The 72,089-nt window shown below is 45.5% G+C and overlaps 1 protein-coding gene across 1 annotated transcript; it reads right to left on the bottom strand.

The window, feature by feature from the left end:
* Window positions 1-18,720: 18,720 nt before the first annotated feature.
* Window positions 18,721-24,381, bottom strand: LOC123158328 (basic proline-rich protein). Its single transcript, XM_044576365.1, has 4 exons — window positions 24,361-24,381; window positions 21,042-21,685; window positions 20,210-20,958; window positions 18,721-19,211 (listed from the first exon to the last, which is right to left on the bottom strand). Exons 1-3 carry the CDS (start codon window positions 24,379-24,381, stop codon window positions 20,865-20,867), a joined length of 759 nt encoding a protein of 252 aa, XP_044432300.1. The 3' UTR covers window positions 18,721-19,211; window positions 20,210-20,864.
* Between the last annotated feature and the right edge of the window lie 47,708 nt (window positions 24,382-72,089).

The raw sequence follows: 72,089 nt of genomic DNA, 5'->3' as shown, positions 1-72,089 counted from the left end.
AGGGCTCGCCTAAGCACCGCTATGATATGACCGAGGTGGAATATGGTGGAGGGGGGCACCGCACGCGGCTAAGGAACGATCACGAAGATCAACTTGTGTGTCATGGGGTGCCCCCTTGCCCCCGTATATAAAGGAGGGAGGGGGAGGTGCGGCCGGCCCCTAGGGGTGCGCCTGGAGGAGTCCTACTCCCACCGGGAGTAGGACTCCCCCCTCTTGCCTTGTTGGAGAAGGAAAGGGGAAGGGGGAAAGGGGAAGGGGGAAAGAGGAAAGGGGGGCGTCCCCCCCTTTCCTTGTCCTATTCGGATAAGGGGGGAGGGGGGGCGCGGCCTGCCCTGGCCGGCTCTCCTCTTCTCCCTTAGGGCCCAAGTAGGCCCATTAACCCCCGGGGGGGTTCCGTTAACCCCCCCGGTACTCCGGTAAAATCCCGATTTCACCCGGAATGATTCCGATATCAAATTTAGGCTTCCAATATATCAATCTTTATGTCTCGACCATTTTGATACTCCTCGTCATGTCCGTGATCACATGCGAGACTCCTAACAACCTTCGGTACATCAAATCACAAAACACCTAATTACGATCGTCACCAAACTTTAAGCGTGCGGACCCTACGGGTTCGAGAACTATGTAGACATGATCGAGACACGTCTCCGGTCAATAACCAATAGCAGAACTTGGATGCTCATATTGGTTCCTACATATTCTACTAAGATCTTTATCGGTCAAACCGCATAACAACATATGTTGTTCCCTTTGTCATCGGTATGTTACTTGCCCGAGATTCGATCGTCTATATTCCAATACCTAGTTCAAACTCGTTACCGGCAAGTCTCTTTACTCGTTCCGTAATACATCATTCCGCAACTAACTCATTAGTTGCAATTCTTGCAAGGCTTAAGTGATGTGCATTACCGAGTGGGCCCAGAGATACTTCTCCGACAATCGGAGTGACAAATCCTAATCTCGAAATACGCCAACCCAACAAGTACCTTCGGAGACACCTGTAGAGCACCTTTATAATCACCCAGTTACGTTGTGACGTTTGGTAGCACACAAAGTGTTCCTCCGGTAAACGGGAGTTGCATAATCTAATAGTCATAGGAACATGTATAAGTCATGAAGAAAGCAATAGCAGAATACTAAACGATCAAGTGCTAAGCTAATGGAATGGGTCAAGTCAATCACATCATTATCCTAATGATGTGATCCCGTTAATCAAATGACAACACATGTCTATGGTCAGGAAACATAACCATCTTTGATCAACGAGCTAGTCAAGTAGAGGCATACTAGTGACACTCTGTTTGTCTATGTATTCACACAAGTACTATGTTTCCGGTTAATACAATTCTAGCATGAATAATAAACATTTATCATGATATAAGGAAATAAATAACAACTTTATTATTTCCTCTAGGGCATATTTCCTTCAGTCTCCCACTTGCACTAGAGTCAATAATCTAGATTACACAGTAATGATTCTAACAATTATTTAGGTCTAATACTAATCCCAAAGGTAGACATAGAGGTAGCATGCCGACCGCGATCAAATCGACTTTGGAACCATTTCCCATGCGCATCGTCACCTCGTCCTTGGCAGTGTTTGCTTAATTCGTAGTCCCTGTTTCGAGTTGCAAATATTAGCAATAGAACCAGTATCAAATACCCAGGTGCTACTGCGAGCTCTAGTAAGGTACACATCAATAACATGTATATCACATATACCTTTGTTCACCTTGCCATCCTTCTTATCCGCCAAATACTTGGGGCAGTTCCGCTTCCAGTGACCAGTCCGCTTGCAGTAGAAGCACTCAGTTTCAGGCTTAGGTCCAGACTTGGGTTTCTTCTCCTGAGCAGCAACTTGTTTGCTGTTCTTCTTGAAGTTCCCCTTCTTCTTCCCTTTGCCCTTTTTCTTGAAACTAGTGGTCCTGTTGACCATCAACACTTGATGCTCCTTCTTGATTTCTACTTCCGCAGCCTTTAGCATTGCGAAGAGCTCGGGAATCGTCTTTTCTATCCCTTACATATTATAGTTCATCACAAAGCTCTTGTAGCTTGGTGGCAGTGATTGGAGAATTCTGTCAATGACGCTATCATCCGGAAGATTAACTCCCAGTTGAATCAAGTGATTATTATACCCAGACATCTTGAGTATATGCTCACTGATAGAACTATTCTCCTCCATCTTGTAGCTATAGAACTTATTGGAGACTTCATATCTCTCAATCCGGGCATTTGCTTGAAATATTAACTTCAACTCCTGGAACATCTCATATGCTCCATGACGTTCAAAACATCGTTGAAGTCCCGGTTCTAAGCCGTAAAGCATGGCACACTGAACTATCGAGTAGTCATCAGCTTTGCTCTGTCAGACGTTCACAACATCTGGTGTTGCTCCTGCAGCAGGCCTGGCACCCAGCGGTGCTTCCAGGACGTAATTCTTCTGTGCAGCAATGAGAATAATCCTCAAGTTATGGACCCAGCCCATGTAATTGCTACCATCATCTTTCAACTTTGTTTTCTAAAGGAACGCATTAAAATTCAACGGAACAACAACACGGGCCATCTATCTACAATCAACATAGACAAGCAAAACACTATCAGGTACTAAGTTCATGATAAATTTAAGTTCAATTAATCATATTACTTAAGAACTCCCACTTAGAAAGACATCTCTCTAATCCTCTAAGTGATCACATGATCCAAATCAACTAAACCATAACCGATCATCACGTGAAATGCAGTAGTTTTCAATGGTGAACATCACTATGTTGATCATATCTACTATATGATTCACGCTCGACCTTTCGGTCCCAGTGTTCTGAGGCCATATCTGCATATGCTAGGCTCGTCAAGTTTAACCTGAGTATTCTTCGTGTGCGAAACTGGCTTACACCCGTTGTAGATGGACGTAGAGCTTATCACACCCGATCATCACGTGGTGTCTGGGCACGACGAACTTTGGCAACGGTGCATACTCAAGGAGAACACTTTTACCTTGAAATTTAGTGAGAGATCATCTTATAATGCTACCGTCAATCAAAGAAAGATAAGATGCATAAAAGATAAACATCGCATGCAATCAATATAAGTGATATGATATGGACATCATCATCTTCTGCTTGTGATCTCCCTCTCCGAAGCACCTCCATTATCACCATCGTCACCGGCGCGACACCTTGATCTCCATCATAGCATCGTTGTCGTTTACGCCGTCTATTGCTTCTACGACTATCATTGCCGCTTTGTGATAAAGTAAAGCAATTACCGGGCGTTTGCATTTCATACAACAAAGCGACAACCATATGGCTCCTGCTAGTTGCCGATAACTTCGGTTACAAACCATGATCATCTCGTACAATAAAATATAGCATCATGTCTTCACCATATCACATCACAACATGCCTTGCAAAAACAAGTTAGGCGTCCTCTACTTTGTTGTTGCAAGTTTTACGTGGCTGCTACGGGCTTAGCAAGAACCGTTCTTACCTACGCATCAAAACCACAACGATAGTTTGTCAAGTTGGTGTAGTTTTAACCTTCGCAAGGACCGGGCGTAGCCACACTCGGTTCAACTAAAGTTGGAGAAACTGACACCCGCCAGCCACCTGTGTGCAAAGCACATCGGTAGAACCAGTCTCGCGTAAGCGTACGCGTAATGTCGGTCTGGGCCGCTTCGTCCAACAATACCGCCGAACCAAAGTATGACATGCTGGTAAGCAGTATGACTTGTATCACCCACAACTAACTTGTGTTCTACTCATGCATATAACATCAACACATAAAACCTAGGCTCGGATGCCACTGTAGGGGAACGTAGTAATTTCAAAAAAAATCCTACGCACACACAAGATCATGGTGATGCATAGCAACGAGAGGGGAGAGTGTTGTCTACGTACCCTTGTAGACCGGCAATGGAAGCGTTGACACAACATAGAGGAAGTAGTCGTACGTCTTCCCGATCCGACCAATCCAAGTACCGAACGTACGACACCTCCGAGTTTTGCACACGTTCAACTCGGTGACGTCCCTCGAGCTCCGATCCAGCCGAGTGTTGAGGGAGAGTTTTGTCAGCACAACGGCATGATGACAGTGATGATGTTCTACCGATGCAGGGCTTCGCCTAAGCACCGCTACGATATGATCGAGGTGGAATATGGTGGAGGGGGGCACCACACACGGCTAAGGAACGATCACGAAGATCAACTTGTGTGTCATGGGGTGCCCCCTTGCCCCCGTATATAAAGGAGGGAGGGAGGAGGTGTGGCCAGCCCCTAGGGGTGCGCCTGGAGGAGTCCTACTCCCACCGGGAGTAGGACTCCCCCCTCTTGCCTTGTTGGAGAAGGAAAGGGGAAGGGGGGAAGAGGAAAGGGGGGCGCCCCCCCCCCTTCCTTGTCCTATTCGGACTAGGGGGAGGGGGCACGCGGCCTGCCCTGGCCGGCTATCCTCTTCTCCCTTAGGGCCCATGTAGGCCCATTAACCCCCAAGGGGTTCCGGTAACCCCCGGGGGGTTCCGGTAACCCCCAGTACTCCGGTAAAATCCCGATTTCACACGGAACGATTCCGATATCCAAATATAGGCTTCCAATATATGAATCTTTATGTCTCGACCATTTCGAGACTCCACGTCATGTCCGTGATCACATGCGGGACTCCAAACAACCTTCGGTACATCAGAACACAAAAACCCTAATTACGATCGTCACCAAACTTTAAGCGTGCGGACCCTACGGGTTCGAGAACTATGTAGACATGACCGAGACACGTCTCCGGTCAATAACCAATAGCAGAACATGGATGCTCATATTGGTTCCTACATATTCTACGAAGATCTTTATCGGTCAAACCGCATAACAACATATGTTTTTCCCTTTGTCATCGGTATGTTACTTGCCCGAGATTCGATCGTCGGTATTCCAATACCTAGTTCAATCTCGTTACCAGCAAGTCTCTTTACTCGTTCCGTAATACATCATTCTGCAACTAACTCATTAGTTGCAATGCTTGCAAGGCTTAAGTGATGTGCATTACCGAGTGGGCCCAGAGATACTTCTCCGACAATCGGAGTGACAAATCCTAATCTCGAAATACGCCAACCCAACAAGTACCTTCGGAGACACCTGTAGAGCACCTTTATAATCACCCAGTTACGTGTGACGTTTGGTAGCACACAAAGTGTTCCTTCAGTAAACGGGAGTTGCATAATCTCATAGTCATAGGAACATGTATAAGTCATGAAGAAAGCAATAGCAAAATACTAAACGATCAAGTGCAAAGCTAACGGAATGGGTCAAGTCAATCACATCATTCTCCTAATGATGTGATCCCGTTAATCAAATGACAACACATGTCTATGGTCAGGAAACATAACCATCTTTGATCAACGAGCTAGTCAAGTAGAGGCATACTAGTGACACTCTGTTTGTCTATGTATTCACACAAGTATTATGTTTCCGGTTAATACAATTCTAGCATGAATAATAAACATTTATCATGATCTAAGGAAATAAATAACAACTTTATTATTGCCTCTAGGGCATATTTCCTTCATCACCGCCCCCTACTATTCCCACCGCTGGCCAGGCCCTGCAGCGATGGCAGCCTCACACCACAGCCGAACCAGTGAACCCTCGTACTCCTCTCCGCGCGGGCTTCCACTGCCGCGTCTTCCCCGGCTCTGTGTCGTCCCCTTCCTAGGCCTCGCCGTCGTCCACCGCCCTGGTGCTCTCGGTGCGGCGTGGTCAACGTGGTCAAGGAACGACTTCCATTGGACATGGACTGTACATGGAGAGGCTGACAGCTGGGTCCACGGCCGCAGCAAGGAAGTGCCTCCTTATTACGCGGAAAATAATGATTCCTCCACCTGACAGCTGGGACCCACCGAACGGGCCACTGTATTTCGTGAAAAAAATGTTTCCCCCTGACTGCTGGGACCCACCAGCTACATCTTCGCACGCAAGGAAGTGCGTCCGGGCAAAAAAAACGATTCGCCCCCCCTGACAGCTGGGACCCACCAGCTACACCTTCGCACACAAGGAAGTGCGTCCGAGTAAAAAAATGATTCGCCCCCCTGATTGCTGGGACCCACCAGCTAAATCTTCGCACGCAAGGAAGTGCGTCCGGAAAAAAACGATTCGCCCCCCTGACTGCTGGGACCCACCAGCTACATCTTCACACGCAAGGAAGTGCCCCCCTGACTGTTGGGACCCACCAGCTACATTTTCGCACGCAAGGAAGTGCCTGACAGTCGGGACCCACCTGGTCGAAGCGTACGTAGCGTTGGCATTCTGGTCGCGAACGTGTACGTACATACTGGTGGATGTAGAGGTGCGCACATTTCGTAGTAGAGGCGCGCATGTGTCATAGTAGAGGCGCGCATGTAGCATGTACACATACATACAACGACCAGGGTGCAAGAAAGGAAATACGGCCACGTACGTACATACGGGCGGGGTCTCGAACGCCTACTCGCGCATACGTATGGCCAGGGCTCGTGTACATGGCTTGGGTCGGTACGAAGAAACAGCGTCGTCGTCGTGTTCATGGGGAGGCAACGGAATGCCGGAATGCGTCGTGTTCATGGGTAGGCAACAGAATGCGTCGTGTTCATCGGGAGGCAACGGAACGCGTAGGAGCCAACCGGCTGGGTCGAAACGGAATGCGTCGTCGTGTTCATCAGGAGGGCTTGGACGGAACAGGCGATGGAAACGAGGCCTGGCGTACCGCAAAACGGAGGAAACGGCCTTGTGTTCGACCGGCCACGTTCGAAACCGGATCCTGTTCATCGGGAGGGGTCTGGCGTACCGCAAAACAGAGGAAACGGACCTCCTACAGTCGAAACAAGGGTCCTGTTGATCGGGAGGGGTGTGGCGTACCGCAAAACGGACGAAACAGACTTGTGTTGGAGTGCTACGGTCGAAACAGGGGTCCTGTTCATCGGGAGGGGTGTGGCGTACCGCAAAACGGGACTCCACGAGATACTGTTCATCTCCACCGTCGACCTCCTCCAGCCTCCACGGGCTACCGTTGACCTCCTCCAGCCTCCACGGGCTCCTGTTCATCCAGCCTCCACCGTGCGCTACTCCACTGGCTACTGTTCAACCACCCCTCCACGGGCACCCCTCCACTGTCTACTCTTTATCCAGACCTCCACGGGGTCGTCCTGTTCATCCAGCCCTCCACACCACGGGGTCCTGTTCATCCAGAGGCAACGCCACCGCTCACTGTTCATCCACCCACCCACCCCCCCCCCCGCGCAATGCTCACTGTTCATCCAGAGAGGCAGCATCGATCGACTTCAGTTAGCAGCAGTAGAGAAGGAATCGCTCGATCGGGTTCAGTTAACAGCCATTGATCGATTGCTCGGGTTCAGTAACGCGTAGCCTGTAGTGCAATCGCTCGGGTTCAGTTAGAGCCCAACGCCTCGCTCGGGTTCAGTTAGAGCCAACACCTCGCACACACGCGTGTACGTGTACGAGAGAAACGCGCATTGCTCAGCCCCCGACCACCCACCGTAACCGGGAACTCCCCGAAATTTTCCTCGCCCTCGCTTCTATCACAGTTTTTTTCGTCATGGACGGCCCAAAGAATGTCATGCAGTTGCGTCTCTGGCCCGCCCAGGACGAAAAGCCCATTTTCTGTCATGATTTTTTGTCATAGAAGTAGGAGCCCACCACATCTATGATGATACCGGGTTTTGTCACAATTATCGTCATAGAAGTGTCATATGTATGACAGAAAAAAAATTCGCTCGGCGCAAAATGTCACGGATGTGTCTTTTTTGTAGTGTAAGGTTTAAACTTCTTTCACTCTAGCGACCCATCATCTAATAACTACTACACAATGCTTTCCCTTAGTAAAAGTGCAACTAATCCCTGGGTGGTTTTGGTAATTCCTAACAACATATAGCTCATTGAACTAATACTCTTTCAAGATGATCATTTCAGAAATTTCAATGATTGGCATGACATGGAATAGGAATTTGGACCCCTCAAAATGCTCAGGACACATATTGGCTCAAGCTCGGGACTCTACATTTTTCATTTTAGTGATCCAAGATCACATCGAGTCCATAGGAAAAGCCAATACTATTAAAAGGGGATGAGGTGTTTCTTAATGGCTTGCTTTCTCAAAATGCTTAGTGATATGCTCCAAAAGCCCTTAACCACTTTCTCAATTTCACATATGTCCCAAACCAAAAGTCAAACTCGGCCCCATCGATTTGATCTATCCGGTGCCACCGAGTTCCTTTGACATAGCCACTGCCAGAAACCCTAATTAGTTTGGTCTCACAGATAGGGATCTCGGTCTCACCGAGATGGGATTGCTAACTCTCTATTTCCCTTTGTAATATTTCGGTCCAACCGAGATGAGCGATCTATCCCAGCGAGTTCGCAATGCAAACACTCTATTTCCTCTTCGTAACGTTTCGGTCTCACCGAAATGAGCGATCGGTCCCACCGAGTTTGCCTGACCAACTCTCTGTTTGCCTATTACAGAAATCAGTCTCATCGAGTTCATGTGATCGGTCTCACCGAGATTACGTTATGCCCTAACCCTAACGAAATCGGTCCCACTGAGTTGACATGTCGGTCCCACCGAAAAGCCTAACGTTCACATTTTGAACTAAATCGGTCTGACCAAGTTTCCGTATTCGGTCCCGCCGAGTTTGGTAAATTGTGTGTAACGGTTAGATGGAAGCTACATATACCCCTCCACCCTTCATCTATTCGTGGAGAGAGCCATCAGAACGTGCCTACACTTTTAGCATTCAATTCCAACAGAGAACCACCTACTCATGTGTTGAGACCAAGATATTCCAACAAATCACAAGAATCTTGATCTCTAGCCTTCCCCAAGTTGCTTTCCACTCAAATCATCTTTCCACCAAATCCAAATCTGTGAGAGTGAGTTGAGTGTTGGGGAGACTATCATTCGAAGCACAAGAGCAAGGAGTTCATCATCAACACACCATCTATTATCTTTTGGAGAGTGGTGTCTCCTAGATTGGTTAGGTGTCACTTGGGAGCCTCCGTCAAGATTGTGGAGTTGAACCAAGGAGTTTGTACGGGCAAGGAGATCGCCTACTTCATGAAGATCTACCCTAGTGAGGCAAGTCCTTCATGGGAGATGGCCATGGTGGGATAGACAAGGTTGCTTCTTTGTGGACCCTTCATGGATGGAGCACTCCGTGGACTCGCGCAACCGTTACCCTTCGTGGGTTGAAGTCTCCATCAACGTGGATGTACGATAGCACCACCAATCGGAACCACGGGAAAAATCTTCGTGTCTACATTGCGTTTGCTCCCTCCAAACTCCTTCCCGTACCTTCATATGCAATGATATACATTGCGCTGCTATACTCTTAGAATTGCATGTGTAGGTTGGTTGCTTGAGTTGTGCTAAGTTGCTAAAATTTGCCAGGACTTCAAATTGGGAAAATGCTAGATTTTTTCTGGTCAAGTAGTCTAATCACCCCCCCCCCTCTAGACATACTTTCGATCCTACACTTAGGCCCAAAGATGGTGAAGTGTCATGTGATCGACGTTCACATAACACCACTAAGGGGATCACAACATACATATCATCAAAATATCGAACGAATATCAAATTCACATGATTACTTATGATAAGACTTCTCCCATGTCCTCAATAACAAAAGTAACTACTCATACAACATATTCATGCTCAAGATCGGAGGGGTATTGAATAGCATAATAGATCTGAACATATAATCTTCCACCAAATAACTGGCTAGCATCAACTACAAGATGTAATCAACACTAGTAGTCACCCACAAGTACCAATCTGTGTTTTGATACAAAGATTGAACACAAGAGATGGACTAGGGTTTTGAGATGAGATGGTATTGTTGAAGATGTTGAAGAAGATTGGTCCTCCCACGATGAGAGGGTTATTGGTGATGACGATAGCTTCGATTTCCCCCTCCCAGAGGGAAGTATCCCTGGCAGAATCGCTCCGCCGGAGAGCAAAAGTTCTCCTGCCCAAGTTCCGTCCGTGGCGCTCCGTCCCGAAAGTCCTCTCCTTATTTTTTTCTAGGTCAAAAGACCTTATGTACTAGAAGATGGGCACTGGAGGTGGGCCAGGGCCCCCACTACCCACCAGGGCGCACTCTGGTGCCTAATGGGCACCTGGGTGGTCCCCTCTGGTAAATTTTCAGCTCATTTGAAGATGTGCATGATAGGTATCTCTGACATAGCTTTTTCAGGTTCAGAATTCCAGCTACCGGTATTCTCCCTCTTTGTGTAAACCTTGCATGTTATGAGAGAAAAGGCATTAGAATTGCTCCACAAAGTGTTATATTGCATAGAAACATTATAAATAACTGTAGGAAAACATGATGTGAAATGGACGTATCAGCCACCTCTTATTTTTTATTACTAGAGAAAATCTTTTTTAAATTGTCATAATAATCCATCTCCACCTCTGCAGCAGAGTGATCTTGGTCAGAGAACAACTCCTCTAATATAGCATCTCCAATATCAGTAGGACCTGGAGAGCTAGATTCCCCCTCTTTTTCATTATTTGCCAAATTCTGGAGATACATATCCCTTCTAGCCTATTCCATATTGGCAATCAGGTCTAGATTTTGATTAAGCATCTTGAAAGAACACCCAAGATCAACCTCTACTCTACTAGACATATCAAGTAAAAATAAGCACACAATGACGGAAGCATCAATGTATTTTATTTTCCTAAAATTTGTTGTAGCAGCCTTTGTTTCCTCGAGAAAATGCTTGGAGCAATGTCATTCTTGGTACAGATCGGCCAATATCAATGCCCAAATATTCCACACATTACCCAGTGTTAGTATCTTAGCAAAATTCTTTTATGTCACTGACAAAGGAAAATAAGAGCAATTACTATATATATCGCCTATTGCAATTCCGAACAAGTTCTTGCTTACAGCACTCCACGGTGGGCGGGCCACCAGCTATTCATTTTTGGTGATGGGTTTATAGTGTTGGCTTAATGTGCTTGTTTACCATTCGTGGGCATTTGAAAAAACTTCATGAATTTGGGAAAGTTCACAGGAAAAAAGTTCACCAATTTGAAAAATTTCATCAATTTTGAAAAAAAGTTCGTCAATTTTGAAAAAAAAATCACCAAATTTGAAAATAGATTCATCGTATTTTTAAAAGTTCACGTACTTTTAAACAAGTTCATCGAATTTGAAAAAGTTCATCTAATAAAAAAATATCATCATTTTGGAAAAAAATCACGTATTAAAGAAAAAACAGATTTCTTTTCTCCCGTTGCAATGCATGGGCCTTTTTGCTAGTAGTATCATAAAACTTGTAGACTTTGAGCATATGCAGATATTTGCAGGTTGAAGAAATTCCTCATTTTATGGTACACCTGCAAGACCGCGGAGACTGCGAGTAGATATTCATTTTTTTGGAACGAAGACGCACGAAGCGTCCGGCTTTAAATTAATAAAGCCCCAAGGCAGCATCCACACAAAGTTTACACACTTACAAACCAAATAAACATAAGTTCCGCGGGCTCGACGTCCCGGCAAAGGTAGGGTAACAAATATCTAAAGTAATACAAAAGCTGAGCAAAGCATAAAACTGAACGCAAAAGCCTCAAGCTTGTTGTCCTTCTTGTCTCGATTTTACCATGCACAGCTTGATCTGCTCCAGAATCTCGATCATGCGGTCCTCATCACGCTGCTTCCCCAACGGCGCTCAAGCCTGTAAGAAAGTGTGACATTTGAAAAGAACATCAGCTGGATGTGCGGGGTAATTTTGTTCAATGGTAATTTTGTTCCGCACCGACCAAATCGACCAAAGCAGCGCCCCTACGCAGCGCCAGACAACCCTTGTATTGGCACCCCTCTGTGCCGACAGCAAGTTCAATAAATCGTCGCTAGTTTGCGGGTTCCAATTCTGCTTGAAAGAATCCCTAACTGCGCTCCACGCAAATCTAGCAAGACAGCACTCAGAGAACATGTGGTTAGCGTTTTCCCCAAGCCGCAGATGGTACATGTTCCGTCCGCCGGCCCGTTCCGTTTGGCCACGTTATCAGATGTTGGAAGGCGGTCACGGAACATTTGCCACATAAAAATTTTGATCTTAAGGGGGATGCCATTCTTCCATAGCCCCTTAGCCATGTCTAGCACATTCCCCTCAGTCAACTTCTCATATAAGGATTTCACCGAAAAAATTCGGGAGGAAGTTAGCTTCCAAGCTATGGAGTCTTTCTCCTGGCTAAGAGTCCTCCCCTCGAGGTCAGCCACCAGCGCGTTCCAAGATGCGGCCTCTCCTACCTCCAGCGTCCTCAAGAAGGATATCGCCGGAGGGCGCACGCGCAGGGCATCAGTGACCAGAATGTTAGTGTCGGTGGCCAGTTGATAAAGCTCCGGGTAAGATTGCCACAACGGTGCTTGATCCCACCAACAATCAAGCCAAAACCGCGTGGACGTGCCGTTGTTGACGGTAAATTGGGCACCCATCGCGAGCGGATATTCATGGTCCAATATATACAGCGTAGGCGCCAACATTGCCCAAAACGTCACTCTCCACACGGGCTCCGAGGAGCTTCCCCGTGGCGCCCGAGTCAGGGGCCTAGAGCAGGTGCACCTCTACTTCCTCTCGAGCAAGAATGCCGACGGCGGACGAAGCACCCGTGCCCGTGGTCGAGGGAGAGGCTTGATGAGCCGTTGGCAGTCGTGTGCGACGGCCGCACCATCGGGATGGATGGCCCACGGGTCAACCCGGTGGCTGATGGTGCCCCGACCCTGTGGTGTCTCGGCAGTGGCCGTGTTCTCACCTGCCTGGAGGACGAGTTGCGGTCCCAGAGGCAAGGCGTACCACGACGGGTTGCTTGGCAGCGGCTGGCCGGAGGACAATGTCCATCAGCTGGAGTGTGTCAGCGTGTATCAGGAATTCTTCCTTCGGGAGCCCCTGAACGCAGAGGCACTAGTCACGTTCCTAGCCGAGATGTGCGCTATGTTTGGAAGTTGTAACGGTTAACCACGGGAGGTATGTGGAAGTCACTTCTTAACTTTCGATGATTCTTCCTAAAGAGATGGACTTGCTAGGGGCCTTGGCAGTGCCTATGAAACCATCGCCGTCGCCATTGGAGCCCAGTCAGTCGCTCACTTTTGTGGAATGTGGAGGTTAGGATGCTACTATAACTCACTCATGTGTGACAGTTGGGCAGGCGGTGTCAATGGGTGACGAGGAAGGTGCGTTGGCACTTAATTCTTAGGCGCAACTCGAGTTTTCTCCTTTGCCATGTGAGCAACTGCAGGCGTCTAAGTCCATCGTGTTGGTAGTACCCGTGGCTCAAGATATTCATGCGGTGGTGTCTATGAGGGATAAGGTTAATGAGATCCTCTTTGGGATATAGCTTCGCAGCTTGCTCGCGCGTTTGGAGGCGGTCAACCCTGGATCTGGCAAGATGATTGTCAAGAAGGCTCTCAGGAGCAAAAGCAAGAGTGGCGCCACAAAAAAGGCTTCTGCAGCTGCTTGATAGATGATCATCAGTCTCTTGGGTGGTTCTTATGTCCTAATTGGTGGTGCCCGTGGTCTTCAGCAGAGGTACAAGGGTTTCTTTACGATGTAGTAGTGTAGGGTTGGTGGCCGTTGCATGTTGGGTATAGTTTCTGGGCTGATCGTGCACTTCTAGGGTTGTATGCTCTGTGAGTAGTCCACAGTGGTTGGGTTGTATCGTTTTCATCCGTTTTTTCATTAATTAACAGGATAAGTTTCTTCTCCTTAATTAATTGACGAGGCAAATTTTTTGTCCCGTTTCAAGAAAAAATTCTTTGAATGAACGGAGCACCACGATATTTCGCTAGCAGTCAAAGCGGTGTCAAAACTTGTTGCCCTAATGAAAGCACTCACTCGCACACGCGTGAGGAAAATCTTTTATCTACTGGGCACATTAGTTTGTTAGACACCCGATCCTCGTATTTATGCATTACTCTGTTTTAACCTTCAGAGTTGCTTTGCGTGCGATAGAAAGAAGTCCTAAACTGCACAATGATCACCATGAACGATTAACATGTACTCTCTCCGCCCGAAATTATTTGTTGTATAAATGGATAAAAATGAATATATCTACAACTAAAATACATCTAGATATATCCATTTCTACTACAAGTAATTCCAGACGAAGGGAGCAGTACGGTACATATCTTGGATACAATGTGTCATACGCATAGCAAAACTCTTTAGCCTTTCCTACTCGTAAAACAGAATTACTTCCTTCTTCGAAGCAACTAGATGCATTGCTTCAGTCCTAAAACTATGCACTACCTATATCTAAGCTTATGACAAAATAAGATGGTGTGAGTGCCATGTAAAAGAAAGTAATACACACGGATTTCAACATAAAACATTGGACGGCCTAGATAGCCAACGTATATATAGCCAAAGACAGCTAGATGCTGCAAACGTACTGTCTGCAACATTTTTATTTATTTTTGAAAGAGGTCTACGGACAACATGAGCACGTACGCCCCAACAACCACCTGGCAACACTATCGGTGAACAATCTCCAGGGCAGTTATTGTTCGAAGATCCCAAATTCAGTCGCAAAGGAACACATACACTGTAGTTAGAAATCACACATTATGAATGCATTGGAATCCGGGGTGTCCTATTTCTTTGGGGAAATGGATAGAGTAGCAATGAGCTATTATTAAATAAAATTACCAACATAAACATAAACCTAAGAGTAGAGGGCAAGGATCATAAGGCACAAAATTTTACTTCATAGTCTGGAAAATGATATTAACTATGGAGCTAGCTTCCTTTTGGAAAAGCTAGATTCCTCTTTAGCAGCCATCACTGATGAATCTGATGCAAGTCGGGAAGCAAGCTATTACGAGAAAGAAATTATATTGGAAACGGAATATTAATTCCAAAGATAATAGAGTAGTAACATGATAGGTTTTAGAAGATGATGTTTATCCTAATATTAAAGTACAGAAATGAACTCTACTGAACCATAAGAGAAGAATCTGAGGTACAATCAAGACAAGAATGATGAGTTTTATTTTATTGCTCAAGGTGCATATGCTCTTAATATAATTGTGCAATTTAGAGTTTACGAACATTAGCTGGTGGTGCAGATACCTCAGGAAATTTGACATGGCATGCAAATTAAATTAAATTTCAATTTCAATTTGATATTTGAAATGATGTTCAACTATTTATATGTGTATGCTAAAATTTTCTTTTTCTTTCGTCCTTGATCACATAATGGTGGTATGCATCCCCAAACAAATTATTTTGCAATTAATTCTACATCAACACAATTCAATGAAGGCCAAATAATGAAACAAGAATATCCCTCGTGTATGCTAGCTAGTTGCATATGGGTTCATAGACCAATGTAACATAAGAGTTTTCTTGCATAGAGTATGTACATACACTGGTTAGGAGCATTTTGTTCCATTCATGAAACTATGAGTTTACACTTCTGTTAAGTACCCGAGAGGGCAACTTTTTCGGTCTCACAAACATATATGTTAGATTCCTCACTCGGACTACTACGATCAACATGAACTAGGAGATATTAAATCTTTAGGCCCTAGCTTGTTAGTAGAATGCAATAAAGAAAACTATTGTCAAAGAGTTAGGCCCGGTTCTTTTGACAGATTCTCCATGAATGGGGGTAGAAGATTCTGGGAGAAGCTGGGGAGGCGGCGGATTCTGGGAGAACAGTCCAAAAGGACTGGGTCTTAGCATGTTGCTAGAGCATCTATCTCTGCAATACCTGATCAAACTCGAGATTGGCAGATACAATTTTGCATATGCTTTGAGAAGAAACTAATATATCTATTTTTATCTTTTGAGTAACTAGCAAAAAGAAAGCTTGGTGTGAACGCAATAGACTTTCTCATAGACCTAACTTTGAGTAGCTGAGAGCGCTAGCTTCTCTCAGAGCATCTCACTACAGGAATCAGGAACTTTACTGTCAGCCATGACGGACGGCAAAGGGATGCCTGACGGACGGCAAAGGACCTGGACGGCAGACGTGTCAGCTACAGGCCGTTAGTGCGTTAACAGCATGCTTTGCCCTTATTGGGCGGACGGCATAGCAGTCCACATGGCAGCACCTGGGGGGCTGGCCTATTTGATTTCTTTGTCGTCCTCTGGCTGAAGGCAAAGATGCAACGGTCTTTGCCGTCAGCCAGCAGACGGTAAAGCATCCAAATAGCCAGCCTATTGGCTCAGGTTGCACAGGTAGCTGACACATGGCATATTTGCCATCCACTGGCTGATGGCAAAGCTCTTTGCCATCAGCCAGCGAACGGCAAAGAGCCTATGTAGCCCCTACTTTTTCTATTTTTTCTTAAATTCATTCAATTTCACATATATATATATATACACACACACACACACACACACATATATATATATATATACATACACACACATCTGGGCTATTCTGTTACGTGTAACAGAATATTATTCCGTTACCCTACCCGAACTGACGTTTTCACACGGTTGTACGGATGTTTTCCGAGCGGTTGAACCGATGCGTACTCCTGTAGGTGCGGAGGACGAGGAGATGGTCTGCACCAGATTCCGCATGTCCCGCAATCCAGCAATCGAGCAGCGACAGAGGTCTGCCTTGTTGAGCAATCGAGCAAATCCACCACTACACCGGCATCCCACCCCCTCCCCCAACTCCTCGCCGCGAGGACACGAAGGGAGAGCGACGATGCACCGGCGACGAGGCGAGTTGTGCCGCCCTAGGGGCGTCGTGGCTTGGGGCATGGGGGAGGAGGCGGAGAAGACTCCCGAGTTGTACTCCAGCGAAAGCCCACAGCCCCACGGATCCCGGCTGGAGGTCGAGCGCGAGCGTGGGGGAAGGTGATGGTGCGAGAGCTGGCACTGGCCGCGGCGGAGAGGGACGCGACAGAGGAGATGCGCCTGTAGATGGTGGGGCTTTCTAGGTGTGGCGGTGGTACAGCTGCGGCTGAAAAAACTGCAGGCCATAGTGGCGCTCCTCCCGCGGCGGCGCAGGCCGTGCACTTCCTCGTGGCGGAGGATGGGGCGGCTCGCTTGACTCGACCGCGGTCGTCCACCAGGCCTCTTCTCTGGTGTGTCCTCTTCCTGTTTCTATCCATCTGTAGTGGCGACCAAGTCAATTAGAGGCGACATGAACACTCGCGAGCTCCACATAGGCATAGCTTTCCACCGCTGCTGGTCTCTGCTTTCTCGTCTAGTTTTCAGTTAAGTTGTACTGTATTTTTGGCTTCAGTTTTAGCAGCGATTCTGCATTACTATCACTCTGTCTGCCCTTGTGGCATCTGGACTTTAGTTCAGCGTATTATTTGGCTCAGACGTCACTTTGTTTAGATGTATGTATATGCGTGTTGGCGGAAGAAAACTTGCTAGAGGTGATCTCTAATTCATGGCAAATTTGTTGGCAACAAGTATGGTGATTCATGGAAAGTAAAATGGTTATTTTCTCTAATCTAAACATGTGATAAATAACATGGCAATTTCTAGAACTTTTATTTGTACTAATCGTTTGTTTGTAGTTGAACGGTTTATCATACTGTGTTCGAACTTATATATATTTTTTATTCATGGAAAGTAAAATGGTTATTTTCTCTGATCTAATTCAAACTGAACATTTCTTTTATTTTGAACTGATCATTTTTTTATTTCGAATGCTCATTGTTTTTACTTCAAACCCATTTTTTAATTTGAGCCGGTCAATTCTTTTATTTCACACTGATCGTTGTTTTAAATTCATACTGATCGATGTTTTCATTTTTACAAACCATTTTTTTTCTTTCTTGCACAAACATCGAACCGTCATGCACACTCTTTATGTAAGCTCAATAATTTTTAGACATCTGAATGAACATTCCCTATTTGTCAACTTAGAACTTTTGTAAAAAAAACTCTGAACTTGTCATATCCTCGAGTTTGAACTGATGTAAATACTTTTTGCCAAATTGCTCCAGGTTTCTGTATGGTACGCACACCACCTTGATGAGCCAATGTACAAGTTCATATCACTTGAACAATGATCACTTGAACTAATTGGAGAATAATATGCGAGCTTATAGCATTTGATCACTTGAACTTATATCAATAGGAATAAGAAATGTGTACGGCCTCCGACCTGTGGAAATTATAAGAAATTTGTAAATACTAGTACTGCAACCAACATTTCAAAATACTAGTGAGGATGTTTTAAACGGCCTCCTATCAAGACATGGATTATAGAACTGAACCTATTTTGGGATTACAATTTTAGATTTGATTTCTCGTCCAAACTAACAACACCATCAGGTCTGAATTTGCATGGTTTCACTAGTTGAACTGATGGATGTTTTCTTTTTGTTTTGTTCAAACTCGAACATTTTTTGCAATGAAGGTATGTACTTCCTTTTGTTTGCAACTTGAATTTTTTTCATGATTTTTGTAATAAATATTTGTACTTCTTTTTGTTTTGTTCAATGAAGAAAACAATGATCATTTGAACTAATTAGACAATAACATGTGAGCTTACAGTAATTTATCACTCGAACTTGTAGCAATAGATATAAGAAATTTGTACGACCTCTGCACCATTGCATTGGTGTACTCCGGCGCGAGGAACAAATCCTGCCATATTTGATACATACACATGCATCCTAGTTGACATTTGTTCTGTGGAATGTCGATGCCATTTATTGATTCCAAAAAAGATAGCAAGATGGCACATGGATTCAAGATGTACTTAAACCGAAACAATCCATATTTTCTGGAGAAACTGCAGAGCAGCACAACAAAGGTTACATGTTTTCTGTAGTTGAGAGAAACAAGTTCAGATTATCAACAGTACACCCACCACGCCAAGTTCTTAACTGAACATATGCATTTGTTTCAGAGATGGTGTTACATCCTGATATAAATGAAAATTACAGCAAAACAAAAAACCTGCAAGAGAAGCATTTTGCCAAACCATAAGATAATTGAACCATTGGATCTTGAGCTGATGTACTGCATGCACTTCTTTGTTTGTACGGGATGCACCTCTTTTTTTTGTGGTTCATATACTAAAGATCCTTCAATTCAGTTATCAACACACCGTAGCAGGCATGCTTGCCACCTATCTTTTGGATGCACTCCCTTGTCATTTTCTATTGCTAATTAGAGCACCTCAGGAGCAACGACTCATGTGCGAATGTGTAGTTGGCTTCAGACTAGACAGTACTCTGGCAATACCTGTGCAATTGAGCAACAAGTTCAGAACAGGAGAAGCAACCAGGAATCATTCGCACGAAGAGTACTGAATAAAAATAGGAACTGCACTGATCTAAAATTAGTTTTAAACTAAGGGTGTCACTTTGGTGTGTGATCATTTCTTGTGAACCTTCAATAAAACATGTTTGGTGTCACTTGATGCAAGAAGGTGGTGTCAACCAAACAATAGCTTTATTTGGCAACAAAGAAACATCAAGAAGGATATTTCATTTTTCTAAGCAAATCAAGAAGGTGGTGTCATATGTGTTTTTCACAAACTGATGATAGTTCACATACTAAACTGGCACACCTAGTTTGTGTTTCAGGAAATAAAATAGATGTCCTCGAGGTGAGTTTATGAGGGAGGGTCCAGAGCCTTAGTATGATCCGGACCACGGTTGGAGCTGTGAATGGTAGTGAAGCTCCACATCCTCCGTCATAGGTGAGCTCCGACCATTGATCACACGACGGAGGAAGCCATGTACTGATGAGAATTCACATATTGAACTGGCACAGCTAGTTTTGTGTTTTAGGAAATAAAATAGATGATAGTTCGTTATGATGATGATATTTCAGCATTTCTTCCCATGGCAGAAAATCACCTGAATTTAAAAAGGACTGGAAAGCACAAAATAAAATGCATTCAAGTAGCAAAATTTTGAACGACCTCGGTATGGGAACATGGACTTATAGAAGTTAACCTTTTTGGGGTTTTAATTTGAAATTTGGTTTCATGTCCGAACTGATGATGTCGTTAGCTCTGAACTTGAATAGCGTATGTAGTAGAGCTGATTGAATTTAAACAAAATAAAATGATTTTGAAATTAAGTACTTGTGGCGGTTTGTTCTTTGAACTTATCTGCTAGCAACACATGAACTATTGTGTAGAGAATTTGTTTTTTCAAATAGTTGAACTACCATGTAGAAAAGAAATTTTGTTGATACGTATTCACCAACCAAAATAGACAGGAAGTTCCAACCGTTTATTTGCAGTCGGCAGCTAATCCAGATGCCAGGAGACAACACGTCGTCTGTGACACTTAAAAACACCTAGCAAAACAAAACAAAATAAATCAGTCATCACGATCTGGGAAGGTCTCCTTCCCTATGGCCACTGATGTTTTAACTTGTACAAAACAAAATAAATCAGTCGTCGACACACGATGACTAATTGCATCGTGTCAGGGATCCAGTACGTGCTCCATGGTCAATTGCTAGGCTTAGGTGGCTGCTAATTAACAACAACCAAATCCAGTCTTCCATTGGATCCTTATACATGGCTGGATGGCTTGTACACAGTACACATGGGCATCCTCTGCCATCATCTGAAGATCTTATAAGTACCGAGGAACTGAAATTCTGTAACTTGTTTATTAAAATGCGGAAGCGCATTAACATCAGAGGTGTCTTCATCGAAGTCCATGCTGAAGATCTGCAGCAGACAGTCACGAGATTTTGACTCCGCCTCCATCAGCAGTTGCTCCCACGTCCCCGGATTACTATCCTTGAACTTTTGGTACACCATTATTAGAATTTTCTGGTTTTCCACATTTGCACTGAGAATTTTCATACTTCTTCACAAAATCAAACTTCTGAACTTGTGCGATGACAGTAATTGAACTTGCAAAGGAACACTCAGTACATGTCGATGGATGTATCAATGGCAAAGGAAGGAGCTGTTGGCGCTGAAAATGGTGCAAAGGCCGTCAACGAAGTCCAAGTTGGTTTTCTGTGGCAAAAAAATTCAGAGCTTAGGGAAGGTAGACAGAGATCAATGGAAAATTGGTTTGCTTTGGAAAAAAAAGTTCAGACCTTGCAGAAAAAATGGTACGACATGGATGGCGGTCAGCAAATGGGACGAGGGAGGTCGGCCGGCCGTGGATCGAGGTGTCGCGCTCGTGGAAGAAGGATGGCTGCCGCCCGAGTGTGAGGGAGAACGGAGGGGGAAGGCGGGGTGGAGGTTGGCGTCCGGGAGGAGCTTGCGGCGGCCATGAGCGGGAGGAGCTTGCAGCGGCCGTCTGCACGGGGAGGGATACAACGGCCGTCGGTGCGGGGAAGGGATGCGGCGTCCGTCGGTGCGGGGGAGGGATGCGGCGGCCGTCGGTGCGGGGAGGGAGGCGGTGGACGGCGATGCAGGGGAGGTGGGGTGGGGCGGTGGCGCGGGGAAGAAGGTGGGGGCGGGCGCGGCGTCGGGAAGAAGGTGGGGGGCGGGCGCGGCGCCGGGAAGAAGGTGGGGGGCGGGCGCGGCACCGGGAAGAAGGTGGGGGCGGGCACGGCGCAGGGAAGAAGGTGGGGGCGGGGCGGCGCCGGGAAGAAGGTGGAGGCGAGCGCGGCGCCGGAATCAAGCCGGGGAGAAGGTGAGAGCGGGGCGTCGCCGGGATCCAGACGGGGGAGAAGGTGGGGGGCTCGCCATCGCCGGGATCCAGCCGGAGACAGGGGATGCGGGAGTGGGTTGGCTGGAGTTATTTTTCCTTCGGGCATCACCGGTTCGGATAGTACAGATCGGCCCTTTATAGGACGCAGGGGTAACAGAATATATATATATATATATATGTGTGTGTGTGTGTATACCAAATCATATCCCTGCCATATGGATATGATCATCCAACACATATACATACCAAATCAAAAGTCCATATGCAGCATATATAGCTAGCTAGCCAACATGTCCAACAACAAGCATACAATGGTTTCATCCGTACATATATATATATATATATATATATATATATATATATATATATATATATATATATATATATATATATATATATGTAGCAAGTTTCACATTGTTCATCTTACAAAATCAAAACAAGATGAAAGCATAAAGAGAAGAGTAGACTCCATCAACGCAAGCTTCCTCGTCTAAAGCAAATCTGCAAATTGAGAAAGAAGAAAGTTAGAAGAAGAAGACTAGTTAGAAGAAGATGAAGAATAAGAAGAAGAAGAAGAAAACTTCTTCTTCTTCTTCTTCTTCTTCTAACTAAGGTAGGTAAAAATGCCATTTTATTACTAAGCTAGGTAAAAATGTTAAGTGTAGGTCATTTTATAGCTAAGTTAGGTAAATAGGTCATTTTGGAGCTTAGTAATGTTATTATGTAATTTTCAAGGAAAATAAGCTAAGTCTATATCATTTTGGAGGTAATAAAGATTATCATGCCATTTTGGACCTAAATATGCTAAGTATGTCATAAACGAACTGAAGAAGCTAAGTATAGCTCATTTTTTATCTAACTTAGGTAATTATGCCATTTAGGAGGAAAATAAGCTAAGTATCCATTTGTAAATCAAAACACTAGAGAAAATTTACCCTCATCACAACAAATGTGATGAAGATCGCAACTAAGGTAACAATTGATCCAACGGCATAATGATACCAAGCCTCATTATCAATGGCATATTTTCTAATCTTCTTAAGCTTCAGGCGCACGGCAAAGAGCTGGCTGACGGCAAACACCTCCTCTGTCGTCCGCTCTTTCTTTGCCGTCAGCTTTCTGTATGCTGATGGTAAAGAGCTCATTTGCCGTCAGCTGGCGGACGGCAAAGAACTGGCTGGCGGCAAAGATCCTGATTCCAGTAGTATCTCCAACACACGTGTGGTTGCTCAGCATGCTATTTTTTTTTGCAGCATTGAAATAGCATTTTAGTGCGATGAGCTGGTGTTTTGCTTTACTAGAAGCGCAAAGACATGCCCCCAATCCGGTAGCCCCACTTGCAGTAGCCCAGATTTTACAGCATGCGCGAGCGGGCGCACCAAATAAGCAGTGGTCGATGCCATTTTTGCCAGCACGTGATTTTTAGCGCGCTTGCTGGAGCGCCCTTTTCGGTCCCGCGCGCGCAATAAAGCAGATTTTTTCCAATGCAAGGCTAAGATAGCGCGCCTGTTAAAGATACTCTAAGAGCAGACTTTTGGCGGCCGGCCACTGGGCGGTCGATATCCTCACTACAAAAAAATACCCTTTCGTGATGATACATGTTTGTCGCAGTAGGTCACGTTTTCTGTCATGCATGTACATCCATGACGATTTTATAATAGAATCAAGATAGTCATACATGTGCTGTCGTCGAAGTGTTTCATGACATTAGCAAAATTATCATCACGAAAGTTTCCACTTCCATGACGATAAATGTCGCATCATGGAAGTTCTTTCGTCAAGGGTGACCGACACGTGGCATCCACCGCAACGGGTCACCGTTACGCTATCGGGTCTGGTTTTGGATCTAATAACCCGCTAACAGCCCGGACCGACAATGAGGATTTTCCACGTGTAAAATTCTCATTGGCCGGAGGAAACACGTTGTGACGCTCGGATAATCTTGCTAAAATAATCCCACGCTAATCAAGCCACATCATCCCGATTACTGATGCTAAACGTCCGTTAGTTCAAACCGCGTCAAATTAAAATTTAAAATTAATGTCGACAATAAAAGTTTTCGAAAGTAGAAACAAAAATGTTCGGTGGGTGCCAAATATTACAAGGGTAGTTATGGTACAGCAATCACATTTTTAGAAAATGGCTAAATAATTTAAACTGATTTAAAACAGAAAAGAAAATAAATAAAAACAAAACAGAAAAAACTAAAACTAAAACTAACAAAAAAAAAGGAGAAACCCCCCTCTGGGCCGTGGCCCAACTGGGCCAACCCCCAGGCCCAACCGGCCCACCCCTCCCCTCCATAACCCCCACCAGGGGAGAAACCCTAACCGACACTCCCCCCCCCACTCCCCACTCGCTCTCCCCCACCCCCACTGGATCTGGATCGGGAGCCCGATCCCCTTCTCCCTCGCTCGGTGCCCGACGCTGTCACCCGTCGTCGCCGGTGGACTGCGCCGGCGCCCGGAGCTCCCCCGCCGGCCTACTTCCTCCTCCCCACCGGCCTGCTCCCACGTCGCCCGTCATCCCCGTCCCCCCCCTCGACCCACGCTGCCATGGACCCCGCGAACCCCTGTGAGGCCTCGCCCCTCTCCACTCCCCTCTGCTCCCTGCGCTCGCGCCGTCGTCGCGCTCGACCGCGCCCCCTCCCACGCGTCCTGGCCGCCCAGTGCGCGCGCTCGGCCGCTCGGTCGCGCCCGTCGCCGCGCTGACCCGTTGTTCCCTCGTCCCGTCCGCGCTCACCGCGCACTACTGACGCTGCGGGCGGCGCCCGCCATGGCCGCACTCGGCCACCACTTCCGCCTGGCCGCCCCTGTTTGCGTGTGCGCCGTCCACCACATCGACCTCCTGCTTCCCCGACGCTGCCCCCTGTTGCTCCGGCCAAGCCACCCCTCGGCCACTGTCGCGGCTCCCGCAGGGTTGCAGCCGTTGCTGCGCCGTCTCCGGCCACCGCCGCTGCCTCCACCGCCCGTCCTCGCCGCTGCCGCCTCAGGCGACCGGCCTGGCCGTGGCCACTGCCCCCTTGCCTTGGCGACCTGCCGGGTCTGCTGACCCGCGCCCCCCTGGGCATGCGCCCGCTCGGGCGATGCCATGCCCAGCATTCGCTAGCACCCGCTAGCGTCCGAACCCACTAACGCCCCAAGGGCCTATGACAAACGGGCCCCAGCCCCAGAACGTTTTGTTAAAAAAAAAGAAGAGAATTAAAAAAAATAAAAAAATAAAATAATAAAAAATATATAATAAGTAATTAATTACTAAAAAGTTAATTAACTAATTAGTTAATTAACTAAATAATTAACTTAACTAATTCTGTTTAAAGTAACTAATTAAGATTAATTAACCTAATTAACTAATTAACTTAATTAACTGAAACAGTCAATGACATGCGGGACCCACATGTCAGCTTGACCCAGTCAACACCTCTGTTGACTGATGATGTCATGCTGACGTCATGCTGATGCAGTAATGCCATTTTCGGATTAAATTAATAATAATAATTTATAAGTTGATTAAATCTTTAAAAATGAATATAAAATAAACCGTAACTCGGATGAAAATACTTTGTACATGAAAGTTGCTCAGAACGACGAGACGAACCCGGATATGTAGCCCGTTCGTCCGCCACACACCCCTAACCTATCAAACCCGCAACTTTCCCCCTCCGGCTCCTCTGCCCGAAAACACGAAACACCGGGAATACTTTCCCGGGGGTTTTCCCCCTTCACCGGTATCACCTACTACCGCGTTAGGGCACACCGAACACCGCGTATTGCCTTGATATATTTTGTGGTGCTTTGTTTGCTCTGTATTCATTATTTCTTCCCCCTCTTCTCTCCGGTAGACTACGAGACCGACGCTGCTGCTGACCAGTTCGACTACGGAGTTGACGACCCCTCTCTCTTGCCAGAGCAACCAGGCAAGCCCCCCCCCTTGATCACCAGATATCGCCTATTCTACTCTATACTGCTTGCATTAGAGTAGTGTAGCATGTTACCGCTTTCCGTTAATCCTATTCTGATGCATAGCCTGTCATTGTTGCTACAGTCATTGATACCTTACCTGCAATCCTAAATGCTTAGTATAGGATGCTAGTTTATCATCATTGGCCCTACATTCTTGTCAGTCTGCCTCGCTATACTATTGGGCCGTGATCACTCGGGAGGTGATCACGGGTATATACTATACATATATACATACTATACAGATGGTGACTAAAGTCGGGTCAGCTCGATGAGTACCCGCAAGTGATTCTGATGAGGGGGCTGAAAGGACAGGTGGCTCCATCCCGGTAGAGGTGGGCCTGGGTTCCTGACGGCCCCCGACTGTTACTTTGTGGCGGAGCGGCAGGGCAGGTTGAGACCACCTAGGAGACAGGTGGGCCTGGCCCTATTCAGCGTTCGCGGATACTTAACACGCTTAACGAGATCTTGGTATTTGATCTGAGTCGGCTACGAGCCTATACGCACTAACCATCTACGCGGGAGTAGTTATGGGTATCCCGACGTCGTGGTATTAGCCGAAGCACTTCAGACGTCAGCGACGGAGCGGCGCGCGCCGGATTGGAACGTAAGCCTGCTCTTGTATTAAGGGGGCTAGTTCTGCTTCCGGCCGCCCTCGCAACGTGCAGGTGTGCTATGGGCGATGGGCCCAGACCCCTGTGCGCTTAGGTTTAGACCGGCGTGCTGGCCTCTCTGTTTTGCCTAGGTGGGGATGCGACGTGTTGATCTTTCGAGGCCGGGCATGACCCAGGAAAGTGTGTCCGGCCAAATGGGATCGAGCGTGTTGGGTTATGTGGTGCACCCCTGCAGGGAAGTTAATCTATTCGAATAGCCGTGATCTTCGGTAACAGGACGACTTGGAGTTGTACCTTGACCTTATGACAACTAGAACCGGATACTTAATAAAACACACCCTTCCAAGTTCCACAGACAACCCGGTGATCACTTTTCTACAGGGCGACGAGGAGAGGATCGCCGGGTAGGATTATGCTATGCGATGCGACTGGAGATGCGCTTGGAGATGCTACCTGGATATGCTACTTGGAGATGCTACTTGGAGGACTTCAATCTACTCTCTTCTACATGCTGCAAGACGGAGGCTGCCAGAAGCGTAGTCTTCGACAGGATTAGCTATCCCCCTCTTATTCTGGCATTCTGCAGTTCAGTCCACTGATATGGCCTCCTTACACATATACCCATGCATATGTAGTGTAGTTCCTTGCTTGCGAGTACTTTGGATGAGTACTCACGGTTGCTTTCTCCCCCCTTTTTCCCCTTTCCTTTCTTTCTGGTTGTCGCAACCAGATGCTGGAGTCCAGGAGCCAGGACGCCAGCGTCGACGACGACCTACTACACTGGAGGTGCCTACTACTACGTGCAGCCGCTGACGACGACGACCAGGAGTAGTTAGGAGGATCCCAGGCAGGAGGCCTGCGCCTCTTTCGATCTGTATCCCAGTTTGTGCTAGCCATCTTATGGCAACTTGTTTAACTTATGTCTGTACTCAGATATTGTTGCTTCCGCTGACTCGTCTATGATCGAGCACTTGTATTCGAGCCCTCGAGGCCCCTGGCTTGTATTATGATGCTTGTATGACTTATTTTATTTGTAGAGTTGTGTTGTGATATCTTCCCGTGAGTCCCTGATCTTGATCGTACACATTTGCGTGCATGATTAGTGTACGATTGAATCGGGGGCGTCACAAGTTGGTATCAGAGCCGACTGCCTGTAGGAATCCCCCTTTCCAACTCCTTGGCCGAAGTTGTGTCTAGTCATTGCAAAACTTTTACTAACTTGGCTGTGTGCCTTACGGGCCCACGTCGCCATTGGATGGTAGTAGGATCTTTTATTCCTCGACCTATGCTCTGGGACTCTGACGTCTCTTCTATTCGGGTTAAACGATTTTACTAACTCGGACTATAGGTTCTTGATAATACTTTCTCCCGGAGAGCCCCTTCAGTCCAGATGATTACTTTGTGCATCGAAGGATTCCGAAGATACCTTCCGATATTCTCCCGAGACCTTGTGCCTGTTGCTTTTGCAATTCCCTACCACTGCAATATCCCTAATGATAAATACTTACACCCGTCATTCTTACTTTATACCCAATCGATCTTGTTATTACAAGATACCTCGAAATTCTCTCTAATGTTCCGACAATACTTTGTGCCTACTGCCTTGCAGTTCCTTGCCACTTGAATACCCCTAAGAATAATTTCTCGCACTTTCCGAGTATCCGCTCATCCCCAGTTGTTTAGATGTTTCACAAAAGTCTTTGAAATACTATTCAATCCTCCGAAAATCCTTAGCAGCTTTATTGCTCTGCAAATACTTGTCTACTTGCATTATGGATGCTTCCCATATATCTAGCAATATTCACTAGTATCTTTTGACACCGTCATTTTGATCCTATTGATTCAACATGTGTGCGAATGCACACAATCATCTATCAACCCTTCTAAATTATCTTTCTGGCTCAGACCTCATTTTTGAACATGAGCTGGTTCTTGACCAAACTATTGGACGTCAATTGTGACTCTGGTCTATCCAACTTATCCATCCTTGATCAGAGCGACAACTTCTGATCCTTTGTTTTGGAAATCGTAATTCCTTTGTTATCTAAGCATCGAATTATTCAGATGTTCTATAATATGATGCCCGTGCATTCTTCTTCCTCTGGTTGAGTATCGATACTCACATCAGATCTTTTATGGACCGCTATATCCTTGGTTGGATTATTATACGACAGTGTCCTTCATATTGAATAACCTTCTGAGCCTTTACATGGGTATATAATGCCTTTGGTAAATTGTATCACCTGCTTTTGAACAATGCTCTACTTTCGAGCTTGTATTATTTACTCCGAAGTTTGTGGTATATGTTTCTAAGAAGCCCCATTGGGTTGAACCTATACCTTCCTTAAAAACCGTATGAACCGGAAGGTTTTGACAAGTCAACCCTTCTAGTGTTTAGCAGATAATTTTCTATCATACAACTTCTTTGAGAACGAGAAGTGAATGGAAGGTTATGCATTATGGAAGTGGGAGTCGACCTTGAACCTTGTGTTCATGCCCATGGACACGATGTAGGTCTTATCATTAAAGCTTCTCTTAAATTAATAATTCCCTTGGTATAAGTACATCTTATATCTGGGATCTGGCCTTTTGCAATCGTGGTTCCGACCATGATCTCCTTTAAATACCATTTCTCGGACAAGTTAAAACAATTGTCTTCTATGGATCAATACACCAGTCCAACCTTTACTTTGATCTTGTGTTGAGTATTACCCCCCTGGTATCTCGAGATTATCATGGTACTTCATAACTTCTTATGAGTTCTTCATCAAGTGCTACCTTACCACTGATTCCAATTTTTCACGGGCTCTGAGTTATTAAACACTCGAAGACACCGATAACTGAACCGAGTCCGCTCTACGGTTCAACAACTCTTCAGTAAGCTTCTATAAGTATGAGTTTGTACCCGATCACGCCATTCCTAGCCTGTTTGGCTACATCATTGTCGTGATGATTCTAACTGTGCTACCTGGTCCTTATTCTCGGAGCACCAATTTGCGACGATAGCTAAGCTTACGTCGATCTTCCTCGTCATATCATTTCGCCTTGAACAACGAGCTAGACTTCAAGTTTGTGTTGTACCCTTGGTTCCAATAACCTTTCACTTCATCATTACTTTGACTTGATGTCGTCGTCGATTGATTACATCTTCATGAACTCTCGCGACAAAGGTGCTTGATGTCGTCGCCGATCGATTACATCTTCATGAACTCTCGCGACAAAGGTGTCGTGATCATCAACATTCTGAGTTCATCCAGGATATCAATTGAATTCATGATGAGAAATACCATCCTTGCCCTCGATGAATTGTATTATCATCGACCACTTTATTGCCTTCCCACCAACACAAGCTTGTTCATGTTTGGTGTTATACCTTGAGTTCCTTGCTATCCTGCAATTGTTCTTCTTTACCTTGGAGTATTACCATCCTTTATGTCAAGAATGTTCTGAGATTTGTTCCACCTCTTGAGAATTCTTGACAGGGAAATACTTCTCACCATCACCATTCTTTCTTGGTCCCCGTGTTAATTCCAACAAGTGAACGGTGTTGTTTGGATTCTTTCCTTCTAGCAACCCTATTTTTGAAGTTAATGGTCGAAAGTTTATTCTTAGGCTATTGATTACTGAATCACCATTCTGACATTGGTCGTGCAACCCAACCCATATTTCGGGCGCACCTTTCAACCAATGTTTACTTGTGTATGTTTTCCTCGAGCATACTTCCTTATATCATTTGATCTGACAAATGTTATCTCCTTGTTCACCTAATGGTGGAAATCCATCTTTTGGGAATATCGGTGAATTGCCGTTGAGTTCACCAGACACCTCCTTGTCCTCTCCTTGGTTTAATGGTGAACTATTGCTTCAGAAACCCGCTCCCATAGTTCATTTCCCGAGAAGCTTGCAATGTCATTTCGTCGATTTGTGTTGCACCTTTTCCTCTCGGACCCCCTGAGTCTGAGGTATCATGACACCAATTGGATATGAATCTCGGTCGGATATGATGGATGGGAAAACTTTCCAAGAGTTATGTTGTTTGTCCTTTGATGACCCGGTAACATGATGTCATGCCTAGCACCCCCCCCCTGGCTGGAGGACCTATCATTATAGATTCCTTTTCAGCAAGGTTATCCATTCATCCATGAGGAAATTGTAAGACTTATTCTACAAGTTATTCCTGATGGATCCTTCATGTTTCCAAAGTCTGATCTTCACCTGAAGACCATGTCAATGCTATCTCGAAGCATGTCAATGGTACTCCGATTTGCAACAGGAACATTTAAAGCACGATGCTAGATTTTATTTATCATTTATCCTAACACTGTTGTATGGGCAATATCATGAGATTCTCCCCCCCCCTTAACTAAATGGTTTTCTACTTTATATCCTGTCATGGATGTCTTGCTCTGCTTGTCCTTGGGAAGGATATACCCTTGAAATATGTGTTTAAACATATTTTCCTTTCCTTTGTTCTGTTTAATCTGATGATCATATTTTTCCTTCCATTGGTTTGTTTAAACCTTTTCTATGATCTATATGATATAAGCAGTAATAATCCACTGCTTGTGCAAACACCTCGATGTACAACTTTGTCAATAAGACCCTGTTTCTAGTGTTGATGACATTTCGGTAACCACCGATGGATGAGAACTTTGCCTATTGGTCCGCCTCGTTTCAACGAGCAGAAAAATGGTTCTCTTCGTCCCTCGCCCTTGGTATCGATGTTGTTGCCGACATAAGTGATAGGCTACCCTCTAACACGCCTTACTATCGTGACCGTGCAAGGTGTCGGCCCCCTTCCTACTTTCAACCACATGGTAGGCCCATAACCCACAGTTCCACAGGATCGAAAGCTGACTCACCTGTACACCCCCTGTTTCCCAAAGTTATTCCTCGTGCGTGGACTCGTATGTAAATCACGAACCACTGTCCCAAGTGATCTATTTTGGTATCAGACGCAGTACTTATTCTCGTTGCCTTGAACCCCTTTCACCTTCTGATTAGGCATCGAACGCTTGCCTATCCGTTTGAAAATTCTCGTGGTACCTCCTTACTTTGCTCTCGATATTTTCTTAAGATTCAATTCGAGAGTAACTTCCGCCACCTTCCTCGATGTTATCGACCAGACAGTCAACCTTGTAGAGGTCTGTCCTTTTGAAGCTACCCCTTATCCTTTCCTTAAGTACGATGAAGATCCCCAAGTAAGGACGACAACTTCATCATGATGACCCGAAGCAGAGAACTGAAGACATCAATGTAATGGATCGACCTCTTCGAGAAGAGCAACCAAAGACGAGAAGATTCGTTAGGATTTCGTAACCAGACCTTTCCCCCTAGTCCCCCTCTTAAATCTCGGGACGAGATTTCTTGTAGTGGAGGAGAATTGTGACGCTCGGATAATCTTGCTAAAATAATCCCATGCTAATCAAGCCACATCATCCCGATTACTGATGCTAAACGTCCGTTAGTTCAAACCGCGTCAAATTAAAATTTAAAATTAATGTCGACAATAAAAGTTTTCGAAAGTAGAAACAAAAATGTTCGGTGGGTGCCAAATATTACAACGGTAGTTATGGTACAGCAATCACATTTTTAGAAAATGGCTAAATAATTTAAACTGATTTAAAACAGAAAAGAAAATAAATAAAAACAAAACAGAAAAAAACTAAAACCTAAAACTAACAAAAAAAAGGAGAAACCCCCCTCTGGGCCGTGGCCCAACTGGGCCAACCCCCAGGCCCAACCGGCCCACCCCTCCCCTCCATAACCGCCACCAGGGGAGAAACCCTAACCGACACTCCCCCCCCCACTCCCCACTCGCTCTCCCCCACCCCCGCTGGATCTGGATCGGGAGCCCGATCCCCTTCTCCCTCGCTCGGTGCCCGACGTTGTCACCCGTCGTCGCCGGTGGACTGCGCCGGCGCCCGGAGCTCCCCCGCCGGCCTACTTCCTCCTCCCCACCGGCCTGCTCCCACGTCGACCGTCGTCCCCGTCCCCCCCCTCGACCCACGCTGCCATGGACCCCGCGAACCCCTGTGAGGCCTCGCCCCTCTCCACTCCCCTCTGCTCCCTGCACTCGCGCCGTCGTCGCGCTCGACCGCGCCCCCTCCCACGCGTCCTGGCCGCCCAGTGCGCGCGCTCGGCCGCTCGGTCGCGCCCGTCGCCGCGCTGACCCGTTGTTCCCTCGTCCCGTCCGCGCTCACCGTGCACTACTGACGCTGCGGGCGGCGCCCGCCATGGCCGCACTCGGCCACCACTTCCGCCTGGCCGCCCCTGTTTGCGTGCGCGCCGTCCACCACATCGACCTCCTGCTTCCCCGATGCTGCCCCCTGTTGCTCCGGCCAAGCCACCCCTCGGCCACTGTCACGGCTCCCGCAGGGTTGCAGCCGTTGCTGCGCCGTCTCCGGCCACCGCCGCTGCCTCCACCGCCCGTCCTCGCCGCTGCCACCTCAGGCGACCGGCCTGGCCGTGGCCACTGCCCCCTTGCCTTGGCGACCTGCCGGGTCTGCCGACCCGCGCCCCCCTGGGCATGCGCCCGCTCGGGCGGTGCCATGCCCAGCATTCGCTAGCACCCGCTAGCGTCCGAACCCACTAACGCCCCAAGGGCCTATGACAAACGGGCCCCAGCCCCAGAACATTTTGTTAAAAAAAAGAAAGAAGAGAATTAAAAAAAATAATAAAATAATAAAAAATATATAATAAGTAATTAATTACTAAAAAGTTAATTAACTAATTAGTTAATTAACTAAATAATTAACTTAACTAATTCTGTTTAAAGTAACTAATTAAGATTAATTAACCTAATTAACTAATTAACTTAATTAACTGAAACAGTCAATGACATGGGGGACCCACATGTCAGCTTGACCCAGTCAACACCTCTGTTGACTGATGATGTCATGCTGACGTCATGCTGATGCAGTAATGCCATTTTCGGATTAAATTAATAATAATAATTTATAAGTTGATTAAATCTTTAAAAATGAATATAAAATAAACCGTAACTCGGATGAAAATACTTTGTACATGAAAGTTGCTCAGAACGACGAGACGAACCCGGATACGTAGCCTGTTCGTCCGCCACACACCCCTAACCTATCAAACCCGCAACTTTCCCCCTCCGGCTCCTCTGCCCGAAAACACGAAACACCGGGAATACTTTCCCGGGGGTTTTCCCCCTTCACCGGTATCACCTACTACCGCGTTAGGGCACACCGAACACCGCGTATTGCCTTGATATATTTTGTGGTGTTTTGTTTGCTCTGTATTCATTATTTCTTCCCCCTCTTCTCTCCGGTAGACTACGAGACCGACGCTGCTGCTGACCAGTTCGACTACGGAGTTGACGACCCCTCTCTCTTGCCAGAGCAACCAGGCAAGGCCCCCCCCCCTTGATCACCAGATATCGCCTATTCTACTCTATACTGCTTGCATTAGAGTAGTGTAGCATGTTACCGCTTTCCGTTAATCCTATTCTGATGCATAGCCTGTCATTGTTGCTACAGTCATTGATACCTTACCTGCAATCCTAAATGCTTAGTATAGGATGCTAGTTTATCATCATTGGCCCTACATTCTTGTCAGTCTGCCTCGCTATACTATTGGGCCGTGATCACTCGGGAGGTGATCACGGGTATATACTATACATACATACATACTATACAGATGGTGACTAAAGTCGGGTCAGCTCGATGAGTACCCGCAAGTGATTCTGATGAGGGGGCTGAAAGGACAGGTGGCTCCATCCCGGTAGAGGTGGGCCTGGGTTCCCGACGGCCCCCGACTGTTACTTTGTGGCGGAGCGGCAGGGCAGGTTGACACCACCTAGGAGACAGGTGGGCCTGGCCCTGTTCGGCGTTCGCGGATACTTAACACGCTTAATGAGATCTTGGTATTTGATCTGAGTCGGCTACGAGCCTATACGCACTAACCATCTACACGGGAGTAGTTATGGGTATCCCGACGTCGTGGTATCAGCCGAAGCACTTCAGACGTCAGCGACGGAGCGACGCGCGCCGGATTGGAACGTAAGCCTGCTCTTGTATTAAGGGGGCCAGTTCTGCTTCCGGCCGCCCACGCAACGTGCAGGTGTGCTATGGGCGATGGGCCCAGACCCCTGTGCGCTTAGGTTTAGACCGGCGTGCTGGCCTCTCTGTTTTGCCTAGGTGGGGCTGCGACGTGTTGATCTTTCGAGGCCGGGCATGACCCAGGAAAGTGTGTCCGGCCAAATGGGATCGAGCGTGTTGGGTTATGTGGTGCACCCCTGCAGGGAAGTTAATCTATTCGAATAGCCGTGATCTTCGGTAACAGGACGACTTGGAGTTGTACCTTGACCTTATGACAACTAGAACCGGATACTTAATAAAACACACCCTTCCAAGTTCCACAGACAACCCGGTGATCACTTTTCTACAGGGCGACGAGGAGAGGATCGCCGGGTAGGATTATGCTATGCGATGCGACTGGAGATGCGCTTGGAGATGCTACCTGGATATGCTACTTGGAGATGCTACTTGGAGGACTTCAATCTACTCTCTTCTACATGCTGCAAGACGGAGGCTGCCAGAAGCGTAGTCTTCGACAGGATTAGCTATCCCCCTCTTATTCTGGCATTCTGCAGTTCAGTCCACTGATATGGCCTCCTTACACATACCCATGCATATGTAGTGTAGTTCCTTGCTTGCGAGTACTTTGGATGAGTACTCACGGTTGCTTTCTCCCCCCTTTTTCCCCTTTCCTTTCTTTCTGGTTGTCGCAACCAGATGCTGGAGTCCAGGAGCCAGGAGCCAGCGTCGATGACGACTACTACATTGGAGGTGCCTACTACTACGTGCAGGCTGACGACGACGACCAGGAGTAGTTAGGAGGATCCCAGGCAGGAGGCCTGCGCCTCTTTCGATCTGTATCCCAGTTTGTGCTAGCCATCTTATGGCAACTTGTTTAACTTATGTCTGTACTCAAATATTGTTGCTTCCGCTGACTCGTCTATGATCGAGCACTTGTATTCGAGCCCTCGAGGCCCCTGGCTTGTATTATGATGCTTGTATGACTTATTTTATTTGTAGAGTTGTGTTGTGATATCTTCCCGTGAGTCCCTGATCTTGATCGTACACATTTGCGTGCATGATTAGTGTACGATTGAATCGGGGGCGTCACACACGTGTTGGATCACCGTTGGGAAAGATGTCATCCGTTCATTGGACAGGAGGCGCCTATGATACGTTGACACGTGGCACGGCCCAACAGAGGCCCATTCCGGTGAAAAGGTTGGCCCAGCTAAAGGCCCACCATGTTTTTTTAGACACTCGTGGGATGGCCCGTTAACCACCTGCCATGTTTTGGGTCAAATTGAAGCCTATACCAGATCAGGCCCGTTCACAACCTGCCGTGTTTTGGGACAAATTATGGACCATATCGGATCAGGCCCGTTAACAGGCCACTGTTCTTTTTGGCCCATTCTCAGACAAGTTTGTATTTCAGCTTGTTAAATGTCCGTTTACCAGTTCGGCCCGATAATAGTTTTGGCCTGTTAGCGACCCGTGGTGCATCTGGGACGTTGTTGGCCCAGTTTAACTTTAGGCCATTTAACGGTCCATGCAGAAACTGGGTTATTCCTTGTCCGAAGTATCTTTAGGCCTTTTAACGCCCCGTAGTCTTTGTGGATGAATTTCAGCCCAACTGGCCTATCGGCCTATTAATGGCTCGTGTAACAGTTGGGCCTAATTACATCCCGCGTTGAATCCGGCTTGCGTACAGCCCATCTGATAATGGCCCGTGACACTTTTGGGCATATGGCTCGCGTGGATACCGGCCTGCTTAAAGCCCATAATTTTATTGGGCCAAACAGGCCCGAGATATATTTTGGCCTGTTAACTGCTCATCCTATTTGGGCCAAACATGGGCCTTAGGCAGTTTCAGCCTATATTAGCCCGTGAATTTTTCGGCTCAACGCTAGCCCAATCTAGGTTTTAGCATGTTAAAAGCCCATGGTATTCTTTGGCCCAGCTAGCCAGAACTTTACTCGGCCTGTTAAAGGCGGGAAACTACTATAGGTTTAGACCTGCTAATGGCCCAAGATGATTATAGGCCCACGTTTTGGCCCATATGAGTAACGGGCCGTCCTAAAGATCGACAACACTGAGATCCACTAAACCTTCCGGCCTAAATTACAGCATACCGACCAAAGAATAAACCTAGACTATACAATAAAGAAATTATGGCATTTTACATCCACTAGGAATCAAAGTTTGCTACCAGTGATAATAAAGCGCAATGTGACTGCGGATTACATACACTGGGCATCAAAGGTTGCCACCAGTGCATATAAACGCGCCAACAAAAGAATGTACAAAACTGAGAGCATTTCAGAAGGCACTAGGCCTAGCCAGGACGGGCCCTGCGAGCAGCCGAACAAGCTGATGAGACCTCAGTTTTGTCAACGATAGATGCTCCATCCCTAGCTGTATGGCACCATAGTGCGCGAGGCAGTCCTGTGACATCTTCATTGCATCTTTGACTTCAAGTCGGAGCTGAGCTGAAGAAAGCCTTTTTGCTTTAAGTTGAGACTGAAGAAGTCGAACTGACTGAGGCAGCGACTGCACAGAGGTTGTCTCACACCTGCTGGTGAGTAGCTTCAGCTCACTGTCTTCATCATGACAGGACCTTGGGGTCATCTCGCTGTCCTCAAGATGGTTTGGCTCACTATCTTCCCTAAAGTTCTGTCTGGCATAAGAGATACGACTCTGAAAGAGAAACAAGGAGATGCGTAACATGTTTCACAATTACATAAGCAAATAAATGGATCTGTTCTGCGTAAGGAACATGTTTTTACAACTACAACTTAAAACTGGTAGTTGTTGCAAACATCCAATCAGATGTAAACAAAAAAGTAAATAGCAGTCGAGGAAATGATACCTATCCAAATTCATACTAGAACAAAGTTTGAAGGCTTGAGAAGGATGAACTTACATTACATGTTAACACGGGCTGGACAAAGCCCTTCTCCATGTTGATGGAAGGATAATTCACTAAATTCCCTAAAGAAAATTCTTTATAAGCGTTGCCATTATTCTACATTTTGCAACGAGTAAATATAGATCAAATAATATTGGAAGAAACAGAGGATAATGAAGCTCAGGTGCATGCTGATGATACATAATCAAATAGCAATTAATTAAGTACTGCGTTACAAGGCAAAAGATACTGACAAGAGGAATGCTAACACACATATATATACACACAGGGACTAGGTACTTAGGGCATCTCCAAGGCGGACCCACAAACCTCCCGCAACTATAAAGATCACGTTGTCCGGACCGTGGAAGCCACCCAACGCAGTCCTGTATCTGTTCGCAGAGTGGTCCGGAGGCTATTTCTCCCGCAAACCGAAGGAAAACATGGGGAAGAATTGCAGGAGACCGGACCGATCCCACTCCACTACTAACCACCCTGGCCCAACAAAAACCCTCTTCCCTCGCGCCCGTGCTTTCCTATCCAACGCCAGATGTCTGCATTCATGCCGATGTAGAGCGCGCCACTGAACATGAAAGATGGCTCTGGGCGGACGTGACCTCTCACTACCTCTGTCATTGCAACGGCGCGCCGGCCGAGGGTGCCGCCCATGATGCGTCTCCAGTGTCCGCACTTGTTCAATGCCGGAGACGCGTGACTGGATGGGATGGGGAGGATATCTACCACGCCCGTTCAATGCCCCATCTGTCTGCATGCCGCCATTAAGTAGGCTCGCCGGCCGAGAAACCCACTCTGGTGTCCCTCATTGAAGCCTAGCCTCATTAGAATCCGCTATTTAAGGGCAGCCACACCCCGCTATCTCCACAGCACAACACATCCACTCCACATCCTCCTCCTTTCCTCCATGTCCGTCATGACCGTTGATACATCTCCATCGTATCTAATTTTCCAAACACGTTTGCCATTGTTTTGTACTCTAACTTGCATGATTTGAATGGAACTAACCCGGACTGACGCTATTTTCAGCAGAATTGCCATGGTGTTATTTTTGTGCAGAAACAAAAGTTCTCGGAATGACCTGAAACTTCACAGAAAATATTTTTGGAATTAATAAAAAACACTGGTGAAAGAATCAAGATCAGGGGGCCCACACCCTGTCCATGAGGGTGGGGGCGGGCCTGCCCCCCAGGGCGCGCCCCTTGTCTCGTGGGCCCCCTGAGGCTCCACCGACCTTAACTCCAACTCCATATATTCACGTTCGGGGAGGAAAAAAATCAGAGAGATGGATTCATCGCATTTTACGATACGGAGCCGCTGCCAAGCCCTAAACTCGCTCGGGAGGGCTGATCTGGAGTCCTTTTGGGGCTCCGAAGAGGGGAATCCGTCACCGTCGTCATCATCAACCACCCTCCATCACCAATTTCATGATGGTCACCGCCGTGCGTGAGTAATTCCATGGTAGGCTTGCTGGACGGTGATGGGTTGGATGAGATTTACCATGTAATTGAGTTAGTTTTGTTAGGGTTTGATCCCTACTATCCATTATGTCCTAAGATTGATGTTGCTCTGACTTTGCTATTCTTAATGCTTGTCACTAGGGCCCGAGTGCCATGATTTCAGATCTGAACCTATTATGTTTTCATGAATATATGTGAGTTCTTGATCCTATATTGCAAGTTAATAGTCACCTACTATGTGTTATGATCCGGCAACCCCGACGTGACAATAACCGGGACCACTCCCGGTGATGATCGTAGTTTGAGGAGTTCATGTATTCACCAAGTGTTAATGCTTTGGTCCGGTACTCTATTAAAAGGAGGCCTTAATATCCCTTAGTTTCCAATAGGACCGTGCTGCCACGGGAGGGTAGGACAAAAGATGTCATGCAAGTTCTTTTCCATAAGCACGTATGACTATATTCAGAATACATGCTTACATTACATTGATGAACTGGAGCTAGTTCTGTTTCACCCTATGTTATAACTATTGCATGAGGAATCACATCCGACATAATTATCCATCACTGATCCAATGCCTACGAGCTTCTCACATATTGGTCTTTTCTTAGTTACTTTACCGTTGCCGCTCTTACAATTACTACAAAACTGCTACTATTACTTTTTCCATCGTTACCGTTACTTCCACACTATTTTGCTACTAAATACTTTGCTGTAGATATTAAGTCTTTTGGGTGTGGTTGAATTGACAACTCAACTGCTAATACTTGAGAATATTCTTTGGCTCCCCTTGTGTCGAATCAATAAATTTGGGTTGAATACTCTACCCTCAAAAATAGTTGCGATCCCCTATACTTGTGGGTTATCAAGACTATTTTCTGGTGCCGTTGACGGGGAGCATAGCTCTATTCTTTGAGTCACTTGGGATTTATATCTGCTGATCATTATGAGGAACTTGAAAGACGAGAAAACCAAGATTTATCCCTCAACTACGAGGGGAGGTGAGGAACTGCCATCCAACTCTGCACTTGATTCTCCTTCTGTTTTGAGTAAACTTGCGACACCTAAACCTGCTTCTGCTATTAATTCTGATATGTCGCATGTTATTGATGATGCCACTTCTACTATGCGTGATTCTTATGATGAAACTACTTCTATTCTTGATAATACTGTGCCATTAGGTGAATTTCTTAATGAACAACTTGCTAGGGCTAGAGAATTATTGAAACTGATAATACTGATGAAAGTGATGATGAAGATTCTCCCCCTAAATATGAATTGCCTGTTGTGCCTGAGGGTTATGTTATGGATGAAGAAACTGCTAGAGATTTTCTTGCTTGCAATGATAGGTATGATCTTAAGAAATTATTAGCTAAGCTGGAAGAAAAGTCTTTGAATGCTAGAATGAAATATGACACTGCTTTTGCTACTTCACCTATCTGTATTACTGATAAGGTTTATGATTTCTCTGTCGATCCTGAGATAATTACTTTGGTTGAATCTGATCCTTTTTATGGCTATGATCTGAAACTGTTGTGGCACATCTTACTAAATTGAATGATATAGCCACCCTATTCACTCACGAGGAAAAAATTCGTTACTACTATATCCTTAAGTTATTTCCATTCTCATCAAAGGGTGATGCTAAAATATGGTTAATTCTCTTGATCTTGGTTGTGTGCGTAGTCCCCAGCATATGATTTATTACTTTTCTGCTAAATATTTCCCCGCTCATAAGAAACAAGCTGCTTTAAGGGAAATATATAATATTGTGCAAATTGAAGAAGAGAGTCTCCCACAAGCTTGGGGGAGGCTTCTCCAATTACTTAATGCCTTTCCTGATCATCCTCTCAAGAAAAATGAAATACTTGATATCTTTTATAATGGACTAACCGATGCTTCCAGAGACCACCTGGATAGTTGTGCTGGTTTTGTTTTCAGGGAAAGAACTGTTGATCAAGCTGAATTTTTATTGAATAATATGTTAACTAATGAAAACAATTGGATACTTCCTGAACCAACTCCTAAGCCAACTCCGAAGAAAAGGGGTATTCTATTTCTCAGTCCTGAAGATATGCAAGAGGCAAAGAAATCTATGATAGAAGAGGGTATTAAAGCTGAAGATGTTAAGAATTTACCGCCTATTGAAGAAATACATGGTCTTGATAACCCGACACAGGTAGTAAAGGTAAATTCTCTATAGATTTGATGAAGGTGATATTCCTCATTATAAGTCTGCTAGTCAATGCTTTGATGAGTTTGATAATTGTATTGTTAAACAAGAGAACTACAATGCTTATGTTGGTAGACAATTGAAACGCAATGCTTATATGATTGAACACTTGAGTGGTTATATGCCCTGTTCAAGAATTCATCCGATTAACCAGTTAACTTGCCAATTAACCCCTACTCCTAGGGTCAACGAGTAGCCGATAAACCAATAAATCGTCTGATTAATTTATTAAATGGCCGATTAACTTGCCGATTAGCCTATTAATCCCCTACTCACTAGCCAACCGAGCAGTTACCAGTTAACGATTTCCTCAACAATGGTTATATGTCTAGAGTTAAAGGTGAACTTAAACTTATTAGTAAACATGCTTCCATGGTTACCACTCAAGCAGAACAAGTGCTTAAAGCACAAAATGATTTGCTCAATGAATTAAATAATAAGAAAAATGATAATGATGTTAGAGTTGTGACTAGAGGTGGTAGAATGAATCAGGAACATTTCTATCCTGAGGGCCACCCTAAGAGAATTGAGCAAGATTCCCAGAGAAATAAAGTTGATGCACCTAGTCCTTCTAAAAAGAAGAAGAACAAAAATGATAGGACTTTGCATGCTTCTAGTGAACCTGTTGTTGACACACCTGAGAATCCCAATGACATTTCTATTTCTGATGCTGAAACACAATCTGGTAATGAACATGAACCCAGCGATGATGTTAATGATAATGTTCATGTTGATGCTCAACCTAGCAATAATAATGATGTAGAGGTTGAACCTGCTGTTGATCTTGATAACCCACAATCAAAGAATCAACGTTATGATAAGAGAGACTTCATTGCTAGGAAGCACGGTAAAGAAAGAGAACCATGGGTTCAGAAAACTCATGCCTTTTCCTCCTAAACCATCCAAGAAAAAGGATGATGAGGATTTTGAGCGCTTTGCTGAAATGATTAGACCTATCTTTTTGCGTATGTGTTTGACTGATATGCTTAAAATGAATCCTTATGCTAAGTACATGAAAGATATTGTCACAAATAAAAGAAAGATACCGGAAGCTGAAATTTCCACCATGCTTGCTAATTATATATACTTTTAAGGGTGGAATACCAAAGAAACTAGGAGATCCAGGAGTACCAACTATACCATGCTCCATTAAAAGAAACTATGTTAAAACTGCTTTATGTGATCTTGGAGCCGGTGTTAGTGTTATGCCTCTCTCTTTATATCGTAGACTTGATTTGAATAAGTTGAGACCTACTGAAATATCTTTGCAAATGGCCCATAAATCAACTGATATACATGTCGATATTTGTGAGGATGTGCCTGTTGTGGTTGCAAATGTTACTATTTTAACAGACTTTGTTATTCTTGATATTCCCGAGGATGATAGTATGTCAATTATCCTTGGTAGACCCTTTTTCAATACTGCAGGGGCTGTTATTGATTGCAACAAAGGCAATGTCAGTTTTCATGTTAATGGTAATGAGCATACGGTACACTTTCCGAGGAAACAACCTCAAGTCCACAATATCAATTGTATTGGAAAATTTTCAACGATTACTACTGGAGGTTTTGAATTTCCTCTTCCTACTGTCAAGAAGAAATATGATATTCTTATTTTTGGGGACATGCATATCCCCGTTGAGGTAATTTAGTGCTATTCGAAGATTCTCCGGTTTCATGCGATTCGGAATGAGTTTGTTAACAAGACTTGATCAACCTTGTTAGTGGATTCCTTTTGATGAGCATAAGATGGATGAAGTTAGAAAGCACAAATCTCTGTACCCTCCTTTTACTTTCTGTTATTTAGATTAAATAAAGCAAAAATAGTATTTTTCTGTCTATTTTCTAATTTATCCTTGCAATAAAAATACCCCGAAAATAAAAGTTCTCCAAATGTCCCAAAAATGAAATATGATTTTTTGTCGAATATTTAAGAATATTTGGCACTAAGAACACATCAGGGGGCCACACCACCTGGCCACCTGGCCTCCCCCCGGGTGCGCCCCCTACCTCGTGGGCCCCACGTGGCCCCCCTCCACTTATTCCTGCACCCACACACTTCGTCTTCCTCCAGAAAAAATCACCACACGACTCAAACTCGTGTTCTAGCTCGTTTTGCTGCGATTTTCGATCTCCTTGCTCAAAGCTTCATTCACGAAACTATATTGGGGGATTGTTCTTCGGTATGTGACTCCTCAAAGGTCCAATTAGTTTTTGTTCTAGTGCTTTATTTATTGAAAAAATTTGCTGCTAAGGTGACCCTGTTCTTGAGCTTGCATGTCAAATTTATATGGTCAAAAGTTGTTTTAATGCGTGATTTAGCTTCTAGGCATTTGTGGGAGTAGTTGCTATCAATCTTGTTGAGTTTGTTTCACTGTTATTTTGAGTCACTTAAAATTTCAGAAATTTTCAAAAGAAAGAAAAATGCATAGGAAAATATACCAAGGTGGTTCCTCAAGGAAGCAAGGACCAAGGCTCGCGATATGTGAGCCAGACGATGAACCATCGAGGGAAGCTCAAGTGCGGCCTTGTGAATGGCCATCAGAAGATTTTATGGTTCAAGCAGGCATTAAGGAGGAGTTTGACGCGTATGTGTGTAATGCTGAACTTGAGGGCTTTGTGTCAGATAAGTGCCCCCAATACTACTACCTAACTGATTCCTTTGTGAGAAGGTTCAAATTCACATCGTCATGCAATTCTCACACTGTTTTGTTTGATCTTTATGATAAATCATATACCATGGACCTAGAAGATTTTAATACTGCTTGTAAACTCCCGTAGTGGGGCAATTTTAGTGAACCTCGCAAATCTGAATATAAAGACTTTCTTGCTAGTATCACTATGGGGGAATCTAGAGAAATCACATAAGCTACCATAGGGAGCATTCATTTTCCTTCCATACATTATTTTGCTCTCTTTATAGGTAGATGCATTAATGGTAAAGATGAAGCTTGTCACATGTGCGTTCCAGATCTTTGTGTTCTCAAAAGTGCGGTATTAGGAGATAAACAATATAACTTGGGGGCGATTGTTGCACGAAGGTTGCATCATAACGGTATAAGTGGAGATTTGTTTGGTGGGATTTATGCAACTCATTTAGCTAATTATCTTGATGTACCCATACATGCAAATGATATAGAGTTACCTCCTGTTTACTAGATTATAATGCTATGGTTCGCCATCAGTTTATTGAGAGGAATGAACAGCCCCTTCAGTACCGACTAATCTTTGGCAGACAGCGCATTGTCCATATTGCTCTCCTTGCTCCTACTTTCTTTGACTTTCAGGCAAAAAGGAGATATGTTATAACCAGGGAGGAGGCAAACGAGTATGAAAGGAGGACGGAGGTAGCTCGCCTCCAAGCTGCAGCTCGTCAGGCAGTAGCGGCTGCATCTCAATACGACCCCAGTTAAAATTTTGGATATCCGCCAGGCCATCCGTGGGCATAGACCAACTTAGGCCAAAAGCCTAAGCTTGGGGGGTATGTATTTCTCACCGACATTACATTCATGTTCACACACTCATTCTAGTTGCCGGTGCTCATACTTTTTCATTGTACTATCTATGCTAGTTTATTCTCTTTTCTAATCTTTCTTCTTGTGTGTTAGAAAAACCAAAAAAATAGTTATAGCTTTTAGCTAGTTTACTTTCCATGCATGTAGTAGTAGTAACTAAAAGAAAACTCAAAAATATTTCTCGTTCTTCTTTTGCTTGTTGGGAGCTTTCCCGTGTAAATAGTTTTATTTCTTTTCTTTTCTTTGGGGGTCGAGAGGAGAAGACCATGATGAAAATGTTGAGTGGCTCTCATTTGCATTATTATTGATTTAACCAAGAGCCCATATTACCTTGTCTTCTCCCTTGAATTAAATGCTTGCAGATTCCAGCTTAGTCCAATGCACGTGCACTACTATTATTATCCACATTGTTCGGTCGTGCGAGTGAAAGGCAATAATGATGATATATGATGGGCTGATTGAGATGAGAGAAGCTGGTATGAACTCGACCTATCTTGTTTTTGTAAATATGATTAGTTCATCATTCCCGATTCATCCTATTATGAATGAAACATGTTCGCAATGACAATTAGAGATTATAGTTGCTCATGCCATGCTTAATTAGCTAGGAGTTTATAATGGTTTACCTTGCATGCCAACATGCTATTAAAATGGTTGTGATGTGGTATGATAGGGTGGTATCCTCCTTTGAACGATTCGAGTGGCTTGACTTGGCACATGTTCACGCATGTAGTTTAAACAAAATCAACATAGCATCCACGATATTTATGTTCATGGTGATTTATATCCTACTCATGCTTGCACTCATTGTTGATTAATCTTAATGCGTGTTCATGACTATTATCACTCTCTAGTTGGTCGCTTCCCAGTCTCATTCTAGCCTTCACTTGTACTAAGCGGGAATACTGCTTGTGCATCCACTTCCATAAACCCCAAATTTATTCCATATGAGTCCACCATACCTTCCTATATGCGGTATTTACCTACCATTCCTAGTAAATTTGTATGTGCCAAACTCTAAACCTTCAAATGAAATTCTGCTTTGTATGCTCGAACAGCTCATGTATCAACTAGGGTTGTCTATATCTTCCATGCTAGGTGGGTTATTGTCATGAGGAGTGGACTCCGCTCCTCACTCACGAGAAAATGGCTGGTAACCGGGATGCCCAGTCCCATGCTCAAATCAAAATAATTGCAAACAAAACTCCCCCGGGATTGTTGTTAGTTGGAGGCAGCCGTTGTTTCGGGCAAGCCATGGATTGATGCTTGTTGGTGGTGGGGGAGTATAAAATTTACCATTCTGTTTGGGAACGGCCTACAATGTATGTAGTATGGAATATATCAAGATCTCTTGGTTGTTATGTTGACAATGAAAGTATACCACCCAAAATATTATTTATCTCTATTTCAAAACTCAAACTCTGGCACCTCTACAAATCCCTACTTCCCTCAATGAAGGGCCTATCTATTTACTTTTATGTTGAGTCATCATCCTATTATTAAAAAGCACCAGTTGGAGAGCACCGCTGTTATTTGCATCCATTACTATTAATTTATATTGAGTATAACTATTACTGGATCTCTTTTACCATGAATTACAATGTCCAGTCAGTCCTTGATCTTCAGAGGTGCTCTGCATTTATGTTTTTCGATCTCAGAAAGGGCTAGCGAGATACCATCTTGTCATGTCATATTAAGATTGTTTAGAAAGTGTTGTCGTCCGAGATTTACTATTATTGCTCGCTAGTTGATTATGCCATTAATATGAGTAAATATGAGACCTAGATGTTATTGTGAATGTGGTTAGTTCATAATCTTTGATAAAAACTTGAATGTTGGCTTTACATATTTGCAACAACAAGAGAAAACAAAGTTTGTAAAAGTTTTTCTTTATCACTCTCAGTTTGTCAACTGAATTGCTTGAGGACAAGCAAAGGTTTAAGCTTGGGGGATTTGATGCATCTCCATCGTATCTACTTTTCCAAACACTTTTGCCCTTGTTTTGGACTCTAACTTGCATGATTTGAATGGAACTAACCCGGACTGACGCTGTTTCCAGCAGAATTGCCATGGTGTTATTTTTGTGCAGAAATAAAAGTTCTCGGAATGACCTGAAACTTCACGGAGAATATTTTTGGAATTAATAAAAAATACTGGCGAAAGAATCAAGATCAGGGGCCCACACCCTGTCCACGAGGGTGGGGATGCGCCTGCCCCCCTGGGCACGCCCCCTGTCTCGTGGGCCCCCTGAGGCTCCACCGACCTCAACTCCAACTCCATATATTCATGTTCGGGGAGAAAAAAGTCAGAGAGAAGGGCTGATCTGGAGTCCGTTCGGGGCTCCGGAGAGGGGAATCCGTCGCCGTCGTCATCATCAACCACCCTCCATCACCAATTTCATGATGCTCACCGTTGTGTGTGAGTAATTCCATCGTAGGCTTGCTGGACAGTGATGGGTTGGATGAGATTTACCATGTAATCGATTTAGTTTTGTTAGGGTTTGATCCCTAGTATCCATTATGTTCCAAGATTGATCTTGCTATGACTTTGCTATGCTTAATGCTTGTCACTAGGGCCCGAGTTCCATGATTTCAGATCTGAACCTATTATGTTTTCATGAATATATGTGAGTTCTTGATCCTATCTTGCAAGTCAACAGTCACCAACTATGTGTCATGATCCGGCAACCCCGAAGTGACAATAATCGGGACCACTACCAGTGATGACCGTAGTTTGAGGAGTTCATGTATTCACCAAGTGTTAATGCTTTGGTCCAGTACTCCATTAAAAGGAGGCATTAATATCCCTTAGTTTCCAATAGGACCCCACTGCCACGGGAGGGTAGGACAAAAGATGGCATGCAAGTTCTTTTCCATAAGCACGTATGACTATATTCGGAATACATGCTTACATTACATTGATGAACTGAAGCTAGTTCTGTGTCACCCTGTGTTATAACTGTTGCATGAGGAATCGCATCCGACATAATTATCCATCATTGAACCAATGCCTACGGGCTTTTCACATATTGATCTTTGCTTAGTTACTTTACCATTGCCGCTATTACAATTACTACAAAACTGCTACTGTTACTTTTTCCACCGTTACCGTTACTTCCATACTACTTTGCTACTAAATACTTTGTTGTAGATATTAAGTCTTTCAAGTGTGGTTGAATTGACAACTCAACTGCTAATACTTGAGAATATTCTTTGGCTCCCCTTGTGTCGAATCAATAAATTTGGGTTGAATACTCTACCCTCAAAAACTATTGCGATCCCCTATACTTGTGGGTTATCAACCGCCAGTGGGAAAGTACCGTGGGACAGTTTGTCGACGGAGATGAAACATGCGGTGGCCGCCCTTCCCGCTGCCTGGTGTAGCCGCCGTGCCAGGCGGATCGAGGCCGGCTTGCCGGCCAGCTTGCTCGAGGTCTCCAACAACGAGGATGACACCATGATGGAGACGGGCTCTGGTAACTCTGACCCGGCTCCCGTGCCTCATGTACACGGCGTCTTCACCACGGAGCAGACGCATGCGCACTTCAACGATGCCATGGCGGAGGTGCAGCTTGCGTCGGTGCCTCTGTCGGCATTCCAGGAGGCGCATAAGGAACATCGGTAAAACATGTTCTGCCAGGAGCAGCACCGACTGGCGAAGGGTCAGATCTACGACGAGCGCACGAGCAAGGATGCCATGGCGAACCCCAACTTTGTGGTGGAGCAGCGTGCCATAAACAAGGTCGTTCACGCTCAAGCCGGCGCTTTCTAGGAAGCGGCTGACATGGAGGCACAGCTGCAGGCGATGGCAGAGAAGAACAACGCAAGCTACGCCTCCTACACGCCGCCGACGAATCATCAGTCGGCCCGGTGGGACGAAGACAGCGCCGGCGCCACCATTTCCATCGTGGACCTCACATCCACCAGTGACGGACAAGTCGCAGACTCCTCTGAGGGTGAGTAGGCCATGGGAGGCAGCGGTGCCTTGTGTCCCATGTAGGTCAGCCCGCCACCCGTGTTCTACTCTTCCTCGCCGGAGACCGCGCCGTCACTTCATTGGTCTTATCGCCGATGCTCATGGAAACGGTAAATGGATCGAAGGACAACACAGGCTTGGACGCTGGGCACCGCCGCCGTAGCATAGGTTTAGGGGCAAATCTTTTTTCTTTGGTTCTAAATGGTCGAAATGTAATGAAATCCGCCATGTTTATATGAAATCTGTCATGTTTGTATGAAATCCATTCGTGTTTGCATGAATTTCATCCGATTTATTGAAAAAAAGTTTGAAATTTATGCAGCTAGCATTGGATGTTGTCCTCCCGCATCCGTGTCCATGAACTGGTGCCACTGTCCACGAACGGATGCGGGAGAAAATTTACGCGTTGCCGTTAGAAATGCCTTGCTACGGGATCTCTCGAATCCGCCTCTCTGCCTAGGTCAGAAAGTGAAAGTGGGCCAACCCTCCGCCCCTCCGCCTCTCCGCCTTGGTGCCCCCAGGGCTTCCTTGCCGCCAGTGGCCACTCCGGCCCCGGCGTCCACCCTCACACTCGCGCGCTCCGTGCATCGGCGATCTCACCCTCTATGCCATCATGGTGCTTGCCAATCTGAACTTTGACGTTGGCCAAGACTTTGTCACGGAGGACTGGAGGAAATGGGGTTTTCCCATCAACTTCGAGGATGGTAAGGAGATGGAAGAGTTTCTCCTAGTTGTTGAGTTCACGTGATCCAAGATCCGTCTCTCCGAGGAATCTGTAAGCACTATTCTTCTTTCCTACTTTGGTGGCAGAGCATTTCTTTTCCATGTTCAACGTCTCCAAAATTGGTCTTTTAAGTTCTCGGTCTCTTCTAAAGAGGTGGGGTTCTCCATCATCAAAAGTGGGAACATTTCTATTCCCTTGCTCAATGTTAACTTTTTGCTATGGGGTAGTGGTGGTCCTAATTCTTGTTGGGAGCTTGATCAATACTTGCAAGAAAAGGAGGATGAATGTACACACATCTTTTGTAATCATCCCAGGAAATCCTATCTCCAAGCTCTTAGATCTCCTGCTTCCTACGATAATTCGTGTAATTCGAACCTCAGATCTACTCATGTTCATCATGAGCGTGATCCGAATGCCAACGCGGTCAATTCGACAGTTTCAGAGCACCACTACAAAAAAAGACACATCCGTGACATTTTGGGCCGAATGAAAAAAAATTATGTCATACATATGACACTTCTATGATGATAATTGTGACAGAACCCGATATCATCATAGATGTGGTGGGCTCCTACTTCTATGACAAAAAATCATGACAGAAAATGGGCTTTTCGTCCTGGGCGGGCCGGAGATGCAGCTGCATGACATTCTTTGGGCCGTCCATGACGGAAAAAACCGTGGTAGAAGCAAGAGGTAGGAAAATTTTGGCGAGTTGCCGGTTACGGTGGGAGGTCGGGGGCCGAGCGATGCGAGTTTCTCTCGTACACGTATGCACATGTGTGCGAGGCGTTGGCTCTAACTGAACCCGAGCGATTGCACTGCAGGCTACGCGTTACTAAACCCGATGTATGTTAACTGAACACGATGGAGCGACTCCTTCCCTATTGTTGCTAACTGAAGCCGACCGATTGGATGAACAGTGAGCGGTGGCGTTGCCTCTGGATGAACAGGAACCCGTGGTGTGGAGGGCTGGATGAACAATAGACGGTGGAGGGGTGGTTGAACAGGACCCCGTGGTGTGGAGGGGTGGGTGAACAGTAGACGGTGGAGGGGTGCCCGTGGAGGGGTGGTTGAACAGTAGTCGGTGGAGTAGCGCACGGTGGAGGCTGGATGAACAGGAGCCCGTGGAGGCTGGAGGTGGTCGACGGTAGCCCGTGGAGGCTGGAGGAGGTCGACGGTGGAAATGAACAGTATCCCATGGAGTCTCGTTTTGCAGTACGCCACACCCCTCCCGATGAACAGGACCCCCGTTTCGACCATAGTGCTCCAACACAAGTTCGTTTCGTCCGTTTTGCGGTACACCACACCCCTCCCGATCAACAGGACCCCCGTTTCGACCGTAGGAGGTCCATTTCCTCCGTTTTGCGGTACGCCACACCCTTCCCGATCAATAGGACCCCGTTCTGAACGTGGCCAGTCGAACACAAGGCTGTTTCCTCCGTTCTGCGGTACGCCAGGCCTCGTTTCCATCGCCTGTTCCATCCAAGATGGTTGGCTCCAACGCGTTCCGTTGCCTCCCGATGAACACGACGCATTTCGTTGCCTCCCCATGAACACGACGCATTCCGTTGCCTCCCCATGAACATGACACATTCCGTTGCCTCCCCATGAACACGACGCATTATGTTGCCTCCCCATGAACACGAGCCCTCGCCATATGTTTGCGCGACTAGGCGTTCGAGACCCCGACCATATGTACACATTTGTGGCCGTATTTTCTTTCTTGCACCCTCGCCGCTGTACGTACGTGTACATGCTACGTGCGCACCTCTACTACGACACGTGCGCGCCTCTACATCGACCAGTATGTACGTACATGTTCGCGACCAGGATGACAACGCTACGTATGCTTCGACCAGGTGGGTCCCGACTGTCAGGCACTTCCTTGCCTGCGAAGATGTAGCTGGTGGGTCCAGCAGTCAGGGGGGCGAATCATTTTGGTTTTTTTGCCCGGACGCACTTCTTTGCGTGCGAAGGTGTAGCTGTTGGGTCCCAACAGTCAGGGGGGCGAATCATTTTTTTTGCCCGGACGCACTTTCTTGCGTGCGAAGGTGTAGCTGCTGGGTCCCAGCAGTCAGGGGGGCGAATCGTTTTTTTGCCCGGACGCACTTCCTTGCATGTGAAGGTGTAGCTGGTGGGTCCCAGTAGTCGGGGGGTGAATCGTTTTTTTTAACGCACTTCCTTGCGTGCAAAGATGTAGCTGGTGGGTCCCAGCAGTTAGGGGGGCGAATCATTTTTTTCTAGACACACTTCCTTGCGTGCGAAGATGTAGCTCGTGGGTCCCAGCAGTCAGGGGGCGAATCATTTTTTTCATGAAATACGGTGGGTCGTCTGGTGGGTCCCTCCTGTCAGGTGGAGGAATAATTATTTTGCGCGTAATAAGGAGGCACTTCCTTGCGGCTGCCGTGGACCTAGCTGTCAGCCTCTCCATGTACAGTCCACGTCCGATGGAAGTCGTTCCTTGACCACGTTGACCACGCCGCGCCGAGAGCACCACGGCGGTGGACGACGGCGAGGCCTAGGAAGGGGACGACGCAGAGCCGAGGAAGACGCGGCAGTGGATGCACACGCGGAGAGGAGTACGAGGGTTCACTGGTTCGGCTGCGCTTCCATCACCGTAGAATAACAGGGGGTGTCGGTGAGTGGAGGGATGGCCTGGCCAGTGGTGGGAGTAGTAGGGGGCGGTGAGGCCTCTGCGGCAGCACAGCCGGCCACGGGAGGCAGGAGCAGGCGGCACGACCTGTGCTGCTTTGGGCGGTTGGAGTAAGAAGACCAGAGGTTGAAGAAGCATGACGGCCGTTGGATGGACATCGTACGGCCACTGTAGCTAGAATCGTTTATATTGACTAAGTTGACAAAGCCCTTGGTACGTCAACTTAGTAGGCCCACAGGTCAGCTTCCGAAATGGTGCACCCCAGATGTCAGGGGGAGGAATCATTTTTTGGGCGGGTGAAGCTAGAATATCCGAGATTGAAGAAGAAGCACGGCATCCGTTGGATGGACATCCAACGTCCACTGCTGCTAGAACCGTGTGTTGACTATAAGTTGACAAAGCCTTGCATACGCGTCAACTCTATTTTTTAGGGGACGCATCAACTTAGTAAGGCCAGAAGTGTGTGGCAGAGAACTTATAGCCCATTTGAGATTTGTAAGAATGTGTAGCCCATTTTTGAATTCTAATGGAATTTACTACAGCCCATTTACAGTTTGTTAAAAGTACATTCCATTTCAACCAACCGTTCAAAACAGAATTCAATAAAATTTCCCACATTTTGATGGGATCCGAATATTTTTATCCCGAAATTTCTAGTCAGATTAAATACAATTTCAATATAAATTTATATTACGTAAAAATCCAACAAAACATTGCGCTCGCAACAATTAATAAAATTAAAATTTTCAATATCCAAAAATAATATTATATAAAGTAATCACGGTTTGGTGCATTTTTTATAGTTACTACCCAGTTTTTATAATTACATCCCATTTATTATTTCTTAAAGCCCATTTTCTTGTTAATCCTAATGCATCCCTCCTAGGAAAGATTTGCAGCCCAGCGGGGCGGAGAATAACAACTTGACCTTGCCTGGGTATTCCTAAAAAAAGTATAGCTAGGCTAGCCATTTTCAGCTTGAAAAAAAATTAATATCTGGGCTGGATATCTGGCCTGGGCTAGACGGGCCACAGCCCGCCCAGTTAATACCTGCAGAATGTTTTCGTTGTTGTTCAGAGGAGAAAAATTAATATCTGGGGTAAACATCAAAAAACTCTGCAGTGCTCACACCTCAAAAACACAAATACTGCTCGAGCTGCTTGGTCCCAGCTGTCGGCCGCTTCTTGTGCAATTCTCTCGTTTATTGACTACTCCCTCCTTTCCGGTTTATAATGCTCAATTCAAAAATCTCACCAATCAAGGTAGATGGCGAGTGGTGGAATATTTTTGTAGTTTTGCAAAAGCACCTAATTAATGCTCTTGTTAACCTCAAAAAAATATGTTTATCAATGCATTAATTGCAATGCATGCATGCATAAAGTACATGCATTGGTCAATTTTCTCTTAATACTTGCATGCAATGATTTAATGCACCTTGGAATCTGAACATGTGATGGAAAACAACCAAATTGAGCCTTATAAAATGGAAAAACTAAAATTTTGAGATAAACCCTATAAACCGGAAAGGAGGGAGTACATAGGTTGACAATGGTGTGGGACCGTGATGTCAGGAAACTAGGAGGAAGCAAAATAAACTATAGTTTTATATTTATATACTCCCTCCATTCCTTAATATAAGGTGTATAATTTTTGGCATGGAAATTAAAGAACGCATGTGGAGGGAAAATTTCACAAGTTTTCGGCGGGATTACACCTGACTAATTGACATGAGAAAATAGAGGAGCTTGCCTAAGATAAGGAAATGTAATCAAATCCCTAAAAAAACTATCCAAACGAGTGGTGCAACCCAATACACCTTATATTTTGGATTTTTTCTCAAAAATCTATACACCTTATATCAAGGAACGGAGGGAGTATATAATAAGGAGGCACTTGCGTACGTCAGGCTATGGACCTGGTGGGTCCCCATTGTCATCCTATCCAAGTAAAGTCATCTCCTCGCCCGCGCGCGCTTTCCTCCCGAAACAGTCAGCGCCGGCCGCCCCGCTTCCCGGTGCAGACGATTGCTCTGCCTTCAAACGACACAAGTGTCGTCCGTTCGTCCATCTGCAGCACACATTAATGATACGCGGTTGCCGAGGCGGCTACTCCGGCGCCACACGTCCGTCCCTCCGCCCGCCCACCATTGCTATATAAACTGCTGCGCCGGCCATAGCCGCAGTCATTCGCATCCGTTCCCTTTCTCCTGTCCACACCACTACTGCCCACCATGGCTTCCTCGTGCTCCAGCGCTCTTTGGGACGGGCGGACGATGGACCACAAGGAGATGGCAACCATTGTTGCCGACCGGCTGGCCGGCAGGTAGACGGAGGACGACGACGTCCCAATGGAGAACATGGTAGTCGATGATCCGGCGCCAACCCCCTCCTTCGCGCCATCCTCGCTGGTGCATTGCACCATGACCATCGGCGAGGCCCGTGCCCAATATATGGACAGGGTGAGGCAGATGCGTGAGGAGCAGTTCCGGAAGGCGCAGGCCGATGCCGCCTACAACCACCATCTCCTCCAGGAGCACCTGCAGGCGGAGGAGCAGATTGCCGCGGAGCGGGCAGAGCAGGAGGCGCTGCTCGACTCATACCGCTCCGCCTGCAAGGGCTGCCTCGAGCGCTGGCGGTACCGCATGCGGGTGGCGGAGGCTGCAGCTGCCTACAAAGAGGCTAGCAAAGAGGGCGATGAAGCGGGTGAGGCGCTATTTGGCGAGACCAAGGACGAGGCAGAGGACAATGCCGGCTCCGACGAGTCCCCGCTCCTCTAGCGTCGACGACACCCTGCTCCACCGAGGCCCGCGGCGCCAACAACGATGCAAAGGACACCGCCGGCTCCGCCAAGGCCCCGCGGCACCAACAACAAGGCAGAGGACACCGCCGGCTCCACCGAGGCCCGGCCCCGCCAACAACGAGGCAGACGACATCGCCGGCTCAGCCGAGGCCCCACCCTGCCGGCAATGTGGGGGAGGATTTCCACCGCTCCGCTGAGGCGCCGCCCGCTGGCAACGAGACAGAGGACATCGCCGGCTCCGTCAAGGCCCCGCCCCGCTGCCAACAAGGCCGCGCCACATAGAAAACGAGGAAGAGTAGAACACAGTAGGTCGCCGCCGCTCGGGTCCAAGTAAGGCCACCGCTGCTACCCTCCAGTTGAAGCCAAGCTAGGTGGGTTGACCATTGACGGCCGGTTAGCTTCTTGGCGGCGACGTGGAGTCGGAGAGCTGCGCTGGAGAAGAACGCTGCTTCTACTTAACTGCTGGTGCAGTTGGCTGACTGACACATGGGCCCAACAGGCCACATGTCAGTTACGCAACTGCACCTGCAGTTAAGTCACTGAAGCTTCTGTTCGGCTCAGCGGGACATAGGTGGGTAGCTTCGGTTAATTAATTATTCCTCCAGGGCACCCCTTTTTAGTTTTTTTTAGAAAAGGAGGATGAGCCCCGGCCTTTGCATCTGGGAGATGCATGCGGCCACAAACCCCCCTTTTTAGTTGAAGAATGTATGAAATGTAATGAAATCCGGCATGTTTAAATGAAATCCGATCGTGTATGAATGAATTTATTTCGATTAGTTCGAATTCCTGTATCACTGGCATTGGATGAACATGCAAAATAATACGTACTAGCATTATTCCCAGGGTGATCACCACGTTTGTAGCAGTTTCACATGTACTCCCTTCGGTCCTTTCTAGTCTGCATACAAATTTTGTTTGCAGTCAAAGTATCTCTACTTTGACCAATCTTATACAAAAAAGTATGCACTTTCACAATGTGCGAAGTAAAAAAGAACAGAAGGAGTACAAAGAGTTTGAGCAGCTTTTTAGCGTTTCTGTACATTACAATCAAACACACAGGCCTGGCAATTCATAGAGAACATTCAAAACAATCGATGATTATGCATCTCAGCGACTCACATGTCAGGGGTAATATTTACTTCACAACTAAAGAATAAAGAAAAAATTGATCAACGCTGCTGACAGCAAAGGGCGTCCCATTCGAAAATATCAAACGCATATCTTGCTAAAATAAATGAGCAAAATTTGACAAGGTTGTCCCATTCCAAAATATCAAATGCCTATGATTGTCGAATGGGCAGGGTTTGCCATCAATTCGGACATTGACATGGCACCTCATGCTAAATAAACCAGCTGTTCTTTTTGTGTAGTTCCACCAAAATCAACCAACTTCGCGCGTAGCTTGTATGATTTCGCCCTTATATGTTGCAACGCCTTGAACTTATGGGCACCTCCTTTCTTGTGGTGGAAATGAATGATTCGATGTATTCATAAACTATGCAGTTCCCGTTGAAATCAAGCTGAGCACCCCTGTTTGCACAAATACAAAAAAGTGATTAGTATAAAGCAAAATGTACTATGAATTGACAGTTTCAACAGGCACATACATGGTCCATGTAGAGCACACTTTTAGAAAAATGGAACTCACCAAAAAGAATCCTAGAACAACATTGTACTCGCGCATCACGGCAAAAAAATGGAGATTTGTCAGTCCTTCTGAGCGGAAGTTAGTTTGGTCTTGTGGGGAGTAATGTAACCATCCTTCAACTGCTCCTTCTGATGAGAAGATAGACAGGGCTTCTTCATCCTGGCATAATCGGAACTAGTCACTTCACGTACTCCATATTCTTCTTCAAAGTAAGATGATCCTGTTGTGCAAATACAAGAGCACTACTAAATGCTAGCATCCCTGTTTGCTCGAAAAAAAGGAAAGGAAATATTTAAAACAGCACAGATGAAGCACTTCTCAAGGACAATACCACTTTTTCATGACAGTATCTAAACAGTAGCACAACACCAATAGAGATGACAAAGCTCAATCATATGGATGAAATCAGTGGGCGAGTACCAACATTTGTCAGGAGGCTGATTGTGTAGAGCATATAGATGAAGCACTTCTCCGGAACCATCTGTTGCTATCTACGGGGGTGGCCATGCTTACTATATACTCCTCGATTAGTTTAATGTTTCCAACATCTTCTTATGCAGTTCCACTAAAATATATGGTATCTTCAAAGAACATCCCTGTTTGCACAAGTAGAGATAATTCCGTATGGCATCAAATCAGTGGCAAAACAAATTCTCCTTCCAGCCGTAGCAATAAATTAAGATGCAAAACTATATCATTACTTGTGTCATCACAGTTCCAGTGCTTCATTACAGCACCGAGAGTTGATTTTTGTTTTTCTTCCGCTTGTTCTTCCCCTTCATCACTTGGTTCAATAACAGACAAGCTTCGCCTTCAATGTAAGATCTGGCATTTTAATTAGGGAGCACAAGTATAGTACTAAACTTAATTTTCTGATGAAAGTGGCAAAATACAGGCCAGTAGTTGTGAAATATCTTTATCTTACCTCAATGGGATATTACGGTGCACATACAGATTGGAAGTCTTGTCTCCATTTGTGCAGTTCACTAAATTAGGCAACATTATTGTACAAGTAGCACAACATATGAAAGCACACTGCAGAATCATGTGAAAGAAGGCTAGTACTGACCTCTCATGATGTGGAATTCAAACAACTCACAAGAAGAAGATCTGAACCAAATTTGCCTTAACGGATAGGAAGTAAGATCTCCTCTTGTACAGTTCCACTAAGATCAAGCAATCAAGCAACGTTGTCGGTGTGACATTTTGGTTGAACTGCACAAAACACTCTTAAAACAAAGGTGTTTTGTGCAGTGCAACAAAAGGTCACAATGGCAATGAGGTGAAGTAGATAACCCTGTTTACACAGAGGTGCAAAGGAAACAATTAGTGGTCAATAACGGTGGATGACACAGAAGCCAACAAAAAGAAGCATCTACCTTATCTAAATGGGAAAGAAAGCAAGACAGTAGCATTTCTCAAACGGTGGCATTGATTAATATTAACATAGAGATTATATTAACAATAAAATTTGTTAAACATGTAATTTGCTTTTAACTGTGGCATTGCATCAATTTTCCAGCGGCATTATTAGAGGGTGTTTGTTTACAGGGACATTTTGGTGTAGGGACTAAAAAAACTCTGTGTCAGTCACATCTAAACCAAACAGGAGGGACTTTTAGGGACTAAAAGTGGGCATTTGGGACTAAAGAAAGAAGACCCTGAGGGAGTCTTTTTGGGACTTTTTCCAACAGTTGCCCCTACCACGCATCGCACCTTGTTTCTATTAATTCATTACTAGGGGTAACATGGTCTTTTAGCATGTCATTTAAAAACATCTAGTCCATGTTTAGTCCCTGGAACCAAGCAGGTAGGGACTAGGGAGTTTTTAACCAAATAGGGCCTTGGATTAACAACAGCTAATGAGTTGCACGGGACAGTGGACGCACCAGCACCATGTGCATCTACCGATGTACTGTGGTCATGCATAGTCTGTTGCAACAAAGAACAAACAACCAAGGAGCATATTTGTGTTGGTCCCAGCTTTGTAATCTTTAGACACCTTTCCCTATGTGAGCACAACAAATCTAGTCCTGCTCAAACTCTACAGCCTTGTCCCTTCCTTTCCTTTTTGAACTAGTACTTTCGCCCCTTCCTTTCTTCTTTGAACCACGTCCTAGATTTATGCGATACAACTTTCCCCACTACTTTCCCCCATTCCTTTCCTCTTTGAACCACGTCCTAGATTCATGCTATACAACTTTCCCCTTCATTTCCTCTTTGAACCACGTCCTAGATTCATGCTATATACAACTTTTCCCACTACTTTCCCCCACTCCTTTCCTCTTTGAACCACATCCTAGATTCATGGTATACATGCAGCTAGAGCAATGCATGTGGAGTAAGTAAAATATACCTTAAGGTTCTTGGGGCATGGTTCGGTGGGAGACAGGACGGTGGCAAAGAAGAAGGGGTCGGAGGCCCTCCCACGCCGCCGCTGGGTGGAAAGTGAACAGTTGCGCCGGTAGTGGATTCCCTCCCTCGCTGACGGCGACAGCGTTAAGCCTCCTTCCCTTCCCGGCGGACGGATCCTGCCGGCTCTTTGAGCCGCAGTGAGGGGAGAGAGAGAGAGGCCAACGAAGTCTTGTTTAGATCTGGAGAGGGCGAGAGAGTGTGAAGAGAGCAACTACAAGCGCTGAGGCTCCAGTGTGTATATATATACTGGAGAGAGAGTGTGTGAAGCGTGCAAACCCTAGAAAACATTTTGACCAGTCAAAGAATCCTCCTGGCAAAAATTATGCTCAAGTGTAGTTATCGAACCCGAGACCTCAAGTTTGATGAGCGTACAGGCTAACCAGCTACACAACCCTCCCGTTATGTTCAACGAGAGGAAAATAACCTTTTATAAATTCCTGCATTCGTGTGACAGGCATGCCGTGTTTTTTTGTGTGTTTGGGAATCATTAGGATTTCAATCATAATCGTCTCATGTGGCTTTGGTGGTAAGACTATCCACAGTGGTGCAGAAATAATGCAGCCTTAGTCACCTTACCTCTCTCCACGTAGTACGTTGGGTCCCACCAGTCAGAGGGTGAAACAAACAAATTAATAAGAAAAATTAAAAGCGCCAGCGGTGTATCTTACTACCTCACACATCTCGCTACTGCTCGGGAACACTGTCCAATTGATCCATCTGTTCGCTCACGTACTATTTTAAGTGAATCCTTATTATAACATGCACACAAATTTTGGGCACTTGTATTCGACTTAAGTCAGTGTGCCACCGTATCTCGTATACTTACTACTCCCTTCATCTAGGTGTAATAAGTCACATTAGAAGGTGCAACGGGACCAAGGTGCATGCGTGTGCGTGTGTGTGTTTAACAGCATGCATGTGTGTGTTAGAGAGTGTGACAGATCGGCCTACTCCTACAGAGAGATGGTGTGCAGTGTACGATTTTAGCCACGAGAGTCAGTGCATCCTCTCATTTCCGGGCGTGTCCGGTAGGGACATGCGGACAGCTGCCACGCCCGCTCCTGACCAGCCTGGCCCACCCAAAGCCCCTCCATAGCCCGCGCGCGCTTCCCGCCCGAAATGGTCAGCATCGCTCCAAAGAATCGGTGCTGCATTCATGCCCGGGCAGAGCGGACGCGACCTCACACTGGCGCAAGAGTGATGGTTGCTTCGTCCATCCAACTTACTGCTGGGTCTATGTGATTTGACGGCTCATTGGTCTTTATTACTGAGGTGGTAGGACTGCTGGATGTCCCATGCTTTCGGTGAAAGGAGGTAGTAGATTACAATTTTCTCCATTCTTACAGCGGAGGAGTGCAAGAGTAGTGAAAACACGCAGGCTCAGTGATTACATGGCCCACCTCACATTATCACCGTGCGACACCTAACTCTTTACATAGTACTCCCTCCGTTCCTAAATATTACTAGATGAGTCCCGCGTGTTGCCATGGAACAGCGGTATATCTCTCTGCGCAAAATTATCGATTTCATAGAACTAAAAAAAATCTATAACCGCATGACAAATGTGGTAGCCAAACTAAATAAACTCCCATCATCATTTAGATCATCCCACCTAAGGAAAAAAGATCAGCCAACTCCTACTGCATAATGGGATTATATTTTTCTTTTTGACATGTTAATGGGACTTAAAAGCTCACTTACATGCATGCTACCGGTGCATGCTTGCATGCAGACATGTTGATGTGATTTAAAACCCACTCACATGCATGTGCCACGGTATTTCTGCATGCTTGCATGTGGCTTAGTGCGGAGCCTCTCAACGTCTAGATCAGACGGCTATTATGACTGATTTACTTCATCTAACGGCTACATCAATTTTGATGATGTGGCTCAAGGAGAGGATAGAGAATTCCTAGTAGTGGGGGCTAGCTATTACTAGTAGATAAGTCTTTGTAGAGATTCCACTAGGTGAACTACATACGGAACAAAATGAATGAATCTACACTTAAAATGCATCTATATACATCCACATGTGGTTCATGGTGAAATCTCTACAAAGGCTTATATTTAGGAACGGAGGAAGTACTAGTATAGTACTAGTACGTACTGTAATTTATCAGCGAGATAAATTTGTACAATGCTATGAAGCTTCCAGCTCCTGTTACATGTATCTTGTGTCCAAGGTTGCCCATTGCAACATTTCATCAAATACAAAGGAGACTAACATGCATGCTATTGCATCTCAATGATTGACAGATCATAGCAAATATGTACTCCCTCTGTTCCAAAATAAGTGTCTCAACTTTGTGCAAACTTTAGTGCAAAGTTGTACTACTACTAAAGTTGATAGTTATTTTGGAACAGAGGCAGCTAAAGAAAAAAACGATACATGCAGTCCCTAGCCCTTGAACCGTGAACCCTGACCAGGCTTCAATTTGCTGGCAACGTTCGAGCTTCCTAATAAATGAAGTTTGCAACCTTTTGACCATCGGATCATTTTGTGCAGTTTCACCAAAATTGAGATGAGCATCCCTGTGGCAAAGAAGTTGAAAAAGCGTGATTAGAATAAGATTACTGGGACTAGTTGATGAGACATAAACTCATCACAAATACAGTACGTAGAAGCCAGTAGAGGTATCAGGTATGTGCGGGGCAAAGAAGTAGAGAAATATCCACAGGGAGTGATGTGGGCAGCTGGAGTAGTGGTGCAAGCCGGCTGTAAAGGGAGTTGTACCTGAGGGACATAGCTCAACCTTGAGGAGGGCGGCGGGAGGCGGCAACTGTCCACGTCGCGGCAGTGAGCAAGGGACGAAGGCAACCTCACCGGCTTTGTGAGAGAGAACGGCGGGGACCCCTGATCGGGACGTGCCGACAGTGGGTTTTCGCTGTCGGCGACGGCCACCGCATCTACACTAAGCATCCACCCCTTCCCCAAGCGGACGTGATCCGCCGGGATGTTAGAGATGTGGCCACAGTCTTTTTGTGCGAGAGAGTGTGAAGAGAGCAACCCCAGCAAGCAACCGTGTAGGCTGGCCCGTCCTGACTATGTATATAGTGGAGCGGTTTCCTTTTCTCTCCATATGAACCTATCATATTGCGTACGTGCCACTGAAGAAAAAAATTATTTATAAATGACGCGGCACCTACTACTCGTTCTCCTATAACCTTGCACTTGGCATCTCCAAAATATTAACCTTGCGATTGGCTCTTCGCCTCTTCGGGAAGTCGAGCAATAATGGTAGTGCAGTATATATCGTTCTAGCTATATGAGACCGAATGAATTGCTGCACGTCCACCACGTGGGCGAGGGTCGAGGCACGAGGGAGAGTGCAACTACATACGGAGCAAAATGAGTGAATGTACACTCTAAAATACGTCTATATACATCAGTGTTTGGAGTATGTACTAGTAGTTCATATTAAAATCTACTAAAGGACATATATATTCCAAAAAATATGATATAATCTCTATAACCAAGGTAGTAGGGACGAGGAGTAAACGGAGGGAGTAGTAATTTTTTCTCCTTGTCCTGCGAGCCACCGCGCACATGGGCGAGGGAGCGGGCGTAAGGCGGAGCAAGCTTCACCTCATCCTGCGAGCCACCGCGCCCGTGGGTGGGGGAGACGGCGTACTAAGCAAGCTTCTCCTCATTCTGCGAGTTGGCGGGACACATCAAAAGTACTCCAGTGTATAGAGCCTTGCCTCTAAGGTAGGCCCCACATGGTTTGCCACTTTTTTAATTTAACATAACGCGTCAATTCGCAATTTGTTTGTTCACCCGTGGTAGACAATCCTCCCTCCACCAAGTGGACAACCAGTACATGTGCCAAATTACCACGTGGGCTGCCTTTTTCGTACAGAAATGAGCTCCACCGTGTACCTGCGCGGGTGTGGTTGGGAAAGAGACGGGAGTACGTGCACCGTGCATGCCCCTCTTCTCTTCGTGCACGTCCCCCACCTACGTGGGTGTGTGTGAGAGATACAAACCGCGTTCGTGAGTGTTTTTTGTTTTGTGGTGGGGGTGGGGGGTTGATTTCGTGAATTGTTTGTGGGAATATGTGTCGATGACATCTCAAACAAAATTTTGCATGCAATGTGTGTGAAATGGAGGCCTATCCATATCATACATAGAGGGTCGGGCAATCCACGAGAAGAGAGGGAGGGGTCATAGCTATCGATAGAGTCGAAGAGAGGATCAAGTGGGTGGGTGCGAGATCGATGAAGAGAGCCATCGAAATTGTGTGTGTGTGCAAGTCAAAGATATAGGGCGACTGGCCTACCGGAACATTAGAGGGCACATGTCAAGTTTGTGTGTGGCAGGGAGACATGACTAGAGTGCTTGATGTATCGGTGTGTGTGGGGGGGAGGGGGTGGGGGGAGGGGTAGGCAGAGGCCTAACTATAGAGGTAGAACGACTCGTATATGTGTTGAGAAGGACAGACCCAGCTATGTCTTGAGGGAGATCGGTCGACATCCATACATAACTGAAGGACGGGAAATATGATGGGACAGAGAGAGAGAGGAGAGAGATAGGGAGGGAGAGGGAGGGAGAGGGGTAGAGTGTTGGGTGGGTGATGGAGTTGCTTCTCGGAGATGTTGGGAGAGGCCTACTAGACAAACTGAGTGTGGAACTGCAATGTTATCAATAAGAGTGGGGATGTGTTTCTGTGTGTGCCTGTGCGTGATAGATCTGTCGGGATGCATCCATGGATGATGAAGGGGAACCATGTGTTTGGTAAGCAAACCTAACTAGATCGGTAGATCAATTGTTGTTTGTCGGAGGAAGGGAGAGACACAACTAATGAGGTAGATCGATCGACGTGTGGGTAAAAATGAGTTATAAGGACCTAGCTGGCTATATGTATAGCGAGAGATCGGTCGGTGTACGTCCATTTGTTAGAGGCAAATAAGGCCCAGCAAGACGGATAGACAGAGAGAATGGAGCTAGGAGGTGGTGCGAGAGGCCCAACTACTAGCTAGATAGGGGGAGGAGTGTGCGGTTGTGAGATCGATGAAAAGAGGGGCGAGAGTTTACACGTGTGTCTGACCGTATGAGAGACACGAGGCAAGGACACATAAAGGAGGAGATTGAAGTTGTGTGTGTATGCTGTAGGCAGGCATCGCTGGAGAGGTTTATCGATCAGTGTATGTCGGAAAGGAGTTGTGGAGACTCTGGGAGAACAACCTAAAGAAAAAAATGAATGTGCCCGGTGGATAGAATGCCGAGGGAGGGGGAGGGTGAGGAGGGCGTGTGCATGCACGAGAGAAAGTTAGTGGTAGCTACAAAGGTTAGAGGATTGTGTGGGTGTAAGAGACTAACAAAGATCATAATTTGATATGAAAGCGGATTCATATATTTGAATAGGAGATCATAGTGTTTTAAACATTGCATGCATGAATATAGCGGTGATACACGTGATGTGCACATGTTATACCATAACATGATAATGCATGGCGTTTGCAACTCACAGCTAAATGCCGAACAATCTAAACCATACTATACATCAAACAATCTCACATTGTATTTGAATTTATGATAATGTGCGGCGTTTGTAGGTTACAACTAAATATTGAGCAATCTAAATAGTACTATATATCGAACATTCTCACATTTTATTTGAATTTGTGGTAATGTGTGGTGTTTGCAACTCACATCTAAATATTTGTAGGTGTAGGGGGCGGGGCACCATACATAATGTGATAAACACATTATACATATGAAACATGGTTTAGATTATGAAGATCTAGCTAGAGCTAGAAATGTAATGTGATTTGGAATCAAAATAAAGTGGATTCAAAAAATCTAGTTCAAGTTCATATAGTACATATAGTTCATATGTAACTCGAGACTAATCATGTGGTGTGCTGTGAAGATAATACACAAACGATGGTTTAAATTGACAATAATGATGATCGTAGATCTTATTAAAACAAAGAAACGAATTCAAATGCTTTGACTTCACAACAATCATTACTGTAGATCTTATTCAAATTTAGTTCATATTGAAGTGGTAGTATATATGTTTGGAATGCACTAAAACGTTCATTTGAGTAGTAGGTTGCATGCATTATACACGTAGCGAAATATTTTAATTGAACATAACATGAATTCAAAGTTTTGAATGACATTTGTAGTGCGCACTGATTTGGTACAGTACACGTTAGGCTTGTCCGGCAATTTCAACCCGCGCCTTGTTAGCCCGAAATATTTAAGATATATCTTTGTCTTGTTGTGCTCCGACAACTCCCTCCATCTCAACCCGCGCCTTGCTATTCCGAAATTACAACGCGGGCGAAAACTCCCACCTCCTGTGAAATCCCGACACGCGAAATTCCCGTGGTACCCCTGAACCGAAAGAACCGCCTCAAATCGGTGGGGGTACTTTCGTAACTTACCCCACATTTCGAACAAGTGCGTCTCTAAGCCATGGTTCCCCACTGCCATCCCATCCGCCCACCCATTTGTACACCGAGGCCGCAAAACCCGCGACGAAACCCCACACCCTGCTCCATCCGCCACCCGGCCGGAGCCTCTTCCCCGACGATGTCGTCCACAGCAACACCTCGACGTCCCTCATCCACCGTACCGGATGAGGATCCGTCGTCGATCTCATCGTCCCGCTGGTTCAGCCACCCCGTCCTCCACCTCCAAGGAGCTGCCCCGATGTTCCCCTCGTCTTTTGCGCCACCTCCATTCCCACACCACCGTCTTCACCTGCACCACCGGAAGAGCATCATCATCACCGTTTCCTCGAATGAAGCAGCGGCCTAATCGGCGCCATCAAAGAGGTTGTACACTAATCGCCGCATTTTCTTCTTGATTCAATCTCACGGTGCTGCCGGCGCTCGGTCCTGAGCCGACACGGTGCGGCTCCATTCACGGCGGCGTTGCCGGGCACTTCCTCCATGGCATCTCTCCCTCGGCGGCGACGTCCACATCAGTAGGAGCTGCTGCTGCTTTAGCTCTCGCTCGTGCTGCTGCTCTGCTCTTGCTCTCGGTCCCCTGCCTGGTCTGCTCTTGCTATTGCTCTTGCTCGCGCTGCTGCTCTCGCTCTTGCTCTTGCTTGCGATGCTGCTCCGATTTGGCTACACTTCAGTCGACTGAATCGGCTTTTGGGTTAGTCGATTTTCAAGGGGTGGGCTCTCCTGGGTGAAGGAAGAACCAGACACAGCGGGGAGGGGGGCTCGTCGGAGAGGTACCATACTATCTATCTTAGGGTTCAAGATGGGGGCGGTGGTCGCCGGTGTTGGCGGGGCCTTGGCGGGGCGGTGGCGTGGGGATCGCCGGAGAAAAAGCTCGGCACGGGGGGGGGGCCTAGAGGGATGGCCGAGGCGGTAGCGGACCGGCGGTAGGGAGTGTTTTCGGGGTGGGCGGGGTGGCGCACCGCCGGCCGCGGGCGGCGGGGGGCTGCTGTTTGGCCGGTGGTGGCTAGCGGCTCAGGGGGGTGGAGGTTGAAGATGAACCGCAGGCCCTTGATTTCGTATCCAACGGCTGCAAAATCGACTGACCAGAGATTTAAAAAGTCAGTCGACCGACGTGTAGCCTCACCTTGCTAGTACGTTCAGTTTCGACAGCAAAATCCAGTTTCGACAGTTAAGTTCAGTTTCGACAGTTAAGTTCAGTTTCGACAGTTAAATTCAGAGATGAGCGGCTAATGTATTTTACATCTAGCACTTTGTGGTTATGTATTTTATGTCATGTATTGGAGATGCTATTAGAATTCCACTTAGGTTAACGTTGTTCGTTGTCTCTCTTGTCCTGCTTCAGCCTCGACGTCGTACAACTCACCGGAGCTGCTCCAACGATGAAACCCTCCATCACAGCGGAGCAGTACCTCAGGCTCCATCTCCAGATGCCTAAGATCTTCTTCCCCTCCTCCGACAGCAAAGTCAGTCGGAGCATCCTCACCGGCCAACCCAATCACGCTGAGATCGACATGGCTTCGCCAAAGAGGTTGTACACTTGTTGCATCTCTTTTTTTACTCTACATGTTATATATATATTGTCCACTGAGCACACGGATTTGTTCCTTTAGTGTCTCCTTGAAAGAAAAAACGTAGGAATTTTAATTTTCACTTGTCCTCCTTTTCAAATTCCTATTCATGAAGCACAAGACTAAGAGATAGTAGCATAATAGCATTATAACCGTACATTTTCTTGTGGTTTGACTTAATCTCACCATGCTTCTTTGCATCCTGTGATCTTCCAATTGTTGTGAATCAAACACCCAGATTGGCAGAAATCATGTGTTTTAAAATTCTCTGTTTTGCACGTGCATTCCTATCCTATTCCTGTCTATTTCCTATCCCTGCATTGTTGGAATCCTCCAATTCAAACGAGCCCTTACAGAATTACTTCTCTTACAGATAGTTGTCAAAGAAAACCTTGCGTGGTTTGTCCCGCTCCTACTGCACCATCGTCCACCCCAGCTCAGCTGCTCCAACGACAAAAGGGTCCAGCACAGTAGGGATCCGACCTCCAGACTGTCTTTCCCGCCTCAAATCTTCTTCCCCGCCGCTGGCAGCCATGAAAACTGCATTACCATCGTCAACCGAGCAGATGACCTCGAGGACTACACGGGGCCGCAAGAGAGGTCGCACTCTTTCGTGTCTGCTTACGTTATGCATCGCTTAATATTACATGATACTTTATCGTCCAGTTCACCGATTAGACTCTGAGTCAGCTCCAAACTAATGGTCAAACTTGAGTTTTTAAATGGTTGTGGGGTACATATCGGGGCCGCTATCAATAGTATCTATCTACTATCTGGTTAATCTCCGGTGTCTACTATGAGTTTCATGTTGGGTGGGAAACAAACAGTAAAGAAGACATTATCTGTATTTTTTAGCTGAAGCCATTATTTGTCTGCTATTATTAGTTTTGGGTCTATCCACAGGTTGCTACCATCACTCTGGATTTCTGCATGCACTCCTTACATAATCTCACTATGTTTTATTCCTATGCATGACAGTTATTATAAATAATGGAACTGAACATGTAGAGCAAAAGAGACGAGCCTTGCGTGGCAATAAAATTTCATGCAGACGTCGCTCCATGGTAGGCGCAAAGGCAGCCCCCCTCCATGCATTTTGGATTGTAATCGAGAGGAAGATATCTGTTCTGAGGGGGATTCAGAAGGAGAAGATAACTCCTATTTACCCCCTGAGGTCTTTGCTCTAACTTGGCATGCTGATGTTGGTTATATCATGCATATGGTGTCTTGCATTGCTTACTTTATACATGAAATATGTCATCTGCTTAGTTTAGACATCCTTTGTGTGAATGCCATTTGTTTAGTTTATTCATCATTTATGTGAATTATGCAACGCCATCTTGTTTAGCCAGGCATCATATATGTGAATTTTGCAATGGCATCCTGCTTAGACAGTCATCTTATATGTAAATTATATCAGGCCATCCTTATTTTCGTTACATATTACATTTGTCAACAATGTTAGTACATTCAACTGTTCTTCGTGTGCATCAGCCATTTGACACGGTGATGGCAAATTCTGGAGTGAAAACAAGGTCTTCAGAGCAGACTATGCTATCTGACGAAGCGCATATCTTGCTGGTTACGGATAGCTCCTCAGAGGAGGATTCAGAGAAAGATGACCAGTCCTATTCTCCCCCCCCCCCGAGGTGTATGCTCTAACTTGGCAGGGTTATGTAGCTCATATCGTGCGTATGGTGTCTCGCATTGCTATGTCATTTGATTGGTTTAGACATGCTTTGTGTGAATGCCACCTGTTCAGTGTCTAATTACCATATATGTGAATTATGCATTGCCATCTTGTTGCAAGACATTATATATGTGAATTATTGATACGTCTCCAATGTATCTATAATTTTTTATTGTTCCATGTTATTATATTACCCCTTTTGGATGTTTATTGGCTTTATTTTACACATTTATATCATTTTTGGGACTAACCTACTAATCGGAGGCCCAGCCCATATTGCTGTTTTTTTGCCTATTTCAGTATTTCGAAGAAAAGGAATATCAAACGGAGTCCAAACGGAATGAAACCTTTGGGAGCGTGATTTTTGGAACGAACATGTTTCGGAGAGCTTGGAGTGCAAGTCAAGAAGCTTCCAAGGGCCCCACGAGATAGGGCCCTCTCCCGTAGGGCGCGCCCCCTGTCTCGTGGGCCCCTTGGGCGGCCAACGACGTACGTCTTCCTCCTATATATACCTACATACCCCGAAAACATCCAGGAACACCACGAAACACAATTTCCACCGCCGTAACCTTCTGTATCCACGAGATCCCATCTTGGAGCCTACGTCGGCACTCTGCCGGAGGGGGAATCAACCATGGAGGGCCTCTACATCAACATCCTTGACCCTACGATGAGTTGTGAATAGTTTACCACAGACCTACGGGTCCATAGTTATTAGCTAGATGGCTTCTTCTCTCTTTTTGGATCTCAATACAATGTTCTCCCCCTCTCTTATGGAGATCTATTCGATGTAAACTCTTTTTGCGGTGTGTTTGTCGAGATCCGATGAATTGTGGGTTTATGATCAAGTTTATCTATGAATAATATTTGAATCTTCTCTGAATTCTTTTATGTATGATTGAGTTATCTTTGCAAGTCTCTTCGAATTATCAGTTTGGTTTGGCCTACTAGATTGGTCTTTCTTGCCATGGGAGAAGTGCTTAGCTTTGGGTTCAATCTTGCGGTGTCCTTACCCAGTGACAGAAAGGGTTGTAAGGCACGTATTGTATTGTTGCCATCGAGGATAACAAGATGGGGTTTATATCATATTGCATGTGTTTATCCCTCTACATCATGTCATCTTGCTTAATGCGTTACTCTGTTCTTATGAACTTAATACTCTAGATGCAGGTAGGAGTCAGTCGATGTGTGGAGTAATAGTACTAGATGCAGGCAGGAGTCGGTCTACTTGTTATGGATGTGATGCCTATATACATGATCATGACTAGATAATCTCATAACTATGCGCTTTTCTATCAATTGCTCGACAGTAATTTGTTCACCCACCGTAATACTTATGCTATCTTGAGAGAAGCCTCTAGTGAAACCTATGGCCCCCGGGTCTATCTCTTATCATATTTGCATTCAATCTACCTTTATTTGCATCTTCACTTTTTTGTATCTATATTATAAAATACCAAAAATATATTTATCTTATCTTATTGTCTTTATTATATCTCACTCTCACAAGTGGCCGTGAAGGGATTGACAACCCCTTTATTGCGTTGGTTGCGAGTTCTTAGTTTGTTTGTGTAGGTGTGTGGGACTTTTAAGGAGCCTCCTACTGGATTGATACCTTGGTTCTCAAAACTGAGGGAAATACTTACGCTACACTTTGCTGCATCACCCTCTCCTCGTTGAGGAAAACCAATGCAAGCTCAAGACGTAGCAACAAGGATTTCTGGCGCCGTTGCCGGGGAGGTCTTCGCTCAAGTCAAGATATACCAAGTACCCATCACAAACCCATCTCCCTCGCATTTACATTATTTGCCATTTGCCTCTCGTTTTCCTCTCCCCCACTTCACCCTTGCCGTTTTATTCGCCCTCTCTTTCCCAATCTCCTCCTCTCTTTCGCTTGCCCTTTTGTTTGCTCGTTTGGTTGGAATAGATGCTTATTTATTGCTAAACAGAGAACCTAAGATCTATGGATCCTCATCCGCTTGCTAATCTTTTTAAGAGATCCAATTATGATGAACCAATTGCTAGTGAGTTTTGTGTGCTAGATTATCTTTATGAAGCTTTGCTTAAAATCTGTGAATCTAAAAATTACAATGAAGAAATTTATGAAGAGATTCACAATAACTCCTTGAATAAAAAGCATGATTGCAATGATTTTCCTATAAATTCTCTTGATGTCAATTGTGCTAATATTATGCAAAACCCTAAGCTTGGGGATGCTAGTTTTGCTATGTCTACTACTTGTTTCAATGATCATGATTGGGGTGATTCTTCTTATAACCTCGAAAATATATTTAAGCCCCATGATGAACATGAGATTGATAATAATGTTTGCAATAATATTAAAAGTCGGTTCGGAAAGGTCATGACTCTAGCTAATGTTAATCCCACTATCTTGGAAGAGTGTCAACTTTGCATGCATGTGGATCATGTTGAGAATATGTTATGTGATATCTATTTTGTTGAATTTGCTTATGATCCTACATGTAATTATTATGAGAGAGGAAAATATGGTTGTAGAAATTTTCATGTTACTAAATTACCTCTCGTCATGTTGAGATTGCTATCGTCTCTTTCTTATTCCTTGCATATGCTAGTTTTTGTTTGCCTTGCAAATTTGTTTGCTTATAATATGCCTATGAATAGAAAGTATGTTAAACTTAGATGTGTTTGTCATGTGTTTCATGATGCTCTCTTTGCGCTTCAATTCTTGTCTTTCTTGTGAGCATCATTAAAATTATCAATGCCTAGCTAAAAGGCTTTAAAGAAAAGCGCCTGTTAGGAGATAACCCAATATTTTTCCTTACTGTTATTTAATAAATCTTGCATCTACCTTCTGGTTAGATGTGTTTTTATCTTTTAATTGGTGTTTGTGCCAAGTAGAACCTATAGGATAACCTACGATGATAGTTGATTTGATTCTGCTGAAAAACAGAAACTTTGCACGCACCAATATAATTTTGTTAAATCACAGGAACATGATTTTGCGTTGATTATTTTTTCTGCTGTTCAATAAACAAATTTTCCAGGACTTCCTATTTTGGTAGGATTTTTAGAGTTCCAGAAGTTTGCGTTAGTTACAGATTGCTACAGACTGTTCTGTTTTTGACAGATTCTGTTTTTCGTGTGTTGTTTGCTTATTTCAATGCATCTATGGCTAGTAGTTTAGTTTATAAACCATAAGGAAGTTGGAATACAGTAGGTTTAACACGAAAATAAATAAAGAATGAGTTCATTGCAGTACCTTATGTGGTGGTTTTGTTTTCTTTCACTAACGGAGCTTATAAGATTTCCGGTTGAGTTTTCTGTTGTGAAGTTTTCAAGTTTTGGGTAAAAGCTTTTATGGACTATGGAATAAGGAGTGGCAAGAGCCTAATCTTGGGGATGCCCATGGCACCCCAAGATATTCAATAATAACCAAAATCCTAAGCTTGGGGATGCCCCGGGAAGGCATCCCCTCTTTCGTCTTTGTTCATTGGTAACTTTACTTGGAGCTATATTTTTATTCGCCACATGATATGTGTTTTGCTTGGAGCGTCGTGTATTATATTAGTCTTTTCTTTTTAGTTTACCACAATCATCCTTGTTGTACCCACCTTTTGGGAGAAGCCTATTTGATTAGAATTTTCTATAATACTCTATGTGCTTCACTTATATCTTTTGAGCTTGATAGGTTTTGCTCTAGTGCTTCACTTATATCTTTTAGAGGATGGTGGTGTCTTAATTTTGAAGAAATTGCTAGTATCTCATGCTTCACTTATATTATTTTGAGAGTCTTTTAGAACAGCATGGTATTTTCTATGATCATAAAGTTGGTCCTAGAATGATGAGCATCCAAGTT

This window comes from Triticum aestivum, chromosome 7B (assembly GCF_018294505.1).
Source record: "Triticum aestivum cultivar Chinese Spring chromosome 7B, IWGSC CS RefSeq v2.1, whole genome shotgun sequence".
In the NCBI taxonomy this organism is placed as follows: Eukaryota; Viridiplantae; Streptophyta; class Magnoliopsida; order Poales; family Poaceae; genus Triticum; species Triticum aestivum.
The sequence above is the reverse complement of the archived record's forward strand: the minus strand, read 5'-3'. Positions and strand labels throughout refer to the sequence as shown.

Bases quoted from the DNA above. Each gene is read 5' to 3' on its own strand.
- LOC123158328 (XM_044576365.1), bottom strand. From the start codon at position 24,381: ATGGCGGGCGCCGCCCGCAGC. The intron at 21,686-24,360 runs GTCAGTAGTGCG...AAATAACTCCAG, and splicing joins TGGCGGGCGCCGCCCGCAGC to CCAACCCACTCCCGCATCCC. The intron at 20,959-21,041 runs GTCTGAACTTTT...TTTTTGCCACAG, and splicing joins CGTACCATTTTTTCTGCAAG to AAAACCAACTTGGACTTCGT.